Source organism: Tursiops truncatus, chromosome 5 (genome assembly GCF_011762595.2).
Source record: "Tursiops truncatus isolate mTurTru1 chromosome 5, mTurTru1.mat.Y, whole genome shotgun sequence".
Lineage (NCBI taxonomy): Eukaryota > Metazoa > Chordata > Mammalia > Artiodactyla > Delphinidae > Tursiops > Tursiops truncatus.
In genome coordinates, this window is record NC_047038.1 from 83976402 (window position 1) to 84048490 (window position 72089).

Consider the following 72089-nt stretch of genomic DNA (forward strand, 5'->3'; position numbering starts at 1 on the left):
GTCTCTCTGTCTCTGTTTTAAAGAATGAGTGTAAAGCTGCCTATCTCTGCAGGCTTGTCCAGCACACTGAAGTATTGTAAGGATTTAATGATGGCTGTAAGAAACCACCACAGTTCTCATTAGAGAAGGACCAAGAGACTTAGAAATTGTGAGTAAAAATATTTTCATGCTCCTGCACATTTAAGTTGAGGTGACCCAATCTATGTCTAAAACATCTCATGTTTATGTTATGTCCTAATGTATTAGTTTCCTATTGTTGCTGTAGCAACAATAAATTTACCACAAATTTATTGGCTTCAAACAACACATATTTGTTATCTTATAGATCTATAGGTTAGAAGTATAAAATGAGTTTCACTGGGCTAAAATCAAAGTGCAGGCAGAGCTCTATTCCATCTGGTGGCTGTAGGGCAAAATCCATCCCCCTTTTGTTTCTAGCATCTATTCTACCTACATTCTTTGGACATGGTCCCTTCTTCCATCTTCAAAGCCAGCAACGTAGCTTCTTCCAATCTCTCTCTCTAAGGACATTAGAGAGAAATTCTTCTATAAATTTTTTTGTAAGTGTTTCTGACAAGGGCTCTGTGATTAATTTGGGCTCACCCTAATAAGCCAGTATAATCTCCCCTTCTCAAGGTCCTTAATCACATCTGCAAAGTCAAACTTTTGCCATGATTAGGGTAACATATTCACAGGTGCCAGAGACTGGGATGTGGATGCTTTGGGGAGTCTGTTTCTCTGTTTACCTTGCCTAAGTGTCTTATATAGCTTATTGGGGAGACTTCTGCTCTTGTTATTACCCACAATCCTTGACAATAAGAACATAGAAGTAAAAAACACCCTATTCAGTCGTAAATTATAAATGTAGTTTTTAGCTTAGAGCAAAAGGCAAAAAACCACATGATCATATAAATAGATGCAGAAAAATACCCATCCATGATAAAAAAACAAACTATAAACAGAATTGACAGTCCATAAATAAATCATTACACCTATATTTAATTGATTTTTAATGAGGATGTCAAGGTAATTCAATAGGGAAAAATAGTCTTTATAATAAATAGTATTTGGTTACCTAAATATCTACATGCAAAAATATGAAGTACCGCACACCATTTACAGAAATTAACTGAAAGTGAATCATAGAACTAAATGTATAAGCTGATACTATTAAACTGTTAGAAGAAAACAAAGAAGAAAATGTTTATATCCTTGTGTTAGGCTATCATTAAATTTTAACATTCTGTCCTTCAAATGACAATCATAAAGAAAGTGAAAAGAAAACCTACAGAAGGAAAGAAAGATTTTCAGTGATATATCTGGTATTTGATATACATAAAGAACTCTTAAAATTCAATAATAAGAGTACAAACATCCCTTGAAGTTCTTTAGATGAGGAACTAAGAATGGGACAAGATTGAAAATATTTTGCATAATTTTACAAAATTATGATGGATTAATTTAGCCTGTCTTGAAATAAAATTTTATAAAGGGAATCATAAATTTCCCCTCTTCATCTCATTGCATAACTTAAAGAACAAGAGTGGTTATTGATATCCTCTTTAAGACAAATAACTATGAAGTGAAAATGTCAAGGAATTTAGATTCAGACAAATCCTGCTTAATTACCTAGGTGATTGTTGACAAGTCATCCTACTCTCATAGTACTTTTTTTTTTTTGCCATTAAGTTAAAGTTAATCATATTAATTGTTTAACAAATTCTATAAATAATTATCAAGCACTTGCTACAAGCTTGTCACTGTTTTAAGCCAAGGGGAAACAGTGTTAAATATGTAATATTTAATATATTTCATATACAATCAGGGTTACAGAAATGAGTTTACAAAATGATTTAAACTAATCTTCTTACAGTATCATATACATAATGGGCCTAAATAAAAAGTACATATCATTAATTTTTCTTTACATGTTAGTACTTACTTCACATTTGTAATATGGTCTGATGCCTTTGTCAGCTCAGCTGCATTTTTATCCACGAGGCATTAGTTAGGTAGTACTTGGCTACTGTATACCTTGAACAGGTCATTTATGAAATTCATAAATATGCTTGCTTCTGTAGTTTGTTAACAGTATTTAGAATTTGAATCTAGCTTTGGCAATTACTGAAAAATATATTGATCTCATTCACAACTGCATTATCTAATTTATTTATAAAAAAAATGTACCCATCTCTGCCCACCAAGCTAAATTCTTTTTAGTTAACCAATCTTTCAATAGTTCTGACACCAATTTTATAAAATGACTTGTGATTTTCCAGGTTTTTTTTTTTTTGGAGATACAATAAAATAATTGCAAGAGTAGAAAACAATCTTTAAAATATCTGTTGTTTTTTTTTTTTTCTCCTGGAAAAGCACCAGAAAATTTTAGGCTACTGTGAGATGTATTATGAACTGGCTATTACAGAATGTCGAACAACTCAGTTTTTATTGTTGTTTCACATGATATTTATTGAATTTTAGAGTGTTTTTGTCTAGAGGTCTTCCAAACCAGAAAAAAAGGGGAAAAAATATATTGAGAACAAGCAGTTCTTGCAGTTAGCAAGTCAGTGGGAAGCATAAAGTTCTGTCTCAATTTTGTTTCTTCAGATTGCTGAGCTGTTTCCTACAACTTTTGTTGACATTCAAAACAGAGCACTGCTAGTAAGGCAATAGAGTTCAAAGTTAGAAACAATTTTATAACATTTCTATAAAGTAGGCTGGGGAAATGCATTCTCAACTCTGCTGAAGTTAAAAAAAATGTTTTTTAAGTACAAGATTGCTCAAGTAATAGTTGATGGTTTAAGAATAGAATAAGGTAGAAATGTTCTAATTTCCATAAAGTTAACACTACTTATTATATAATTTCAAGTGGAACATAATGACATAAACTCTCTTGGCATTTATGTTCTTTTATAAAATTTTATGTTTTAATTTTTTAAACTGAAGTAGGGATTATTTTACTGAAAATCAGCACAAATTATATGTGTACAGCTGCAGAGAGTTGAACATGGTAAATCTACCATTGCAACTGGCACTACCACCTCCTTGGAAACCTCTTGCCCCCAAATCTGCTGTAAGTCACTATCTACCCCTAATCCTGCCCCTGAATAACCACTAACCTTAGAATTATGTCCTTAAAATTAGAAGGATTTCTAATACCTTCAATTACTCAGAGCTGCTTTGAAATTTTTGTGTAAAGAATGATACAATATGTATTCTTTGTCTGACATCGTTCACAGAATGCTTTGTTTGTGAGATCCATCCATGTTTTGCATATATCACTCATTTGTTGATTTCCTTGCTGTACAGCATTTTACTGTATGTATATATTGATACAATGAAGTATCAATTCTACTGAGAATGGACATTTCTGCAGTTTGTTGTTGGGGGTAGTTAAAAATACTACTTCCCTGAACATTCTTAAACATAATTACATGTACCTCATACACATCACTAAACCAAAATGAAGAAGTAAATTGGAGGACTTATGCAACCAGGTTTTAAGAATTATTATAATAGGCAATGTAGAACTAGCATAAGTTAGACAAATAGATCAAAGAGAAAGAATAGATCAATGAGAAAGAACAAACACACAAATATGCTCACTTGACTTGTGACCTAGGCACCACTGTAATTCAGTGTGTGTGGAATGAATGAATGATGTTGGAGCAATTTGATATACAGAAAAAAAAACACAAAAATTCTTGCTCACCAGGTGATATGACTGAGAAAATATTTTAAAAAGTCAGACTTGGAGAAGATGTTCACATCTGTATGTAGCAAAACACTCATATTATGTATATACACACATATATATATACATATACACACAAATGTATTCATATACACATAATCATTATTATATACATACTGTATACATATTATATATATATATATATATATATAAAATGAGTGCAAATGAGTGAAAAAATGAACAATCCAGTTTTTTTTTAATGGGGAAAAATTTGAACAGAGACTTTACAAGCGAACATTGAAATAGCTGAAAAAAATTTTTAAACTACTGGACATTGTTAATCATCTGAGAAATACAAATTAAGACTATGATTTGCTGTACATGCATTAGAGTGACAAAAATTAAAAACATGTCAAATACCAATTATAGATGAGAATGAGGAGCAACTGGAACTCTCATACATTTTTCATAGGTAGGTAAAATGGTACAAACACTTTGGAAATCTAGTTGTTTCTACATTCAGCACATGATCGGCAATTCTACTCCAAATTATATTACCAAGAGCAATAAGGGCATAAGTCTGCAAAAATACATGCACAAGCATTCAGAGGAGATCTACTTATAATAACTAAAACACTGGAACAAAGTGTACAACAAAAGAGAATGGATAGATAGATAAATAAGTAATGGTATACTTAAAAATGACAATAACTCCACAAAACATTATGGAGGGATAAGCAAATCTTACGTGTAACAAGGTGGATGAAACTCATGAACATATAGTAATGGATAATAGAAGACAGACACAAAAACATACATAGATTTTTATTATTGTCACTTTTTTTTGAGGACTCTAGGCTTAGTGCTTTATTCTAATATTCCAATAATTATCATGATCACCATATTATTCTATTATTTTTATTGAATATAGTTGATTTACAATATTATATTAGTTTCAGGTATATAGCATAGTGATTCAGTATTTCTGCAATTTATACTCCATTACAAGATGACTGTAATTCACTTTGCTATATAATATATCACTGTTACTTATCTATTTTATACTTAGTAGTTTGTATTCTTTAATCCCATACCCTTAATGTACCCCTCCCCCTGCCCTCTCCCCTCTGGTAACCACTAGTTTGTTTTCTATATCTGTGAGTCTATTTCTGTTTTGCTACATATCTTCATTTGTATTATTTTTAGATTCTATATATAAGTGGTATCATACAGCATTTGCCTTTCTCCATCTGACTTATTTAATTAAGCATATTATTTTCTAGGTCTAACCACATTGCTACAAATGGCATTATTTCATTTCTTTTTTTAATTTATTTTTTTAATTTCATTTCTTTGTATGGCTAATATTCCATTTTATATATATGTATATATATATATATAAACACACATGCACATACATAGATCTTCTTCATCCATTAGTCTGTTTACGGATACTTGGTTGTTTCCATATCTTGGCTACTGTAAATAGTGCTGGGATAACCATTGGGGTGTATGTATCTTTTCTAATTAACATTTTCTTTGTTTCCAGATATATATCCAGGAGTGTAATTGATGGATCATATGATAGTTTAATCTTTAGTTTTTTGAGGAACCTCCATATTGTTTTCCATAGTGGCTGCACCAATTTACATTCCCACAAACAGCGTACAAGTACTCCCTTTTCTCCACATTGTCACCAACATTTGTTATTTGTGGTAATTTTGATGACAGCCATTCTGATAGGTGTGCAATGATATCTCATTTTTGTTTTGACTTGCATTTCTCTAATAATTAGTGATGTTCAACATCTTTTCATCTGCCTGTTGGCATTCTGAATTTCTTCTTTGGAAAAATGTCTATTCTTGTCTTCTGTCCATTTGCTGATTAGGTTGTTTTTTCTGACATTGAGTTATATGAGCTGTTTATATATTTTGGATATTAACCCATTGTCAGTTGTAACATTTGAAAATATTTTCTGCCATTCTATAGGTTGTCTTTTCATTTTGTTGATGGTTTTCTTTGCTGTGCAAAAGATTTTAAGTTTAATTAAGTCCTATTTCTTAATTTTTGCATTTATTTCTTCTGCCTTATGAGACTGATACAAAAAATTATTGATAAGATTTATGTAAAAGAGTGTTCTGCTTATGTTCTCTTCTAGGAGTTTTATTTCAGATAAAACTCCTGAAATAAAGGTTTCAGATTTTATATTTAGGTTTTGAATCCAGTTTTAGTTTAATTTTCTATATAGTGTGAGGATATGTTCTAATATCACTCTTTTACATGTAGCTGTCCAGTTTTTCCAGCACCACTTATTGAAGAGACTGTCTTTTCTCCATTATATATTTTTGCCTCCTTTGTCATAGGTTAATTGACCATGATTGTGTGGGTTTATTTGTGGGCTCTCTATTCCATTCCATTGATCTATATGTCTGTTTTTGTGCTGGTAACATGCTGTTTTCATTACTGTAGCTTTGTAGTATAGTCTAAAGTCTGGGAGGGTGATACATCCAGCTTTGTTCTCTTTTCTCAAGATTGCTTTGGCAATTTGGGGTCTTTTGTGGTTCTATATGAATTTTAGTAGTATTTGTACTCCTTCTGTGAAAAAGATCATGGGTATTTTGATAGGGATTACATTAAATCTGTAAATTGCTTTGGGTACTATGACCATTTTAACAGTAATAATTCCTCCAGTCTAAGAACATAAGAAATCTTTTATTTTCTTTGTATCATCTTCAATTTCCTTCATCATTGTTTTATTGTTTTCAGAGTATAGGTCTTTATAAGTCTTTCCCTTCCTTGGTTAAGTTTATTTCTAGGTATTTTATTTTCTATGGTCTGATTTTAAATGAGTTTTTCTTTTTAATTTTTCTCTTTCTGATTGTTCATTATTAGTGTATAGAAAAGCAGCAGATTTCTGTATATTAATATTTAATCTTTCAATTTTGCTGAATTTATTAGTTCTAACAGTTTTGGAGTAGAGATTTTAGGGTTTTCCTTATAAAGTATCATATCATCTGCAAATAGTGACAGTTTTACTTCTTCCCTTCCAACTTGGATGCCTTTTATTTCTTTTTCTTGTCTGATTGCTGTGACTGGGATTTCCAATCTTATGTTAAATAGAAGTGGTGTGTGTGGGCATCCTTGTCATGTTCCTAAATTTAGACAAAAGGCTTTTAAATTTTCACCATTGAGTATGATGTTAGCTGTGGGTTTGTCATAAATGGCCTTTATTATGTGGAGATATGTTCCTTCTATACTTACTTTGATGAGTGTTTTATCATGAATGAGAGTTGAATTTTATCAAATTATTTTTCTACATCTGTTGAAATGATCATGTGGTTTTTATCATTTTTGTTAATGTGGTTTATCAGATTGATTGATTTGTGAATATTGAATCATCTTTATGTCCCTCGAATAAATTGAACTTGATCATGGTTTATGATCCTTTTTTATTGTTGAATTTGGTTTGCTAATATTTTGTTAAGGATTTTTGCATCTGTATTCAAAGATTTTGGCCTGTAATTTTCTTTTTGGGTAGTGTATTCTTTTGTATCTTCATGGTATGGGTTATGTCTCCTCTTTCTTTCTTTCTTTTTTTTTGGAGAACGGGGAGGTTCTTTTCTTCTTGGTGAGCCTGGGTAAAATTATATCAGTTTTTTTTTTTTTATCTTTTCAAATAATCAGCTCTTGGTTTCATTGACCTTTACTCTTGTTTTTTTGATATCTATTTTATTTATTTCCTTATTATCTTTAATATTTCCTCCTTATACTAATTTTGAGCTTTGTTTTTCTTCTAATTTATTTAGGCAGTAAAGTTATGTTATTTATTTGATGTTTTTCTTGTTTCTTGAGGTAGGCCTGTATTGCTATAAACTTGCCTCTTGCTTTTGCTGCATCCCATAGTTTTTGTAGTGTTGTTTCTATTTTCATTTATTTCAAGACATCTTCTGATTTTTTTTCTTTGGTTTCTTCATTGACCCATTGGTTATTTTAGAAGCATGTTGTTTAGTCTCCATGTGTTTGTTCTTTTCCCATTTTTTCCATTTGAAATTGATTCCAAGTTTCACAAAATTGTTAGAAAAAAATAACTTGATGTTAATTTCTGTCCTCTTAACTTTGTTGAGGGAGTTGTTTTGTGGCCTAATATATGATCTAACCTGGAGAACATTTCATGTGCGCATGAAAAGAATGTGTATTCTGCTGTTTTGTGTTGTAACACCCTCTTGACATCTGTTAAATCCAACTAGTCTATTGTGTCATTTAAGACCACTGTTGCCTTATATTTTGTCTGGATGAATCCATTGATGTTAAATTCCCTGATTATTATTGTATAATTATCAATTTCTTCTTTTATGTCTGTTAATATTTGCTTTATATTTTTAGGTGCTCCTGTATTGGGTGCATATAAGTAAATGAATGTAATATCTTCTTCCTGTATTGACCCTTTTATCATTATATAATGCCCTCCTTTGTCTTTTATTATAGCCTTTGTTTTAAACTCCATTTTGTCTGATAGGAGTCTTGCTACCCCTACTTTCTTGTCATTTCTGTTTTCATGAAATATTTTTTTCCATCTCTCACTTTCACTCTGTGTGTCTTTAGCTCTGAAGTGAGCCTCTTGTACATAGCATATAGAAGGGTCAGAGGTTTTTGATTCAATCAACCACCCTATGTCTTTTGATTGGAGTATTTAGTTCATTGACATTTGAAGTAATTATTGATAGGTATGTACTTATTGCCATTTTATTGCTTGTTTTTTGGTTGTTTTTGTAGTTCTTCTTTGTCCATTTCTTCTTTTTTTTGTCTCTTCCCTTGTGGTTTGATGATTTCCATTAGTAGTATGCCCTTTTTCCTTTCTCTTTAGTTTTTTTGTATCTATTGTAGATTTTTAATTTGTTCATATATGTTAACCTATATCTACTTGTTTTAAACTTCATTTAAGTGCAAACATATTTTAAAAGATCTTTTTTATTCCTCTCCCCCACATTTTGTGTTTTTGATGTCAGAGTTACATCTTCATGTTTATCCCTTAACTATTTGTTGTAGTTATAGCTGCTTTTACATTTTTTGCTTTTTGTCATTGTACTGGCATATTTAAGTGCTTGATCCTCTGTCCTTACTACACATTTGGCTTTCCTAGTGGGATTTTCCCTTTTTAATAAATTCTTACTTCTTGTTACAGCCTTTTCTTTTCCACTTAAAGAAGACCCTTTATCATTTCTTTTAGGGTAGATTTAGTATTGATAAGCTCTTTTACTTTTTGTTTATCTGAGAAGTTCTTTGTCTCTCCTTCTATTCTAAATGTTAATCTTGCTGTGTAGAGTATCCTGGGTTGCAGGTTTTCCACTCACAGCACTTTGAATACATCATGCCAGTCCCTTCTGGCCTACAAAGTTTCTGCAGAGAAATCAGCTCACAGCCTTTTGGGTGTTCCCTTTTATCTGACTTTTTGATTTTCTCTTGTTGCCTTTAGAATTTTCTTTAACTTTTTCCATTTTATTTATGATATGTCTTGGTGTAGGTCTGTTTGGGTTCATCTTATTTGGGACACTCTGTGATTCCTGTATCTGGATATTGGTTTCCTTAATCAGGTCTTGGAAAATTTCAGTTGTAATTTCCTCAAATACATTTTTGATTCCCTTCTCTCTCTCTCTTCTTCTAGAACCCCTATAATGTGAAGGTTGGTATGCTGACTGTTATCCTTGAGATCTCTTAAATTGTTTTCATTTTTTAAAAATTTGTTCTTTTTGTTGTTATGATTGGGTGATTTCCATTATTCTGTCTTCCAGATCACCTATGCAGCCTTGAGTGCAAGTCATCTTTGTTCCTCACAGTCAATCACTGCCCCCATCCTCTGCCACCTCTGCTCTGGTGTGGACTCACCTTGCAGGACAGGTAAGGTCCATGTGGCTTCTCAATATATATGGGGGGTGGTAAGGTGTGGTAGAGTGGCCGCCATCAAAGATCTGGGCTGCTTCTGAGGCAGTACTTGATTAAACGCTAACAGTGGCCACTGCGACCCCACCCAGACTCAGCGCTGGGATTGGGCCTCCTCTGCATCCAAAGGTCAAGGCTTTTCCCCAGTCTTGGCTGCCGAAGATCCAGTGTTGCACTGTGACTTAGACTGAGTAGTAGAGCTGGAGTCCTCACTCAGCTCTGGATGGGGTGCAAGCCAAGGCAGGGGCAGGAAACTAGCAGCCACAACAGCAGACCTCTCTCTGCCCTGCCTTGGAAGAAATCTTGTAAGAGTGCGCTCCTCACAAGTGAAGTACAGGCTTCCCAGAGCTCTTCTATTAGTCTTAGAGTTTCCCAACCTGCCCAGGGTGATTGTCTCTCCCATGTAAGACCCCAGAACTGGGACGTCCAACATTTGGCTCAAACCACTCACTCCCCAGGGTTGGTGTCCTACTGTGTAATCACCCTTTTCCTCTGAGTCCCATCCCAGGGGCACAGATCCTGACTCAATTGCTTTTCTTCCCTTTCTACTCAATTACATGTGTATCTTTTTTACAACCTTGGTTGTACAGGAGTCCTGCCAATTTCCCGTTAGTTTTCAGTAAAAATTGTTCTATGTGTAGATGTATTTTTGGTGTGTTTGGGGGCTGGGGAGAGGTGATCTCCACGTCCTTTTACTCTGCCACCTTGATTCAAGTCTTAGCATACATAGTTTTATTCATATGAAGTTCAAGCACAGTTTGAGGTCAGAATAAATTTACCTATGGTGAGTGCTACAGACTGGAATGTATAGGAGGAATGTATAGGAGGAAAACATCCAGAGATTCAGAAAACATTCTGAATCTTGATCTAAGTGCCAATTAAATAGGTGTTACATACATATAATATGTAAGTTATATATGTGAGATTAGTGCAATTAATGATTTTATGAACATTATTTATCATTTTAAAATAAATAACCAGTTTCTATTCAAGAAAGGAGAAAAAAATCATATTTTCATTGATTATATCTTCCAGTCCAGGTACATAGTCTAACGATTCATTCATTTAGGTGCTCTTTACTTTCTGTCAAATTTTTTAATTGTTCTCTGATAAAAATATTGCACAACTTACTAGAATTTCCCAAGATATAATTTGGTTTGTATTGCTATTATAAATAATACTTTAAAAATTCTGCAACTAATGACAGTTTTAGATTTTTCATTTTCAGTTTGTATGAATTTATTTATTCACCTAGTAACTTTATCAGCTAGTAACTTCAAGATGCATCATGCAGAAACGGTTATATTGGGTATTCTTTTATTTTTTAATTTTATTTTTTAAATTTTTTATTGACATAGCTGAATACAATATCATGTAAGTTTCAGGTATACAGGACGTTGATTCATTTATATTCTTTTTCAGATTCTTTTCCATTATAGATTATTACATAATATTCAGTATAGTTTCCTGTGCTATACAGTAGGTCCTTATTAGTTACCTACTTTATATATAGTACTGTGTATATGTCAATAACAATTTCCCAATTTATCCTTCTCCCATTTTTCTCCCCTGATAACCATAAGTTTGTTTTCTACATCTGTGACTCTATTTGTTTTGTAAATAAGTTCATTTGTAGTTTTTTAGATTCTACATATAAGTGATATCATATGATATTTGTCTTTCTCTGTCTGACTTAATTCACTTGGTATGATAATATCCAGGCCCATCCATGTTGCTACAAATGGCATTATTTCATTCTTTTTTATGGCTGAGTAATATTTCATTGTATATAAGTACCACATCTTCTTTATCCACTCATCTGTCCATGGACATTTACGTTGCTTCCATGTTTTGGCTATTGTAAATAGTGCTGCTATGTACATTGGGGTGCGTTTATCATTTTGAATCAGAGTTTTCTCCAGATATATGCCCAGAAGTGGGATTGCTGGATCATATGGTAACTCTATTTTTAGTTTATTAAGGAACCTCCATACTTTCTCCATAGTGACTGTACCAATTTACATTCCCACCAACTGTGTAAAAGGGTTTGCTTTTCTCCACACCCTCTCCAGCATTTATTGTCTGTAGACTTTTTGATGATGGCCATTCTGACTGGTGTGAAGTGATATCTCATTGTAGTTTTGATTTCCATTTCTCTAATAATTAGTGATGCTGAGCATTTTTTCATATGCCTCTTGGACATCTTTATGTCTTCTTTGAAGAAATATCTATTTACCTCTTCTGCCGATTTCTTGATTGGGCTATTTGGTTTTTTTGATGTTGAACTGTATGAGCTGTTTGTATGTTTTGGAATTAATCCCTTGTCAGGTGCATTGTTTTCAAATGTTTTCTCCCATTCTGTAGGTTGTCTTTTAGTTTAGTTTATGATTTCTTTTGCTATGCAAAAGCTTTTAAGTTTAATTATGCCTCATTTATTTTTGTTTTTATTTCTACTATTCTAAGAGACATACCCCAAAAGATACAGTGAGTCCCCTACATACAAACAAGTTTTTTTCCAAGAGCACATTTGTAAGTCCAAGCTGTCTGTAAGTCCAACAAAGTTAGCCTAGGTACCCAAATAACACAATTGGCTGTATAGTACTGTATTGTAATAGGTTCATAATACTTTTCACACAAAGAATACATATAAAAACAAACACAAAAAATGAAGAAAACATTTTTAATCTTACAGTACAGTACAGTACCTTGAAAAGTACAGTAGTACAGTACAACAGCTGGCATACAGGGGCTGACATTGAGTGAACAGGCAAGAAGAGTTACTGACTGGAGGAGGGAGTGGAGGGAGGAGGTGGTAGAGCTGAAGGATCATCAACAATAGGAGACAGAGGGCAAGCTGCAATTTCACTCATGCCTGATGATGGCACAGGTTCTTGTTCCTTGCTGAATTCAATTCTATCTACCCTCTTCAAAAAATGATCCAGTGATTTCTGGGTAGTAGCTCTTTTTTTCTCATCATAGATGACACAGTAGCACTGGATTGCATTCTGAACAGCTGCTGCAACCTTCATGTACCATTCTACCTTCAGGTCCTGTGACTCAAAAACTAACAGTGCCTCCTCAAATAAAGAAAATCCCCTTGCCGTTCCCTGTGTCATTAATCTCTTCAGTTCTTCAATTACTTCTTCTTCCTCTTGTCTCTCTTCATCCTTTCTTGGGACCTCCAATTCCATCAGGTCTTCATTAGTAAGCTCCCCATGTTGCATAGCAAGGAATTCAATGAAGTTGTCATCTTGCAGATCTATTTCCAGCTTCTCTCTGAGAGTCACTTAGTTGATGAAGACCTCTTTGGACTCCTCATCCACCTTCTCAAATCCACGAAAATTGTGAACAAACTGAGGGCAAAGTTTCTTCCAAACCCCATTCATTGTGAAGACCATAACCTTATGTCAAGAAAAGTCAATGCTTTTGGTGGCCTTGTAGATGTTATAGTCCTTCCAAAATTGTTGCAAGGTGATCCTGATTTGTCACTCACCTTTACTGCCTGATGAAAAGTGTGACATAAATAATATTTCTTGAAAGTTGCTATAACTCCCTGGTCCATAGGTTGGATGAGTGATGTGGTATTTGGTGGCAGATGCCCTACTTTAACATTGGCATGAAAATCATCCATGAATAGGGGTTGGCAGCATTGTTGAGCAGCTAAAAAATGTTGAATGAGGTGTCCTTCTCCAAGCAGTATTTCTCTAACTCTGGGATAAAGTGGTGAAAAAAACAGTCCTGGAAAATGGCCTGTGTAACCCAGGCTTTTGGTTACTCTTCCACACAACAGGAAGAGAGCCCTTGGCTATGTTTTTAAGGACTCTTGGTTTCTCTGAATGATAAACTAACAGAGACTTCAGCTTCGTATCAGTGGAAGCATTGCCACCAAACAACAGAGTTAGCCTGTCCTTTGCTGCTTTATAGCCTGTCATCAACTTTTCCGCCTTACTGATGTAACTTCGATCTGACATGCTCTTCCAGTACAGTTCTGTCTCATCCACATTAAAAACCTGCTCAAGTAAATATGCACCTTCATCAATAATTTCTCAAGCATTTCAGAAAATTCCCAGGCAGCTACCATACCTGCACTCACTGCCTCACTACTTACTTTTACATTGTGAAGGTTGGCTCTAGCGTTGAACCGATTAAACCAGCCATGGCTGGCATTAAAAGATATGTCCTCAGATTGTTCATTGTGTTTCTTCTTCAAGTCTTCATAAATGCTTTTAGCTTTCTCTTAAATCAGCACTAAGCTGAATGGGACTGGATGTTGATTCTGATTCTGCATCCACACACTGAGAAGTTTCTCCATCTCCTCCATCACTTTTCCACACTTCTTCTATGATATTATCATTGATATCATCAGCACAACAGACTTAACACGTTCCATGATCTTGTCCTTTTTCTTTAGAATCATGCTGATGGTTGAACTATTCATGTTATAAGAATGAGTGACATCTACCATATTTTTGCCTTGCTTCTCTCTCTGTTATTTTCACTTTTGTTTCCATCATTATTGCTTAGTGCTTCTTAGCAGTACCAGCTATATCACCACTGCTTTTTCATTTGCTTCCAGACATCCTAGGCTTGAAATAAAGATACTGCACTACTGTACTCTATACAATACTGTACAGTATACAAAGTACACAAAAACACAACCACATGATGCACACATGTGACAAGTTACATGACTGGACATGCAAATGCACGTTCGCGTCTTTTAAATTTTGCAACTTGAAGTTTCCTTATGTAGAGGAATTTCTGTATTTCTGCAATTTATGTCAGAGTGTCCTGCCTATGTTTTCTTCTAGGAGTTTTATAGTTTCTGGTCTTATATTTTGAGTTTATTTTTATGTATGATGCTAGAGAATGTTCTAATTTCATTCTTTCACACGTACCAGTCCAGTTTTCCCAGCACCATTTATTGAAGAGACTGTCTCTTTTCTCCACAGTATTCTTGCCTTTGTCATATATTAATTTATTATACCATAGGTGCATGAGGTTATTTCTATCCTGTTCCATTGATCTACATTTCTGTTTTTGTGCCAGTACCATACTGTTTTGATGACTGTTGCTTTGTAGTATAGTCTGAAGTCAAAGGACTTGATTCCTCTAGCTCCATTTTTCTTTCTCAATACTGCTTTTTCTTTTCGGGGTCTTTTGTGTTTCTATACAATATTTAAATTTTTTTTGTTCTAGTTTTGTGAGAAATGCCACTGGTGATTTGATAGGAAATGTATTGAATTGTACAGATTGAATTGAATCTGTAGATTGCTTGGGTAATATGGTCACTTTGACAGTGTTGATTCTTCCAATTCAAGATCATGGTATATCTTTCCATCTGATTGTGTCATTTTCAATTTCTTTCATCAGCATCTTAGAGTTTCCAGGGTATGACTCTTTTGCATCCTTAGGTAGGTTTATTCTTAGGTATTTTATTCTTTTTGATGCAATGACAAATAGGATTGTTTCCTTAATTTCCCTTTCTAATATTTTGTTGTTAGTGTAGAGATTTCTGCATATTAATTTTTGTATCCTGTGACTTTACTAAATTCATTGATTAGCTCTAATAGTTTTCTGGTAGCATCTTTAGAATTTTCTATGTATAGCATCATGTCATTTGCAAGCAGTGAGAGTTTTACTTCTTCTTTTCCAATTTGGATTCCTTTTATTTATTTTTCTTCTCTAATTTCTCTGGCTAGGACTTCCAATACTGTGTTGAATAAAAGGGGTGAGAGTGGACATCTTTGTACTGTTCCTGATCGTAGAGGAAATGCTTTCAGTTTTTCACCAATGAGTATGATCTTAACTGTGGGTTTGTATATGTGACCTTTATTATGTTGAGGTAGGTTCCCTCTCTGCCCACTTTCTGGAGAGTTATTATGAAAATGGGTGTTGACTTTTGTCAAAAGCTTTTTCTGCATCTATTGAGATGATCATACTGTTTTTATTCTGCAATTTGTTATTATGCTGTATCACAATGTTTGATCTGTGGATATTGAGAAATCCTTGCATCCTTGGGATAAATCCCACTTGATCATGTTGTATGATCCTTTTAATGTATTGTTGGATTCAGTTTGCTAGTATTTTGTTGAGAATTTTTGTATCTATGTTCAGCAGCGATATTGGCCTATAATTTTCTTTTTTTGTGGTATCTTTGTCTGGTTTTGGTATCAGGGTATTTGTGTCCTTATAGAATGATTTTGGAATTGTTCCTTCCTCTGCAATTTTTTGTAATAGTTTCAGAAGTATATGTGTTAACTCTCATTTAAATATTTGTTAGAATAAGCCATCTGGTCCTGGACTTTTGTTTGCTGAGAGTTTTTTAAATTACAGATTTAATTTCAGTATGTGTAATTGGTCTGCTCATATTTTCTATTTCTTCCTGGTTCAGTCTTGGGAGATTGTACCTTTCTAAGAATTTGTCCATTTCCTCTAGGTTGTCACTTTTATTGGCATATAGTTGCTCATAGTAGTCTCTTATGATCCTTTGTATTTCTGTGGTGTCATTTGTAATTTCTCCTTTTTCATTTCTGATTATATTCATTTGGACCCCCTCCTTTTCTTTCTTTATGAGTCTGGCTAAAGTTTTCTCATTTTTGTTTATCTTTCCAAAGAACCAGGTTTTAGTTTCATTTATCTTTTCTAATGTTTTCTTAGTCTTTATTTCATTTACTTCTGCTCTGTTTTTTTATTATTCCTTTCCTTCTACTAACTTTGGGTTTTGTTTGTTCTTCTTTCTCTACTTCTTTTAGGTGGAAGTTTAGGTTGTTTATTTGAAATATTTCTTGTTTCCCGAGGTAAGCTTGTACTGCTATAAACTTCCCTCTTAGAACTGGTTTTGCCATGTCCCATAGGTTTTGGATTGTTGTGTTTTCATTTTCATTTCTGTCTAGGTATTTTTTGATTTCCTCTTTGGCTTCTTCAGTAATCCATTGGTTGTCTAGTACCATATTGTTTAGCTTCCATGTGTTTGGGGGTTTTGCAGGTTTTTTTCCTGTAGTTGATTTCATAGCATTGTATTCAGAAAAGATGCTTGATGTGATTTCAGTTTTCATAAACATACCAAGTCTTCCTTTTTGACCCAGGACGTTATCTATTTTGGAGAATATTCCATGTGCATTTGAGAAGAATGTGTATTCTGCTGCTTTCAGATGGAATGCTCAATAAATATCAGTTATGTCCATCTGTTCTAATGTGTCATGTGTTTCCTTACAGATTTTCTGTCTGGATGATCTGTCCATTGACATAAGTGGAGTGTTAAAGTCCCCCAGTATTATAGTGTTACTGTCGATTTATCCCTTTATGGCTGTTAGTATTTGCCTTCTATATTGAGGTGCTTCTTTTTGGGTGCATATATATTTATGATTGTTATATCATCTTCGTTGATTGATCCCTTGATCATTATGTATTGTTTTTCTTTGTCTCTTGTAATAGTCTTTATTTTAAAGTCTGTTTTGTCTGATATGAGTATTGCTACTCCTGTTTTCTTTTGATTTCCATTTGTATTGAATATCTTTCTCCATTCCCTCACTTTCAGTCTGTATGTCTTTCTAGATCTGAAGTGGGTCTCTTGCAGACAACATATATTCAGGTCTTATTTTTGTATCCATTAGACCAATCCTTGTCTTTAGGTTGGAGTATATAATCTGTTTACACATAAGGTAATTATTGATATGTATGTTCTTATTGCCATTTTGTTAATTGTTGTGGAATTGTTTTAATAGGTCTTTTTTCTTCCTTTTTTGTTCTTTACTCTTGTGATTTGATGACTATCTTTAGTGTTGTGTTTAGATTCTTTTTTCTTTATTGTGTGTATATCTATTATAGATTCTTTTATTTGCAGTTACCATGACGTTTCCATGTAGCAGTCTATATGTATACATGTTTTAGTTGCTGATCTCTTAATTTCAAATGCATTTCAAATATCCTGACTTTGTACTCTCCTCATCTCATGATTACTGGTTTTGATATCATATTTGTAGGTGGATGATTTCCTACCTTTATTACATGTTTGCCCTTACTGGTGAGCTTTCCCATTTTGTAATTTTCTTGTTTCTAGTTGTGGCCTTTTCTTTTCCACTTAAAGAACTTCCTTTAACATTTGTTGTAATGCTGCTTTGGTGGTGCTGAATTTTTTAGCTTTTGTTTGCCTGTAAAGCTGTTGATTTTTCCATCAAATCTGAATGAGAGACTTACTGGGTAGAGTATTCTTGGTTGTAGGTTTTTCCCTTTCATCAGTTTAAATATATCATGCCACTCTCTTCTGGTCTGTTGGGTTTCTGCTGAAAAAGCAGCTGCTAGTTTTATGGGGATGCCCTTGTATGTTATTTGTTGCTTTTCCTTTGTTACTGTTAATATTTTCTTTTTGTCTTCAATTTTTGTCAATTTGATTACTGTGTGTCTTGGCATGTTCCTCCTTGGGTTAATTCTACATGGGACTCTGCATTTCCTGGACTTGGGTGACTGTTGCCTTTCCCACCTTAGGGAAGTTTTCAGCTACTATCCCTTCAAATATCTTCTCAGGCTTTTTCTCTCCCTCTTCTCTTTCTGGGACCCCTATAATGCAAATGTTGGTGTGTTTGTTGTTGTCCCAGACATATTTTAAACTGTCCTTATTTCTTTTCATTCTTTTTTCTTTATTCTGTTCTGTTGAAGTGATTTCGACCCCTTTGTCTTCCAGCTCACTGGTTTGTTCTTCTGATTCATTTATTCTGTTATTGATTACTTCTAATGTATTTTTCATTTCAGCTATTGTATTCTTCAACTCTGTTTGGTGTTGTTATTTATATTTTCTGTCTCTTTGCTGAGAACTTCTTGTAATTTCTTGATCTGTGCAACCATTGTTTCCCCAAGTTCTTGGATCATCTTTATGATCATTACTTGGAATTCTTTCTCAGGTAGATTGCCTATCTCCACTTCACTTCGTTGTTCCTCTGGGGTTTTATCTTGTTCCTTTGTCTGGAACATATTTCTTTGTCATCTCATTTTGGTTAAATTTCTATTTGTATTTTTACTTATGTAGTAGCTTATTTTTGTTTCTCAGCCTTGGAGAAGTGGCCTTTATAGGGGATTTCCTATTTGTCCTAGTAGTACACTACCCTCTCATCATCCAAGAGCCAGGAACCAGCCAGTTCCAGGGTAAGTTCTGACCTGCGTTTGTGGACACAGTTCCACAGGCTGCAGGGTTATAGTTTTCTTCCTTCTGGTGTCTGCTCCATGGTGGCTGTGGTTGGTCTAGAGACTTATGCAGGTTTTTTTGTGGGAGGGGCTGGTGCCTGCCCACTGGTGGGTAGATCTGTATCTTGACCCTCTTGTGGGCAGGATGGTGTCAAGTGGTGTGTCTAGAGGTGGCTGTGGGCTCAGGAAGTCTTTAGAGAGCTTGTCTGCTGATGAGTGGGGCTGCATTCCTGCCTTGTTTGTTATTTGGCCTGAATTCCAGCACTGGAGCTTACAGGCTGTTGGGTGGGGCCAGGTCTCTGTGCCAAGGGATTCAAAATGTCTGTCTCCAGCCAGAGGTCATGTAGGTCCCTCCTATGTCTTCCACCAGCTTTTGTGACCCCAGAGAGAGCCACAGCTAACCCCACTTCCCCAGGAGATCCTCCAAGACCAGCAGGTAGGTCTGGGCCAGGCCCCTATGAAGTCACTTCTTTTGCTATGAGTTTCAGTACACAGTAGACCTTGTGTGCACCCTCCAAGTGTGGAGTCTCTGTTTGCCCCAGTCCTGGGATCTTCTGCATTCAAGCCCTGCTGGCCTCCAAAACAAACTGTTCTCAGGGCTCCTCCTCCTGTTGCCAGACCCCTAGGTTGGGGAGCCTGGCATGAGGCTCAGAGCTGTCAGTGCTGTTGGATAACTTCTGTGATACAATTATTCTCTGGTTTGTGGGTCACCCACCCAGGTGGGGTGGGATTTGATTATATTGTGTGTGTGCCCCTTGTGCTGTCTTGTGCTTTCTTCCTTATGTCTTTGGATGTAGCATATCTTTTCTTGGTAGATCTAAGTTCATTTTATTGATGGTTGTTCAGCAATTAGCTGTGATTTGGGTGTGATTATGAGAGGAGGTGAGCTCAGGTTCCTTTTAAGCCAACATCTTGTTGAAAGTCTCCCTTGCTGTTTAAATTGCCCAAAGGTCTCTGGTACTCTAAAGGAAGGGCAAAAAATGGAGAGCACCTCTTCTAATTTCACACTGAAATGTTGCCTCGAGTGGAAACTAGAGGCTTCTGTAGTACTTACATACTTTGATCTCAACCATCAGCCCTCAGCATCCTCTATTCTTCCACATATTCTCTGAAAGGCAACATTCATGTTACCAGAGGAAAGCCTGAGAATCCCTGTTGGGAGAAATCCTCATTTCCTGCTCCTCTATTGAGTATTCTTTTTTGATTCCTAGTCTCCAGTGAAAACCTTTCAGTATTTGACCATTAATTATAATTGATACTGTTCTTTGTAGATATTTAAGTGTGAAGGATGTCCTCTTTCAACTTAAATTTGCTAAGATTCATATTTTTATCATGAATGTATGTTGAATTTTATCAAATATTCTTACTCTACTATGAGGAGAATATGATTTTTACCCCTTATTATTTTAATATAGTGACTTACCTATCAGTTTTAATATGATAGATTTAGCTGTGGTTTTCTTTGTATTTATCTTACCTTACATATTTAGGGCTTCTTTATCTTTATTTTACCTATGAACAGATTTGGAAAATTCTCATATATTATCTATTATGATATTGTTTCTTCCCCATTCTCGCTTTCTGTTCTCTGTGGGAATCTAATTACATGTATGTTACTAATTTAACTCTATAATATATGTCTTCTCTACACTACTCTATATTTAGTATATTTTTTCATCTTCATCTTTTGTTTCATTCATTTTTTTTTCTTGTGATATGTCCAGGAGGACAAGAGGGACTGAGTTCACTAGAAGCTGTTTACAATTTTGTAGGAAGTACATACACTCCTAGTGGCATAGCCCACCTCTGTTTCTAACTGAGATCTGGGATTAATTCTAGCCCCCACCATTTTTTTGGAAGATCTTTTGGAAATATCTAGCAATATTTTTTTCACCTCTGCACTACAAAACTGTGAAAAACTCAGGTCTATCAATCAGTGGCTCTTGACCTTACTTCTTATTCTACTGCCCTGTGCACCTGAAGGCTTCAATATGCTTCAAGTGAAAACTGTCAGAGTATCAGTAACACTTTGCTAGGTTTTCCTTATTAAAAGGTAAATGCCCATCCCAGGAAATTTTCTGGCTACTTTGGCAGCCAACACTCACCTTTATGTCACTTCACCCAAGAAATTGTCAAAATTCTGCTTAATAACAAAAAGCCCTCCACCTGCACTCACTCTCTAGCTTCTTGGCCTTTCCAAAACAGCAAATAATAACAGAGGTACTGAGGGGGAATGTGGATACAGAATATTGCATCATCTCTTGCCAGTTCCCTTCTTTCTGATATTTTGGCCCCTTACTTGTTGTTTGGCTCCAGAGTTCTTTAGTTCCACCAAAAAGACATTTTTAAAAAATGATATATAGCTTTCCTAATTGTTTGTAGAAATATTTCAATTCTTTAGCAAAGTATTCCATGATGGGAGAATTTAACTTACATGATTTTTTAAAATTTTCAATTATTCAATGACTATTCTTAAGCTAAATATCAGATCCATAACTGTATATACAACTTAGAAAAATGATATGAATAAACTAAAATTCTTTACCATTCTTCTTGGTACTGAGTGTAAGTGTTTAAGGGAATGGAAAAACATGGTAACCTCTTTGTCAATATCATGATGGAAATAATCAGTCTAATCCATATCTGACACTACTACCCTGTTTGCTTCTCCACATTTCTATAGAATAAGTCTAAATAAGAGTTCTATCTACAAAACTCAGCAGTGCTGGCCCAAATGTTGTAGCAGAAAAGGCAATATAGACTGGACTTTTTGTTGCTAATTTTACAGTTCTAAGATTAGCACTATATTTTCTAGTTTTTAAGGTCAAATGAAAATATGAAATGACAGATATGTTATATTTTTTCATGTAATCTAACTACATTTTTTACATAAATCATTGTTTTCATTTGAATGACAGATATATCAAAGTTTTACTAGGATCATGAAATAATTTGAAAAATAGGTCTTCTTTTTTATTCTCTGGCATAGTTGTATAAGGATGGCAATATTTCCTTTTGGTTTGGGAGAATTCAGCAGTGAATCTAATTTGACCTCTGGGAAGATAGTTAATTCAGATTCAGTAGACATAAGACTGTTCAGATGTACTATATATCTTTTTATAGTTTTAGTAATTTTTATGTTTAAAGAAATTTGTGTATTTCATCTATTTCTTTGGATTCTCCTGGTTCTTTCTATGTGATATTTTTTGAAGTCTTTATAGGAAAGCACTATATATTAAATTTCATTATTACATTGCCCCCTAAAACATGAAATTAGGTAAGTTCCAGTCCTCTTGCAACATTTTTAATATAGGGACACTTATTGGTCATGCTAGGAGGAAAAACTTAAAGCAGTAAATCCTTCTAACAAATATCTTAGTGGTTGGCCCCATAACCCTTGAAACAGTAACACTCAATCACCATCACATAATCATAACAGCATAAAACTCTTACATTTTTCTCTGAAAAATCTAATAAAAATAAGCAATTTCTAGTATAGAACATACAAATAAAGAGTTGTGAGAACAGAGAAACAAATGCCCTGATTAAGATAAGAAACATTTACATCATTGTTCTGTATGTTCAGAAGAATTCTATTTCCTGAAACAGAACTACAAACATTTAAAATTTTTAATGTTATCCTGTAGCATTTCTTCAGCCAGGGAGATTTTCCTGTGTATTTATAAGATAGGAGTCAGTGTTCTTAAAACAGTACACAAAGATGATGTCAAAATAAGCATAAAAAATAAAATAATGTCCACTCATTAATTATGCAAGAAATCTCTCTTAGAAACTGCTTGGATAAAGTCAACAAAAAGAAGTAGGAAATAAAAACAAGATGCAATGCTATAGAAGAGTTTCAGTCCTAAGGAAAAGCCAAGGGAAAATTTTAGGTAGCATTACAGTCAGTAGGAAAAGAGAAATTTGAATATATTTCCCAAGAGGAAGAAAGAGCAGGCAAAGAAGTACAGGTGAAATGGAAAGCAAGAAATTGTGTTCAAAAATGGAGGAAATAGGGCTTCCCTGGCAGCGCAGTGGTTGAGAGTCCACCTGCCGATGCAGGGGACGCGGGTTCGTGCCCCGGTCCGGGAGGATCCCACATGCCAAGGAGCGGCTGGGCCCGTGAGCCATGGCCGCTGGGCCTGCGCGTCCGGAGCCTGTGCTCCGCAATGGGAGAGGCCACAATAGTGACAGGCCTGCGTACCGCAAAAAAAAAAAAAAAAAAAAAAATAGATTCCATGGCAAGACAGCTTCTCTTAATCAAACCCCAAATTGTGTTTCTTCTTTGAAATTTACCAACTTGGTCTGAAGTTTTAGCTCTTCAAAACATTTTCTTTGTGTGTGGAATTTAATGTAATTATCAAGTCAGAAGAAATAGAGTTCGAAATATTATAAAGTAGTAGTACGTTTCCAGGAGGAGAAAAGTTTTCGATTTTTTAGTGTTGTCATTTCACTTCTAACATGTTCTTACCTGCTTTATGACTTACTGATTAAAAATTGGGAAAAATGGAAACGAGGAAAGAATAGACTTTTTAGTGACTTTGGTCCCTGCTTTGTCTTGACCTCTAACTTTAATCAGGGCAATGAGTAACAGAGCAAAGAGAATCGCGAATCCTCAAGCACATGAAATATCTTCCTTTAATACTGCTATTAGAGTTACTGACTTCCAGATAAAAAGTTGTTTTATTTGCAAGCCTTGCTAGAAGAAATAAGACATGGTTCTAGGAATCTTGTAAGAAAGCATGTACTTAGGAAATTTTCAGCTCAATTTTATAGCTGTGGCATATCACATCTGTATAAGGTTGAAGAGTTTATCTGAAATGAGCTTCTGAACCTTTCAAGGTTTCTAACATAGTTTTGGTAAAAAACACATTTTCCTCTGCACAATCTGGAATGTGGAAATACCCTCTCAGTGAACCAATATCAAATGTGACAGTCAGTCTGGTATTAGCTAAACATTTTTTTTTTTCCTAAAAATCCATCAAAGAAATGAAAGTTAGGCGAATTTATGGACTGTACCTAGATGGCAGTGTGCTAATGGATTTTGTCAATAATGAATGCTCACAATCATGAGTCACTGTATGGACTATATACGTGTTCTCTTTTTGAAGCAAAATTACTTTACTGTTTATCCATGTTTTTTTAATTCCACATTGTTTCTCCTATCAGTTCAGAATACCACTGCCCTTAGAGTGAAATAAAGGCTATTATTTCATTGAAAGTCAGTTTCATGCTCAAATTAAATGTGTTTGAAGATGTGGATGAATACATCAAGTTATAGAAAAATGGCCGTTAGAAAAATAGTTCTTATGTGTTGAATTATTTAGTTCACATAATAGTTCTTATGTAGCTGAATAATAAGCATTTTATTGTCAAATAAGTTTAACTTCACAGAAGAATGGCAAAGATAATTATTCAGTTCTTATATGCCCTCCAGCTTCTTCTAATGTTATTCTACATAATCAGAGTATATTTATCAAAACTAAGAAACTAATATTATTACAACATTAAACTACACATTTTATTTGAAATCCAACTGTTTTCCCATGAATATCCTTTTTCTGCTCCTGGATCCAATCCAGGATAAGACTTTGCAATTTGTTATTATGTCTCCTTTGTCTCTCTAACCTGAGACAGTTTCCTAAATTTTTCTTCTTTTTTATGATCTTGACACTTTTAAAGAGTACTGGTGAGATATTTTGTGGAAAATCCTAAAATATGTTTTTTCTGATGTTTTCTCATGATTAGACTAGGGTTATGGGTTTGAGGATGAAGACCACAGAAGTGAAGTACCATTCTCATCATATCATATCAGGGAATTCATGATATCAACATGACATTACTGGTGACATTAAACACGACTGCTTGCTTAACGTAGTGTTTGCCTATACTCTCCACTGTGAAGAAGTTACGATTTTTTTCCCATACTCTATTCTTTGGATGTGAGTCACTAAGTTTATCTGTCCCATACTGGTGGAGGGAGGTGTGAGAGGGAAAGTATTAAATAAATGACACCTCCTGGAGGGGAGAGTATCAGAATATATTATTTTAAATTCTTCTGTAAGGATAAGTTGTCCCATTTACTTTTATTCAATATTTTTATAACAGTATGGGGTCACATCTATTTATTGTATTCTTTGAGTTATAGAATAATTTTGTTATTTATATTTTTGTTCAAATTTTCCCAGGTTTGACCAGTAAGAGGTCTTTCATGTTGGCCCCTGTGTCCATTTGACAGATCCCATACCATTTACTCATTTGTTTATTTTATTTTATTGAAATATACTTGACATAACGTTGTATAAGTTTAAGGTGTACAACATGTTGATTTTATATATTTATATATTTCTGTACAATTGTCATTGTAGTGTTAGCTAGCCCCTTATCACATTATATAATTATCATTTCTTTCTTTTCTAGAGAGAATAATTAAAATATAGTCTCCTAGCAAGTTTGATATTTATGGTACAATATTATCTATAATCACTATACTGTGCATTATAACTCCAGGAGTTATTTATCTACTAGTTACAAGTTTGTATCTTTAAATAACATCTCTCCCATTCCCTCATCCCCAAGCCCCTGGTAACTACCATTTTACTTTCTGTTTTTTATGAGTTTGGCTTTTTTAAAATTCCACATATTCATGGAAATTCAGTACTTGTCTGCCTGACTTATCTCAGTATAATGTCCTGAGGATCCATCAGTGTTGTCACAAGTGGCAGGATTTCCTCCTTTCTCATGGTTGAGTAATATTCTACTGTAGTGTGTTGTGTGTGTGTACACATTATTTTATCCATTCAGTTATTCATAGGCACTTAGCTTGTTTCTATATCATAAACATGGGCATGCATGTATCTCTTCAATATCCTGTTTTTATTTCCTTTGGATATAAATCCAGAAGTGGAATTTCTGGAACATATGGTAGTTCTATTTTTAGGTTTTTTAGGAACTGCCATCTTGTTTACCATAGTGGCTGAACCAATTTATATTCCTACCAACAGTGTATAAGAGTTCCCCCTTTTTTTCCCCACATTGTCACCAATACTTATTACCTCTTGTTTTCTTGGTGATAGCCATCCTAATAGGTGTGAGGTGGTATCTCATTGCGGTGTTGATTTGCATTTTCCTACTGATTAGTGATTTTGAGCTTCTTTTTATGTACCTGTTGGACAGTTAGATGTCTTCTTTGAAAAATGTCTATTGAATTCCTCTGCCCATTTTTTCAATCAGGTTTTTGTTTTTTCTTATTGACTTGTATGAATTTTAAAATATTTTTTGGATATTAACCATGTAGCTAATAGTTTGCAAATGTTATTTTTCCTATTGTGTAGGTTACTTTTTCATTTTGTTGATTGTTTCTTATGCTGTGCAGAAGCTTTTCAGTTTAATGTAGTCTTATGTGTTTGATTTTTGCTTTTATTAGTGCTTTTGGTGTCATGTCCAAAAAATGAACGCCAAGACCAATGTCAAAGAGTTTCTTCTTTATGTTTCAGGTTCATCTCGTATTTTCCTTGCCCAAGTTCTAGTTCATTTTAATGGAGAATGGTATTTGCAGATTAAGATCTGGGTATGGGTATGCTCATAGTTACTGGGTTGTCACTGCTTCTAGACCCTCTCAGCTGGCAGAGCAAGCAAATATAACTGTATATACTAATGTACACACACACACACAGAGACATCTATTTTTATGTGTATCTATATATGTTTTTCTCCATCTGTCATCTATCACTCTATTGATCTATCTATACTAATATAAACATGAGTTCATACAGATGCTTTACTCTAATGCAGCAACATGGGGTTCATTCTAGCCTCCCCTCCTCCCCTTGCTTATTTGTGACTTCCTTCTCTGACAGTGAAATATGGGCTCTGCTTATCTATAATTTTATAAACTATATACTTATTTTTTCAACCTCAGATATATACAATGTAATTTCAGAGTTGGTAACTCACACCCTTATATGGAAAAAAATCATATAGTAGGATAGGGGTTGGTAAACTTTGTCTGTAAATAACTAGAGTTACATTTTACATTTTAAACTGTAAAATCACTCTTAGCTTTCTTGCCGTATAAAAAAAAGATGATGGCTAGATTTTGTTCACAAGTTAGTGTGCTCAACCCTAAAATAGAGTTACAGTATTTATGTATAAATCTTTTTTATCCATTAATAACACCATTTTCCAAAGTCACTTAGGCTAGTTTATTTTATAGCTTTTTAATAAATTTATTATCAAGTTAATTCACATTGCACTCATAATAAAGTAAAATTTCTGAGAGATTTTTTTTTTCTTATTAGTCATCAATTTAATACACATCAGCCAATACATGTCACTCCCAATCACCCAATTCATCTCACCACCACCCCTGCTCCACCACTGCTTTCCCCCCTTGGTGCCCATATGTTTGTTCTCTACATCTGTGTCTTAATTTCTGCCCTGCAAACTGGTTCATCTGTACCATTTTTCTAGGTTCCACATATATGCGTTAATATATGATATTTGTTTTTCTCTTTCTGACATACTTCAATCTGTATGACAGTCTCTAGATCCATCCACGTCTCAACAAATGAGCCAATTTCATTCCCTTTTACGGCTGAGTAATATTCTATTCTATATGTGTACCACAATTCTTTATTCATTCGTCTGTCAGGCATTTAGGTTGCTTCTATGACCTGGCTATTGTAAATAGTGCTGCAGTGAACATTGGGGTGCATGTGTCTTTTTGAATTATGGTTTTCTCTGGGTATATGCCCAGTAGTGGGATTGCTGGCTCATATGGTAATAATATTTTTAGTTCTTTAAGGTACCTCCATACTGTTCTCCGTAGTGGCTGTATCAATTTATATTGCCACCAACAGTGCAAGAGGGTTCCCTTTTCTTCACATCCTTTCCAGCATTTGTTGTTTGAAGATTTTGTGATGATGCCCATTCTAACTGGTGTGAGGTGTTACCTCACTGTAGTTTTGATTTGCAATTCTCTAATAATTAGTGATGTTGAGCAGCTTTTCATGTGCTTCTTGGCCATCTGTATGTCTTGTTTGGAGAAATGTCTATTTAGGTCTTCTGTCCATTTTTGGATTGGGTTGTTTGTTTTTCTAATATTGAGCTGCATGAGACATTTTTATATTTTGGGGATTAATCATTTGTTTGTTGATTCATTTGAAAATTTTTTCTCCCATTCTAAGTGTTATCTTTTCATCTTGTTTATGGTTTCCTTTGCTGTGAAAAAACTTTGAAGTTTCATTAGGTCCCATTTGTTTATTTTTGTTTTTATTTCCATTACTTTAGGAGGTGGATGAAAAAAGATCTTACTCTGATTTAAGTCAAAGAGTGTTCTTCCTATGTTTTCATCTAAGAGTTTTATAGTGTCCTATCTTACATTTAGATCTCTAATCCATTTTGAGTATTTTTGTGTATGGTGTAAGAAGGTGTTCTAATTTCATTCTTTTACATGTAGCTGTCCAGTTTTCCCAGCACCACTAATTGAAGAGACTGTCTTTTCTCCATTGTGTATCCTTGCCTCCTTTGTCATAGATTAGTTGACCATAGGTGCATGGGTTTATCTCTGGGCTTTCTATCTTGTTCCATTGATATATGTTTCTGTTTTTGTGCCAGTACCATATTGTCTTGATTACTGTAGCTTTGTAGTATAGTCTGAAGTGAGGGAGTCTGATTCCTCCATCTCTGTTTTTTCCCTCAAGACTGCTTTGGCTATTCAGGTCCTTTGTGTCTCCACACAAATTTTAAGATTTTTTGTTCTAGTTCTGTAAAAAATGTCATTGGTAATTTGATAGGGATTGCATTTAATCTGTAGATTGCTTTGGGTAGTATAGTCATTTTCACAATATTGATTCTTCCAATCCAAGAATATGTATATCTCTCCATCTGTTGGTATCATCTTTAATTTCTTTCATCAGTGTCTTATAGTTTTCTGCATACAGGTCTTTTTTCTCCCTAGGTAGGTTTATTCCTAGGTATTTTATTCTTTTTGTTGAAATGGTAAGTGGAAGTGTTTCCTTAATTTCTCTTTCAGATTTTTCATCATTAGTGTATAGGAATGCAAGAGATTTCTGTGCATTAATTTTGTATCCTGCAACATTACCAAATTCACTGATTAGCTCTAGTAGTTTTCTGGTGGCATCTTTAGGTTTCTCTATGTATAGTGTCATGTCATCTGCAAACTCTGACAGTTTTAAGTCTTGTTTTTGAATTTGTATTTCTTTTATTTCTTTTTCTTCTCTGATTGCTGTTGCTAGTACTTCCAAAACTATGTTGAATAATAGTGGTGAGAGTGGACAACCTTGTCTTCTTTCTGATCTTAGAGAAAATGCTTTCAGTTTTTCACCCTTGAGAATGATGTTTGCTGTGGGTTTGTCGTATATGGCCTTTATTATGTTGAGGTTGGTTCCTTCGATGCCCACTTTCTGGAGAGTTTTTATCATAAACGGGTGTTGAATTTTGTCAAAAGCTGTTTCTGCATCTATTGAGATGATCATATGGGTTTTATTCTTCAATTTGTTAATATGGTGTATCACATTGATTGATTTGCGTATGTTGAAGAATCCTTGCATCACTGGGATAAAACCACTTGGTCATGGTTTATGATCCATTTAATGTGTTGTTAGATTCTGTTTACTAGTATTTTGTTGAGGATTTTTGTATCTATATTCATCAGTGATATTGGTCTGTAATTTTCTTTGTTTGTAGTATCCTTGTCTCATTTTGGTGTCAGGCTGATTATGGCCTCATAGAATGAATTTGGGGGTGCTCCTTCCTCTGCAATTTTTTGGAAGAGTTTGAGAAGGAGGGGTGTTCATTCTTCTCTAAATGTTTGATAGAATTCAGCTGTGAAGCCATCTGGTCCTGGACTTTTGTTTGTTGGAAGATTTTAAATCACAGTTTCAATTTCATTACTTCTGATTGGTCTCTTCATACTTTCTATTTCTTTCTGGTTCAGTCTTGGAAGGTTATACCTTTCTAAGAATTTGTCCATTTCTTCCAGGTTGTCCATTTTATTGCCATACAGTTGCTTGTAGTAGTCTCTTAAGTTGCTTTGTATTTCTGTGGTGTCTGTTTTAACTTCTCTTTTTTTATTTCTAATTTTATTAATTTGAGTCCTCTTCATTTTTTTCTTGATGGGTCTGGCTAATGGTTTGTCAATTTTGTTTATCTTCTCAAAAAACCAGCTTTTAGTTTTATTGATCTTGGGTATTGTTATCTTTGTTTCTATTTCATTTATTTCTGCTCTAATCTTGATGATTTCTTTCCTTCTGGTAACTTTGGGTTTTGTTTTTTCTTCTTTCTCTAGTTGCTTTAGGTGTAAGTTTAGATTGTTTATTTGAGTTTTTTCTTGTTTCTTGAGGTAGGCTTGTATAGCTGTAAACTTCCCTCTTAGAACTGCTCCTGCTGCATCCCATAGGTTTTGGATTATTGTGCTTTCATTGTCATTTGTCTTTAGGTATTTTTTGATATTCTCTTTGATTTCTTCAGTGATCTCTTGGTTATTTAGTAACATATTGTTTAGCCTCCATGTGTTTGTGTTTTTTAGCTTTTTCCCCTCTAATTCATTTCTAATCTCATAGCGTTGTGGTCAGACAAGATGCTTGATATGATTTCAATTTTCTTAAATTTACTGAGGCTTAATTTGAGACTCAAGTTATGATCTGTCCTGGAGAATGTTCCTTGCGCACTGAGAAGAAAATGTAATCTGCCTTTTTTGTGTGGAATGTCCTATAAATATCAATTAAATCAATCTGGTCTGTTGTGTCATTTAAAGCTTCTGTTTCCTTATTTATTTTCATTTTGTATGAAGTGTCCTTTCGTGTATGTGAGGTGTCAAATTCCCCCACTATTATTGTGTTGCTCTCAATTTCCTCTTTTAGAGCTGTTAGCAGTTACCTTATGTATTGAGGTGCTCCTATGTTGGGTGTATATATATATTTATAATTGTTATATCTTCTTCTTGGATTGATCCCCTGATCATTATGTAGTCTCCTTCCTTGTCTCCTGTAACATTCTTTATTTTAAAGTCTATTTTATCTGATATGAGTATTGCCACTCTGGCTTTCTTTTGATTGCTATTTGCATGGAATATCTTTTTCCTTCTCTTCACTTTCAGTCTGTATGTGTCCCTAGGTCTGAAGTGGGTCTCTTGTAGACAGCATATATATGGGTCTTGTTTTTGTATCCATTCAGCAAGCCTGTGTCTTTTGGTTGGAACATTTAATCCATTCACGTTTAAGGTAATTATTGATATGTATGTTCCTATGACCATTTTCTTAATTGTTTTGGGGGTGTTTTGTATGTTCTTGTATTGTCTTGTGTTTCCCACTTAGAGACGTCCCTTTAAGATTTGTTGTAGAGCTGGTTTTGTGGTGCTGAATTCTCTTAGCTTTTGCTTGTCTGTAAAGTTTTGATTTCTCCATCGAATCTGAATTAGATCCTTGCCAGGTAGAGTAATCTTGGTTGTAGGTTCTTCCCTTTCATCACTTTAAGTATATCATGCCACTCCCTTCTGGCTTGTAGAGTTTCTGCTGAGAAATCAGCTGTTAACCTTATGGGAATTCCCTTATATGTTATCTGTCATTTTTCCCTTGCTGCTTTCAATAATTTTTCTTTGTCTTTAATTTTTGCCATTTTGATTACTATGTGTCTTGGCATGTTTCTCCTTGGCTTTATCCTGTATGGGACTCTCTGCACTTCCTGGAATTGGGTGGCTATTTCCTTTCCAATGTTAGCGAAGTTTTCAACTATAATCTCTTCAAAGATTTTCTTGGGTCCTTTCTCTCTGTCTTCTCCTTCTGGGACTCCTATAATGCAAATGTTGTTGTGTTTAATGTGGTCTCAGAGGTCTCTTAGGCTGTCTTCATTTCTTTTCATTCTTTTTTCTTTATTCTGTTTTGCACCAGTGAATTCTCCCATTCTGTCTTTCAGGTTACTTATCCGTTCTTCTACCTCAATTATTCTGTTATTGATTCCTTCTAGTGTAGTTTTCATTTCAGTTATTGTATTGTTCATCTCTGTTTGTTTGTTCTTTAATTCTTCCATGTCTTTTTTAAACAGTTCTTGCATCTTCTCGATCTTTGCCTCCATTCTTTTTCCCAGGTCCTGGATCATCTTCACTATCATTATTCTGAATTCTTTTTCTGGAAGGTTGCCTATCTCCACTTCATTTAGTTGTTTTTGTGGGGTTTTATCTTGTTCCTTCTTCTGGTACATAGCCCTCTGCCTTTTCATCTTGTCTATCTTTCTGTGAATGTGGTTTATATTCCACAGGCTGCATGATTGTAGTACTTCTTTCTTCTGCTGTCTGCCCTCTGTGGATGAGGTTATCTTAGGCTAGTTTTTTAGCCCATACTTTCAGTGAATTTGTATTATATATTTCTGTTAATTTACTTTTGAGACCCATTTAAAGTCTCTAGTTTCTTTCTACTTCAGGCATACTCAACATCATAAAAATTGATCTCTTTTATGTTTCATGTTATTTCATAACTCCTTCAACCATGTAAGATGTGTAATTTACTAAACCAAAAAATACGTAAAAAAAAAAAAAAGAAATATCCCTATATGATGCAAGGTGGGTTATTTAGACAAATTAAAATGGTTTTCTCAGTCAGAGATTTGCTGAAGGAATTGGTAAAAAAAAGCTAGTAGCCACTCTGTTGTTGAGTAATCTGTTTTTCCTTCAACCAAGCCCTAAGGGAAACAAGATTAAAGCTGTGATTTGAGAGCTCTGAAGTGTGGAATCTTCACCTTAAATCTTGACTCTAAAGTTAACTAGGTATTTGTTCAGATAAGAAACTATTTGGTAATAAATCCATTTTACAGTAAAGTAAACATTTAAGAGATAATTTGTTAGTTAAAATATTTGTTTCTCACTACTAAGATGGCAACAAAAGTGTTGTCTCTCAGTAGGAATGCCATTACAGTGGTATATATGATCATTTCAGGGAAAAAAAAATACATGCCTTATTTAGTCTTCATGTCTGCATCAGAAATAGCAGCAAGAGTCTTTATTTTAAAAAATTGAGATAATTGACAGATAACGTTGTACAAGTTTAAGATGTACAGTATGTTAGTTAGCAGGGGATGGAAGTTAGGGGAATTGGGAAGAAGTTTAGGAACACAAACATAAATAGTAGAGAAATTAGCATTTTTCATTGTGGTAGGTAGAATTTTAAGGTGTCCCTGAAGATTTTTTTATCCCTGGTGTACACTCCATGTGTAATCTCCATGTAAGTGAATACATATAATAGATTTCACTACCATGATTAAGTTGTGTTATATGGCACAGTTGGCCTTTAGATAGATTATATGGGGAGTCCTGACCTAATCTCAGGAAGTCAGAAACAGAAATCTTCCTCTAGCTATCTGCAGAAAAAGTCAGATATTTGAAACACCCGAAAGATCTGATTTACCATTGGTGGCTAGATGGTGAAGTGCCATGTAGCAAGGACATAGGGACGTCAATTCTATAATCATAAGGTCCTGAATTCTGCCAATAACTAAAGTGAGTTTGGAAGTGGATTTTTTCCCCATAGCCTCCACAGAAGATCATAGCTCAGCTTACATGTTGATTTCAGCCTTGTGATATTCAGAGCAGAGAATCCCACCATACTATGCTGGAATTCTGACCCACAGAATTCTGAGCTAATAAAGAGGTGTTATTTTTAATTCCTATGTTTGTGTAATTTGTTTTGCAGAAATGTAAATCTAATACATACATGATAGGAAAATATTATGGATATCTGAGGTAATTTTAACATCTAAGATAATTTTCTAACCATGCTGAAAGTCTTAGAATATCATACAAATTACAAATCTATTGTTTTCTCTTTTAGAAAATTGATAAGCCTGAAAATCTCACTGTAGACGTTTTTATCCAAGAATATACAATTAATCATATTAGGTCAAAGAAGATAATGTGATTGGACTACTCAAAGTGTTTTCTAACCAATGTAATATATCATAATACATATCATACTGATGAGGATATATTTATCATTATATATTCATTTTCCCACTTTTATAATATGATCACACTGCTAAAATTTGGAGAACATGAATTCAAAGAATTCATAGTTTCTCCAAAATTAGTTTTGTAACTAATATATTGACAGGTTTCATTTAAGTTCTTTTTCTATAAAGTCACTGACTTCCAATAATTAAAATCATTTATGCTGTAGCTGGAAGCCAATGTACTATATAGTGCTTTGAAATAAAAATAAATATTTGAGCATCTGCTTTACAATGAAAATAATCTAGAATGATCATTTTTGTCACATTTGACTTGGAGTCACAAGAAGTTACAGCTTAAATTCATTTAAAATTTTTTACATTTTATGTCACAACTCGATTCATTGTTTTTCTTATATAGAAGTAACTCTCCAACATAAAGGAAGTGGAATTTTAGGACTGAGTATAATGGTGAAATAAATGTTATGCCATAAAATTGTAGCATGATAATACCATTTTTATTTTGTTGAGTATTTTTTAATCTAATTACCAAGTAATTTCATTGTACTTAAATAATTTTAAATGCTTAATACAATGCTATAAGCTATCATGGTGGTTCATGTTTTCAAAGATGGTCACTACAATATTTTCTATTCCATATATTCTGTTACAGCATAAATTTACTACTCCTCTATCCAGAGGTATGATTTGTTTTTCCTTCCCTTGAATTGGGGCTGACCCTGTGACTGGTTTGACCAGTAAAATGTGGTATAAGTAACGTTCTAGGTGCCTGACAGCTTCTGCTTCTGTGCTCTGGGTGAATTCAGCCACTATATCACAATTTCAACTCTGCATAAGACCACCATGCTTTAAGGAATGCCAATCAGCAATGCACAGGAACTGTGTGGAAATTAGAGAGTTGCATGACCAGCTTCCAGTTACATTAGCCATCTCACTAGAGACATTGAACAAAAGAAAAATAAAGCCATTTTGGACAGGCCAGCACTCCCAGACACTGTACAGAGCAGCCATTATCATGGAGATGAGTTTTTCTCTCCAATCCTTTCCCCAGTTGCAGAATTATAAGCAAGTGACTTGTGGTTTGGAGTTACCAAATGTAGGTACATAGAAGCATCAGTGGTTACAAATTCTATCTTACTCTTTCTACTCTGGATGAACTCATTATGCTCTTACTTAAGCAAACTTTCCACTTGTGACTATGAGCCATCTCCACTTACCAAATAAAGGATTTGTCTCCACTTTTTTCCTCCCCCTTTACTCCACCATCATAACATTTCCCTCTCTACTGGATAATTCTCAATAGCATATAAATATACTACTTATACTTCTCGCATTATCTTAAAATAGTAAAAACAAAACCAAAAAATTCTCTTGACTCCATATTTCCCTCCAGCTTCTGCTCCTTTGTTTTGGTCCCTATTATAGAGCAACTGTTTAAAAGAATTATCTGTACATGAGATACTATCCATATCCTACCATACTCTTCAATCTCATCCAGTCAGGCTTTCATCTCTGTTTGCCTCTAAAAATCCTGTTGGGGAGATCACCAATGATCTTCAGTCTGCTAAATCCAATGAACAATTTTTAGTCTTCACCGTATTTAACTTACCAGTAGTATTACTGGTATTAGTAATACCAGTAGTAGTAGTAGTAGTAGTACTAGTAGTAGTAGTAGTAATACTAGTAGTAGTAGTAATACTACTAATACTAATACTACTAGTAGTAGTATTACTAGTAGTAATACTAGTAGTAGTATTAGTAGTAGTATTACTAGTATTACTTGATTACTTACTCTTCCTTAGTTTTCAGGGAGGGTACTACACCATTCTAGTTTTCCTCTCCACAGCATTCTTACCTTCTTCCTCCTCTTGTCCCTAAATTTTAAAGTTGACATTTTCAGGGCTGAGCTTTGGGCTTACTATTCTATAATATATCTACACCTATATGCTTAGAGATATGAAGACTCCCACGTTTATATCACTAGACCTGACTTCTTCTTTGAATACTAAACCTGATTATTCATCTTCCTACTTGCCCTATATTCTTCAATATGCAACAGACATCTAAAATTTGACATGTCAAAACATAAACACCTTCCTTTTCAAAACTGCTACTCTCACAATTTTTCCAGTCTGAATTAATGGCAATCCCATTCTTCATTTTTAACCAAAATTAAAAACAAAAATTTAGTCCATCAGGAAAGCCTAATAGCTCTACTTCTCACCACCCTTAAACTGGTCCAAGCCACCCTTCTCTAGACTGAATTATTTGTTGTCTCCTAACTAGTCTTTTGGTTTCTCTACATGGATCCCTAATGTCTATTCTATACACACCACTTAGAATAAACCTTAAAAAAGTCACTCCATATTCCTTTTTGTTCAACACTCTCCAATATTTTCCCCTCTTCACTCAAAAATGAAACCAAAGAGTTTATAATGGCTTCCACGGCCTTGCAGGTTTTGTCCTCCCATTACCTCTCTGACAAATCCTACAACTTCCTCCATGGCTTACACTGCTATATCCATGGCAGTGGAAGCCATGGAGGTCCTAAACAAACCATATACTTCCATTTAGAACCCTTCTTCTTATTGTTTCTTTGGTCTAGAATGATTTTCCTCTTTTTTTTTTTCTTTTCATGGTGAACAAAATGTAAGGTTCGTGTGAGTCACCCGAGGTGAGAAGGAAGAAAAACACTCTTCCCTAGCTCCCAGGCTGGAGGTGCAGAAGCCTACTTGTCCTTCGCTGGGCACATGGCTGATCTCCCATGGACAGGCTACCTCTCTGTCCACATCTCCTACAACTCTGTTCCTTTTAGAGTGGCAAACCCAGGAACTTCATCGACACTGGGTTTCTTTTTTTCTTTTTTTCTTTCTTTTTCATTGGAATATAGTTGCTTTACAATGTTGTGTTAGTTTCTGCTGTACAGCAAAGTGAGTCAGTTGTACATATATGTATATCCATTCTATTTTAGATTTCCTTCCCATTTAGGTCACCACAGATCATTGAGTAGAGTTCCCTGTGCTATAAACTGGGTTTTCATTAGTTACCTATTTTATACATAGTAGCAATGGGTTTCTTTTGCTTCCTAGAACTCACAAAACATATTCCAGGTCTAGCGTTATACTAGCTGAAACCTACAGCCAGAAACCCTCTTCAACTTTTATCATTCTGTAATTCATTCCCTCTTGGCCTTGAGTTATTGATGTAAATGTCATGTTCTCCAAAAGACTTCTTGCTGCCTGATTTTTTTTTTCATTTATTTATTAGTCTATCTGTGGCTGCCACCACCAGAATATAAGAGCCAAGAGAGCAGTGGACTTCATCTTGTTCACACTATTTTATCTGCAAAGGCTATAAGAGTACTTGACACATTGTAGGCACTCAGTAAATAATTCCTGAATATCTCAATAAATGAGGGAGTACCCAAAATGGTATAGGAAACCCTGGACACCTCTTTATAAGAAGAGACACTTCTAGAATTTCAAGTTAGAAAAATTTGCCCAAGTATCCTTGTGGACACCTTATGGGCTGAAAAAAAGTTCCCCTGACAAAAACAATACAGTATGTGGGTGGTCACATTATGTGGGGAAGAAAATGGTTGGCTTGCTGAGCCCAGGTGCAACACAAGACCTTAAATGTGCATGAGGTAATGTTTCTTAGTAAAGCTTGTGTTAAGACTGCAAACCTCTCTCTAGTTGGTGCTCCAGCAGTCTTCCTTTGAAAAAAATTCTGGGTGTGAGATTGTGAAGGAAAAATAGCTGTAATCTTTAGGCTGAAGGGTGGAGTAATCTGCTGACTAACCATGGACCTCAACCAGTCAGGGAATACTTGCTACACTGAACAAACATGTACTGCACTGATATATGCACTCAATCCCCTTTTGCAACTCCTTGTGGCAGTGACCAAGCAGCATTGAGATTGACTTTGTAGTTATCACTCTGCCTGATACATTGAAAACATCACTGAATATTTTGGATTGAATAAGCTATGTTGTGGTTCTTCAATGATTCCAGCTAAGGGAATTCTCAAGGGAAAAATAATGGATTTCCTGCTAATATGGTCAGAAGGAGGTCAATGTGATTAAGTGGAATAATAAAGGCTCTATTTGTATCCTTAACTACTAAGTTAGGTTTTTCCAGTTACAAATAAGGTGGAATAATATGCAGCTATTACAAATTTTATAAAACGTATTTTGTAAAATTGGAAAATATTTAAATATAATGTTAAACAAAGATGTCAGATTTCAAAGTCATAAAACTACTCTAATTATACATGTACTATTCACAATCATTATTATTATTTTTTTGATTGATGGTATGATGTGAGATTGCAGTTTTGTTTTTAATATTTTCTATATTTTCCCAGTGCAGGCTATATATATATTACTCGTAATCAGATGAATAGTTTCAAAATAGAAAAATATGTTATTTTGTGAAACTTTAATATTTTTATACTTTATAATAGTCCAGCCTTCCAACTATACACTCAGTTTTCCTGAGAATTCAAAGAAATAAAACAAATCACATTTATTAAAAATTACATGTTTTTAGTGATTTCTCAAATTTTACTTGCATGATAACAATTTTTAGTTAAATTCATCTGAGTAGTTTTTTTGAAATTCACCTAGTAGTACATTTTTATTTTATTCCATAATCATGAAATTTGGAGATAAAACATTCTTCAGGTATGTTTGCTATCCAGTGAGTCTCACGAGCATAGCCTTCCATAGGCCAGAAGGCATAATATGCAAGAAAACTTCTGAATTATTGACATGACAGACTCATGCAACAGTAGGTTATACAGTGTGTGTGTGTGTTTTTATCTTTTTTACTCTGATGTATCAGATTCTCTCTTAATACACATAATTTTGAGGGTGTTTTAAAATTTAATAAATGTTTATTTCTCTCCAACTTTTCTCAACGCTATCCTCCTATGTTTTTGAAATTAAAGAGAGTTGTATTTACTCCCTCATTTAAACCCATTTAGTTTTGGTTTAAACCCAACATTAAATCTTGGTTTAAGATTCATTGAATCATTACCTATAAATAACTTGGATATTATAACATTAACCATTATAGGCATTAATAATGACCAGTAAATATGTTTTATTTATGTGTTCTCATGCTTGATAGTAAATACAATTAACAGTATTCTTCTTATATAGAACACAATAAAAGTTACAGTTGAACTTATGAGAAAGCAAAATACAGTTTTTAACTAATATCTCAAAAGTTTGTTTGCTTAGATGTTTTTAATAATGGAAAAAGTATAGAAACATTTTATTTTACTTTACTTTATGGAAACACTTTATTTTACCTTATGGAAAAGCAAAATGTAAGTTTATTGCAACATTGAGTTGTAACATTCTGTTCTTATAAATATTTTATATACAAAAACAAATGATTTTTAACTCAGTGTTAATTATGATACTATACCAGTGGTTTGTTCACCATAAAGTACCATTGCCAAACTTAGTGAATTAAAACAATAACCATTTATTATTATCCTCATGCCTGACAGTCCTGGTTCATCTAGTCTAGTTAATTCAGTTGACTTTGATGTAGCTAGTATAGTGTATACACCTGAGGGTCAGATATAGGTTCAATTCTCAGCTGGGCTTTTGTGAAAAACTGTTTGGGCAGCTCTATTCTGTGTCTCTCATTCTACCTGATACCTATGGGCTAGCTCAGGTATTACCTTAACTTGCCCAATTGTGCAAGCACTTGTTAAGGAAGCTTATGTTAAATATGCTAATGTCCCATGGGCCAAAACAAACCACATGATGAAGCCAAGAGGCAAAGAATTATGCCTTGCCCTCATAGAAAGTTTCTACAATGTTATATAACAAAGTGAATGGATATAGGCTGGGAGAAAACCTTGGACCATTAATGAAATCTACTACAGGGCAGAAAAAATAAAAATATACTTTGTACTCTTTGAGCTGAAAAGAAAAATTACCAATTAAAATATTTTACAATTTAAAAGGAAATTGTGAGTTGTAACTATACATATAATTCAAAGAAAAACATTAAAGTGAGCCTATGAAATAACAACAGAGATACATTGTGCTTAACTGGATACAGATGAATATTGTCTAGCTTGAAACACAGATAAATATTGTAAAATAGGAGAAGGGCATAGAGAAGAGATAGTATCACTTCTTATGAAAGCAAGTGGATTAGAATTGAGGGGTAATAGTAAGGTTAAGGATGTTGCAGATACAAAATTATAGAAACTAGGCAGAAAATTTAAAGCAATCATAAGTAAACACCCTGCGTATTTGTTTATCAAGTTCGAAGGAACAAGTTTTGGAAAACTACCTGGAAACTGATGCAGTGGAATCAGGCATTGTGCGGCATTGAAGATAGAGAGGAGGAAAAGTTAATAAGCCATGAAAAAAATCAAAATTCAACAGGATCAAAATACAGTAATTCTTCAAAGATAATTTAAATACCTCAAAAGTACAAAATGCTACCTGTAAAATGTACATAGTCCACAGTATCTGCCATTGGGAGTGGGACATTCCATACTAGATTTGGAACAGAAGGCATAAAAAGTTACTCTGTCCCTGTTAAAGGTGATATTTTTTAGGATAATAATATATTATATTCCTGTTGGATCTGCTGAAAAAAATCTTTCTTTTACTGTGAGGTGATACAATTTCTTTCCATATTATAATTTTAAAAATCCATTTGGGTGAAGTCAGTGAATATCTTAGTCAACATTCAGCAAGTATTGAATACCTATTGAGAGACTGTGCTGGTTTAATTCATATATTCCTGAAGACTATCTGGCAGGGAAGAGTGGCATTAAACAGATAATATCAGGTTAATAATTAAGTAATACTCAGCAGTCTGAGCACTGTGAAAAGAATTATGGGATATTACTTCGAACACCAGGAATAGAATCTTGTTGTCTTGTTTTGAATCTCAGTGCAACTTAAAGACAGAACATGAGACAGTGTCTCAAACTTCTTTTTTAACAAAAATATTCCAAAATGGTAGAAAAGTAGGAAATAGTATCACAAAAACTTCCTGATAATGTAGGATTCCAGTTTTGTTTTAAATGTTTATTCCAAATTTTGGTGTGCTAATATTCATAAAAATATTAAAATTTTCATTTTAATATAGAAAAGAAAGAAAATTTTAATACTGTCTGATTATTGAGCATACGTCAGGCTCATCATCATAAGGGAAAAGAATGGGAAAGTTAAAAAGAACTGAGTTATTTCCAGTTTTACTATTTCATAAATTCGCTTTCTGACAATAGTAATTCAGAATGATAAACACACATAAGTATATATGAATACCAATCAGGGCAAAGTTCTTTAATTTATGAATTATGAGAGGCAAATAAATTTTATCTAGAATGATGGTAAAGCTAAAGTTTGATTCAACATTTTAAAACAAATGAACATTTTGATAAGCATATTTTCTTGTTGAGAATTTGTCAATCATATCACATTGCTTATCTGAACCATTTATCTGTCTCTAAATCATCTTTGGAACCAATCAAAATACATTTTTTAGGAAGAATTATTGCTAGATATGTACTTTATTTTACTATAAACATTATGAGTCAAATATCATCATGGTAAATTTTATACAACTACTGTATCTATTGCAGCCAAAATGTTGTGGAAAGGAAACAGAATCAAATCAACCAAACAGAAACCAAAATCTTTAACAAGTTTGTCTTTCCTTTTGATGATGAAAAAAAATATTTATATAATCAGTAAATGCCAAGTATGTTTTAGGTACTTTGCTAAGCATTGGCAACTTACCAGGAACAAAACAGGCATTTCCTCTGCTTCTCTGAAGCTACATTCTAATAGGGGAACAAGATATTAAATAAATATTCATACAAATTATGTATAATTAAAATTCTGCTGATAGTTCCATAATAAACATAGAGAACTATGAAACCATATTGCAGGAGCCCTGACCCTGAATGGGGCAAGAGTTAGGAAAACATTCCTGGGAAAGTGACATGTCACTGAGGATGAAAGAACAAGTAGGATTAAATCAGGAGAGTTATTTTTGAGGAAAGAGGAGGGAACAGGCAGGAAGCACATGGATAACATTTAAGGCATGATGTCTTTCCTAAGGGAGTATACTTTCGGAGCCACTCTTCAACATTAAAATTAGGGAAGAATCAATTTGCCTTAGTGAAATTTTCTACCATTGATTGTGTCATGTGTGTTATTTCCGTGAACAAAAGTCACAATGAACACTGTTATGAAAAATGTCTAGCAGCATTTCCAGATGAATAAGTATTTATCCATGAAGGAAAGCAAATTTCAAGGTCATTTAAACTTCATTTACAAATTTCTACCAAATACAAGTATTTGATTCTGTGTTGGTACAAGATTGATAATCTCTATGCAATATACCAGGAAAATAAGGGGTTGAAACATTTGATGTAAGATGTTCTCAGTGTACAAGCCAATGGTTGCTGAAGCAATTAGGATTCACAGTGACCCTAACGTGACATGATTATCATGCTACTGACTTATTTAAGACACTCAGGGCAGGGAATTTTACATTGGATAATGACCAAGAATTTTAAAATAGTCTATAAGGCTCATTCCAGTCTGATAATTCCATTCTACACCTTGCTTACTAACATTCAACCACATTTACCTTTTAATCCCTGAAACATGTCAAGCTTCCTTCATTTGCACTACTGTACCTGGAAGAGAATCTGGCACACAGTAGACACAGTAAATACTTATGAATGAATGAAGAGTACATGAATGGATGTATATTTTTGGTTTCCTAAACACTCAGGTTTCCTTAAGTTCACTTTCATGGCTCAAATTCTATCTATACATCCCTATCTCTTACTTCAGTACTGATAGAGACCACTTTGAATTTTCAGTTCATCTATTTAAACCAGGTCACGCATCATAGGTATATGGATTGCTTTTCTTTGAAGCAATTATCCAGTTCTGGTCCCATAGCTGTGGCCTTCATGAAGGAACCACATAATTAGGAATTTGGATCTTCTATTTATAAAGCTCTGAGTAGAAAGAGAACCTAAATGACCCACCTAGTTTTTCTTCTATTATATTTTTTAAACTCCTTTGATTCAGTTTTTTTTTTTTGGGTTTTTCACTCTCATCTCCCTGACTTCTAATCTTGAGTCAGTCCTGTATATCTTCTCACTTAAATCTGCATTCAGTTCCTTGGTGCTGTAATCAAATTTCATGATTTAAAAAAACACTTATAGACTCACAAGTCCTCAATATTTATTGTCAGTTTGGTGTTCCACTGGACTCCAGAGGGATATATCCAACTATTTCCTGGTATCTTCCTGCCTACTCACCCCCTTGTGTAATAGACATCTCAAACATATCATGTTCAAGGTTCAGCTCCAAATATGTTCTTCCTTGCTGTACTCCCCATGTCAGCAAATGACAACTCTACCATTCCTATTACTTGAGTCAAAAATCTGGGGATCCTCTTTTTCTTTTTCCTTTCTCTAATACCCAATATCCAATATACTAGCAAACACTGTTAACTGTACCTTCAGAATATATTTGCACTTACCACCACCATCTAGCATTACTATCCAAGCCACTATATAGTTCACCTAATTGGTCTTCCAGTGGTTAGCCTTGCCTCCTTGGTCTACCCTAAATATAGCAACTAGAACTTCTCGTTTTAAAAATTGACATATAACTGACACATAATATTATATCAGTTTTAGGTGTATAACACAATGAAACAATATTTGTATTTATTATAAAAAGGTTACCACAATAAATCTATAGTTAGACTTATCACCACATATAGTTACATTTTTTTCTTGTGATAAATTTAAGATCAACTCTTTTAGCAACTTTCAAATATACAAGAGAGTATTATTAACTATAATACAAGAGAGTATTATTAACTATAGTCACCAGGCTATACATTACATTCCCAGGACTTATTCCATAACTGGAATTTTGTACCTTTAAACCACTTTCACCCATTTTGTTCACCCCTCACCACCTGCCTCTGGCAACTACCAATCTGTTCTCGGTATCTATTAAATCTGTTTTTTTTTTCTTTTTTCTTTTTTTTAGAATTCACATGTAAATGAGATCATATGGTATTTGTGTTTCTCTGCCTGCTTTATTTCACTTAGAATAATGCCCTCAAGGCCCACCAGTGTTGTCACAAATTGCAAGATTTCCTTATTTTTTATGACTGAATAATATTCCATTATATACATACATCACATTATCTTTGTCCATCCCTCATTGGCCACTTAGTTTGTTTCCATATCACGGTTATTGTAATTAATGCTGCAATGATCATGGGGTTGCAGATATCTTTTTGAGGTAGTGTTTTTGTTTCTTCAGATAAATTCTGAGAAGTGGAGTTACTGGATCATGTGGTAATTCTATTTTAAAATTTTCAGAAACCTCCATTCTTGTTTTCCATAGTGGCTGCACCAATTTATATCCCCACCAACAGTACACAAAGGTTTGCTTTTCTCCACAACCTTGCCAGTACATGTTATTTCCTGTCTTTTTGATGATAGCCATTCTAATAGGTATGACATGATATCTCATTGTGGTTTTGATTTGTAGTTCCCAGATATTAGTGATGGTGAATGCTTTTTCATATTCCTGTTGACCATCTGTATGTCTTCCTTAGAAAAATGTCTATACAGATCCTCTGCCCATTATTTAATTAGCTTTTTTTTCACTATTGAGTTGTATTAGCATTTATATATTTTGGAAATTAGCCCCTTATCAGATATGTTATTTGCTAATACTGTCTCCCATTTAGGAGACTGCCATTTTATTTTGTTATTCCCTTTGCTGTGTAGAAACTTTTTACTTTGATGTAGTCTCAGTTATTTTTACTTATGTTGCTTTTGCTTTTGGAGTCAGATCCAAAAAATCATTGCTAAAACCAATGTCAAGGAGCTTACCACCTATATTTTCTTCTGGGAGCTTTACAGTTTCAGGTCTTTGTTTAAATCTTTAATTCATTTTGTGTTGAATTTTGTGTATAGTGTGGTCCACTTTTGTTCTCTTACATCTGGCTGTCCAGTTTTCCCAACATCTTGTCGAAGAAACTGCCTTTTCTCATTGTATACTTTTGGTCACTTTATCATAAATTGACTGCATATGTGTGGATTTATTTCTGGGCCCTCTATTCTGTCCCATTGACCTATGTGTCTGTTTTTAATGCCAATACCATACTGTTTTGATTACTATATCTTTGTACTGTAGTTTAAAATCACAAAGTGTGATGCCTCCAGCTTTGTTCTTTCTCAAGATTGCTTTGGCCACTCAAGATATTTTGTGGTTCCATAAAAATTTTAGGGTTGTTTGTTCTATTTCTGTGAAAAATGCTATGGGAATTTTGATAAAGATTGTGTTGAATATGTAGATTGCTTTGAGCAGTATGGATATTTTAATGCTATTATTTTTTTAAATACACGAGCACAGAACATCTTTGCATTTACTTGCTCCTTTTTCCATTTTTTCATCAGTTTCTTACAATTATCAGGTCTTTTACCTCTTTGGTTAAATTTATTCCTAAGTATTTTATTCCTTTTTGATGCAATTGTAAATGGGATTTTTTTCTTTAGTTGCTCTCTCTGATAGCTCATTATTAGTGTATAGAAATGAACAGACTTTTGCATATTGTTTTTCTGTCCTGCAAGTTTACTGAATTCATTGATTAATTCAAAATTTTTTTTGGTGGAGTCTTTAGGATTTTCTATATATAACATCTGGCCATCTGCAAATACTGAGAGTGGACAGTTCTACTTCTCCCTTTGCAGTTCGGATGCCTTTTCTTTGTTTTTCTTGCCTAATTGCTCAGACTAGGATAACCAATACTATGTTGAATAAAAGTGGTGAGAATGCATATCCTTGTCTTTTTTCTGATCTTAGAGGAAAAGCTTTCAGTTTTTCACCCTTAAGTAGATGTTAGCTGTAGGCTTGTCATATATGGCCTTTATTATGTTGAAATACATTTCCTCTATGCTACTTCATTGAGAGATTTTATCATGAATGTGTGTTGAACTTTGTCAAATGCTTTCTCTGCATCTATTGAGATGACCTTATGATTTTTATCCTTAATTTTGTTAATGTAGTGTTATCACATTTATAGACTTGCAGATTTTGAACCATCCTTGCATCTCTGAAATAAATTCTCTTGACCGTAGTATATGAGAGGTGTGATGTACTGTTGAATTCAGCTTGCTAATCTGTTGAGGTTTCCTGCAACTATGTTCATTGAAGATATGGGTCTGTAATTTTCTTTTCTTGTAGTGTCCTTGTCTAGTTTTGGTATCAGGGTAATGCTGGCCTCACAAAATGAGTTTGAAAGTGTTCCCTCCTCTTCTACTTTTAGAAAGAGTTTGGGAAATATTGGTATCAATTCTCTTTTGAATGTTTGGTAGAATTCAGCCATCTGGTTATGGACTTTTGTTTGTGGGGATTTTTTTGATTACTGATTCACCCTACTTGTAATCTGTTCAGATTTTCTGTTGCTTCATGATTCAGTGTTGAAAGGTTGTATGTTTCTAGGAATTTATCCAATTCTTGTAGGTTGTCCAATTTCTTGGTGTACAGTTTTTCATAGTAGTCTCTTATGATTCTTTTAATTCTGTGGTAACAATTGTAGCATCTCCCCTTTCATTTCTGATTTTATTTATTTGAGTCCTCTTTCCTTTTATTGGTGAGTCTAGTTAAGATTTGCCTATTTTGTTTATCTTTTTGAAAAACCAGCTTTTAGTTTCATTGATATTTACTATTGTCTTTTTAATCTCTATATTATTTATTTCTATTGTGACCTTTCTTATTGCCTTCCTTCTACCAGCTATGGGCTTACATAATTTTTTATTTTTATCCAGTTCCCTGAGGGGTAAAGTTAAGTTGTTTATTTTAGATCTCTCTTGTTTCTTTATGTAGGCATTTACTGCTATTAACTTCCCTCTTAGAACTGCTTTTGATGGATCCCATAAGTTTTGGTATGTTGTATTTCCATTTTAATTTTTCTCAAGGTATTTTTTATTTCTATTTTAATTTCTTCTTCACTCATTTGTTGTTCAGTAGAATGTTCTTTAATTGCCACATATTTGTCAATTTTCCAGTTTTCTTCTTGTGTTGATTTCTAGTTTCATACTATTGTGGTTACAATAGATACTTGATATAATTTCAATCTCCTTAAATTTATTAAGACTCATATTTTGGACTAACGTATGATTTACCCAGAGAATGTTCCTTGTGCACGTGAGAAAAGTGTTATTCTGCTTATTTTAGATGAAATATTCTATATACATCTATTAAGTCCATCTGATCTAATGTGTTATTTAAGGTCAATGTCTTCTTATTGATTATTTTTTGTTTGAATGATCTATCTATTGATGAAAGTGGGGTATTAAAAGTCTCCTACTATTATTGTATTGCTGTCTATTTCACCCTTTAGGCCTATTAATATTTGCTTTATATATTTAGGTGTTCCTATGTTGGGTCTATAAATATTTGTAAATGTTATATCCCCCACTGAATTGAACACTTTACCATTATATAATGACCTTCATTGTCTCCTATTGCAGTCTTTGTCTTAAAGTCTATTTTTCAGATGTAAGTATAGCTATGCCAATTTTCCTTTGAAACCATTTGCATGGAATATTTTTTCCCATTTCTTTACTTTCAGCTTGTGTGTCCTTACATCTGAAGTGAGTCTCCTATAGGCAGGATATAGAAGCGTCTTTGTTTTTGTTTTTATTCAGTCATCCAGTGTATGTCTTTTGATTTGAGAAATTAGTCCATTCCATTTAAAGTAATTATTGGGGTGCATATACCTTTTCAAACTATGGTTTTCTCTGGATATGCCCAGGAGTGGGATTGCTGGAAAATATGGTAGCTCTATTTTTAGTTTTCTAAGAAACGTCCGTACTATTCTCCATAGTGGTTGTACCAATTCACATTCCCGCCAGGAGTGTGGAGGGTTCCTTTTTCTCCACACCTTCTCCAGAATTTTTTATTTCTAGACTTTCTGTGATGGCCATTCTGACAGGTGTGAAGTGATATCTCACTGTAGTTTTGCTTTGTATTTCTCTGATAATTAGTGATGTTGAGCATCTTTTCATGTACTTTTTGGCCATCTGTATGTCTTCTTTGAAGAAATGTCTATTTAGGTCTTGCACCTTTTTTGATTGGGTTGTTTGTTTGTTTCTTTTGATATTGAGCTGAATGAGCTGTTTGTATATTTTGGAGATTAATCCCTTGTAAGTCACTTCATTTGCAAATATTTTCTTTAGTTCTGTGGGTTGTCCTTTCATTTTATTTATGATTTCCTTTGCTGTGCAAAATCTTTTAAGTTTAATTAGGTCACATTTGTTTATTTTTCTTTTTATTTCCGTTACTCTAGGAGGTGGATCCAAAAAGATACTGCTGCAATTTATATCAAAGAGTGTTCTGCCTATGTTTTCCTCTAAGAGTTTTATAGTATCCAGTGTGACATTTAGGTTGTTAATCCGTTTAGAATTTATTTTTGTGTATGGTGTTAGAGAATGTCCTAATTTCATTCTTTTACATGTAGCTGTCCTGTTTTCCCAACACCACTTATTGAAGAGACTGTCTTCTCCATTGTGCATTCTTGCCTCCTTTGTCATAGCTTAATTGACCATAGGTGCATGGGTTTATTTTTGGGCTCTTTATTCTGTTCCATTGATCTATATTTCTGTTTTTGTGCCAGTACCATACTGTTTTGATTATTGTAGTTTTGTAGTATAGTTTGAAGTCAGGAGCCTGCTTCTGCCAGTTCTGTTTTTCTTTCTCAAGATTATTTGGCTATTTGGGGTCTCTTGTGTCTCCATATAAATGTTAAGACTTCTTGTTCTAGTTCTGTGAAAATTGTCATTGGTAATTTCATAGAGATTGCTTTGAATCGGTAGATTGCCTTGGGTAGTATAGTCATTTTGATAGTATTGAACATGGTATATCTTTTCATCTGTTTGTGTCATCTTCAATTTTTTCATCAGTGTCTTACAGTTTTCAGAGTACAGGTCTCTTGCTTCCTTAGGTAGGTTTATTCCTAGGTATTTTATTCATTTTAATATGATGGTGAATGGGATTGTTTCTTTAATTTCTCCTGATCTTTTGTTGTTACTGTATAGAAATGCAAGAGATTTCTGTGTGTTAATTTTGTATCCTGCAACTTTACCAAATTCATTGATTAGCTCTAGTAGTTTTCTGGTAGCATCTTTAGGATTTTCTATGTATGGTATCATGTCATCTTTAAATAGTGACAGTTTTACTTCTTTTCCAATTTGGATTCCTTTTATTTCTTTTTCTTTTCTGATTGCTGTGGCTAGAAAACCATAATTTGAAAAGATATATGCACCCCAATGTTCTCTGCAGCACTATTTACAATAGCCAAGACATGGAAGCAACATAAATGTCCATTGACAGAGGAATGGATAAAGAAGATGTGGTACATATATACAGTGGAATATTACTCAGCCATAAAAAAGAATGAAATAATGCCATTTGCAGCAACATGGATGGACCTAGAGATTATCATACTAAGTGAAGTAAATCAGACAGAGAAAGACAAATACCATATGTTATCACTTATATGTGGAATCTACAAAGATGATACAAATGAACTTAATTACAAAACAGAAACAGACCCACAAGCTTCTTAAACAAACTTATGGACCAAAGAGGAAATGTGGAGGGGGATATAGATAAATTAGGAGTTTTGGATTAACATATACACACTACTATATATAAAATAATCACAAGGACCTACTGTATAGCACAGGGAACTATACTCAACATTCTGTAATAACCTGTATGGGAAAGAATCTGAAAAAGAATGGATATATGTATAACTGTACAACTTTGTTATACACCTGAAACCAATGCAACATTGTAAATCAACTATATCCTAATATAAAATTAAAAAATAAATAGAATATGCAGATAATCTGAAAAAAATATTATTGATAGTTACATATGTACTGCCATTTTCTTAATTGTTTTCTGGCTGTTTTGTCATTTCTTTATTCCTTTCTTTTCTTGCTCTTCTTTTATTAATTGATGATTTTCTGTATTGGTATGATTTGATTCCTTTTCTGTATCTTTTGTATATTCACTATAGGTTTTTGCTTTCTGGTTACCATGAGGCTTACATAAAAAAACAAACAAAAAAAAAAACCAAACAAACATGAAAACATATTTCTAACAGTCTATTTTATGCTGATAACAACTCAAGTTTGAACACATTTTAGAGCTCTAAATTTTTATTCTCCTTCACATTTTAATTTTGTTGATGTCACAATTTACATTTTTAATCTTGTGCATCCATTAATAAATTATTGTACTGATAGTTATTTGTACTATTTTTGTCTTTTAACCTTCACACTAGCTTTGAAAGTGATTAATTCACCACGTTTGCAGCATTGGCTTATTCTGCATTTTACTATATATTTACCTTTATCAGTGAGATTTATAATTTAATATGTTTTCCTGTTACTAATTAGCACATTTTTTCACCTTAAAGAATTCTTTTTAACATTTCTTGTAATTCTGGTCTAGTGGTGATAAACTCTTTTAGCTATTGCTTGTCTGGAAAACTTTTAATCTCTTCTTCAATTCTGAATGACAAGTATTTTGAGTAGTGTGTTCCTGGTTGGCAGGATGTTTTTTTCTCTCTGCATTCAGAGTATATTGTGCTCAATTCTAGCTTGCCAAGGTTCTGCTGAAAAATTGTAGGTACTCTTATGGGGGTTTCCTTGTACGTAACAAGTTGCTTTTGTTTCATTTTTATTTTTGTTTTTTTTGTCTTGTAGCTTTTTAAATTCTCTCCTTTTACTTTAGACTCTTTAATTATAATGTATCTTGGTGTGGGTCTCTTTGGGTTTATTTTATTTAGTGTTTTCTGAGCTTCCTGGATCTGAATGTCTGTTTCCTTCCCAAGGCTAGAGAAGATTTTAGGTGTTATTTTTTCAAATAGTTTTTCTGTATTTTTCTCTTCTTTTTGTGGGACTTCTAAAACTAGAATGTTGGTCTACTTGATGTTGTTCTACAAGTCCCTTAAACTATCTTCACTTTTCAAATTCCTTTTGTTTTTTTGCTGCTCCAATTGGGTGAATTCTGCTGCCCAGACTTTGAGTTCACTGATCATTTCTTCTGCTTCACGTAGTCTGCTGTTGAACCTCTCTGGTATATATTTCAGTTCATTTATTATGTTCTTCAGCTCTATGATTTCTTCTCTCTTTTTAAAAATTTATTTATTTGTTTGTTTGTTTATTTATTTATGGCTGTGTTGGGTCTTTGTTGCTGCACACAGGCTTTCTCTAGTTGCGGCAAGCGGAGGCTACTCTTCATTGCAATGTATGGGCTTCTCATTGCGGTGGCTTCTCTTGTTGCAGAGCACAGGCTCTAGGCACATGGGCTTCAGTAGTTGTGGCACACAGGCTCAGTAGTTGTGGCACACAGGCTCAGTTGCTCCACAGCATGTGGGATCTTCCTGGACCTGAGATCGAACCCGTGTCCCTTGCATTGGGGCAGCTCTGTGATTTCTGTTTGGTACTTTTTAATATTTTCTATGTTGGGGTGTTCATTATGTTTTACATCCTTCTCCCAAGTTCAGTAAGCATCTTTATGACCATTACTGTTAACTCTTTATCAGGTATATCACCTATTGCTATGCAAGCCCTTTAAGAAGTGTTTCTGTTTACTATAGACTTGTCTCAAGGATGCAAGACCTGTTAGATGCATAACTATAGATCTTGTGGTCTCAACTCTCACATTCAGGTTAAAAGTTGTATGGCAGATGTGGGGTTCAAACCCTTCAGTCCTCAAGGAAAAGATTGTGATTGTGAGCTCCCTCCTGATTATGTGTCACTGCACCAGGGGTGAGGTTTATGGTGAAATTGTGTCTTAGTCTCTCCATCCTGCTTCAATGTGGGTTTTTTCTTGTTCATCTGATGTATAGGAGTCACTCAGATTATTATTTTTTTAATTTTAAGAGGAAATTGTTTAATACATAGCTGTAAATTTGGTGTGTCTGTGGGAGGAGCTGAGTTTGGGATCCTGCTACATCATCATCTTGAACTGGAACCTAGGATGACACTTTAAAACTTAAGTCTATTCATCTCAGTCCATCTCTTAAAATCCTCCAATATTTCCCCATCTCACTAAGAGTAAAAACCAAAGTCCTTACAATAATCTACAATGTTCTAAAATGTTCTCTGTTATTTCTGTGACCTTATTAGGTTCTGTTATCTTACATGTTTAGTCTGCTCCAAATATACTGTTTTCCTCACCACTTTGTAAGCACACAAGACATGTTCCTGCTTCAGTTGTCTCCACCCAGGATGTTTTCTTTCAGATATTTCCCATAATCCCAGGTCTTTAATCAAATGACACATTTTCTCTGAGACTTTTCTTGACCACCTTTTCTAAAATTGCAAATTACTGATATTTTCTACAGTCTGTATAATTTTACCTTTTACAGAATATCATAAAAATCAAATTATAAATTATGTAGCCTCTTCAGGCTGACTTTTTTTTTTTTTTTTTTTTTGGCGGTACGCGGGCCTCTCACTGTTGTGACCTCTCCTGTTGTGGAGCACAGGCTCCAGACACACAGGTCCAGCGGCCATGGCACACGGGCCCAGCCACTCCACGGCATGTGGGATCCTCCCGGACCGGGGCGTGAACCCGTGTCCCCTGCATCGGCAGGCGGACTCTCAACCACTGCACCACAAGGGAAGCCCAGGCTGACTTCTTTTACTTTGAAATATGCACCTAAGTTTGACCTGTGTCTTCTTTGGCTTGTTAGCTCATTTCTTTATATTGATAAATAATATCCCATTGTATGAACGTATCACATTTTTTTCAACCATTCACCTATTGGAGGACTTATTTGCTGCTTCTAGTGTGTGGTGATTATGAATAAGACTGTTATAACATTCTCATACAGGTTTATGTGTAGACACAAATTTTTCAGTTAGTTTGGCAAATATATGTCTATAGTTTCTTTCCTTATAATGTCATTAACTAGTTTTGGTACTGGAGTAATACTTGCTTCATAAAATGATTTGAAAAGTTTTCTCTTTTCTATTTCCTGAAAGAGATTGTACAGAATTGGTATGATATCTTACTTAAATGTTTGGTAGAATTCACCAGTGAAACTATGTCTTCTGATGTTTCCTCTTTTGCGAGGTTTATATCTACTAATTCATTTTATTTAATAGATATAGGGCTATTCAGTTTATCTATCTCTCCTTGAGTGAGTTTTGATAGATACCAAGTTGTTAATAATACCCCCTAAGTATGCTTTAATGTTCATGAGATGAGTAGTTTTATCCCGTTTCATTGCTGATATTGGTAATTTGTATATTGTTTCTCTCTCTTTTTTTTCTTAACATGCCTAGCTAGAAGTTTATCAGCTCTATTTAGCTAATTTATATGTTTCCTTTCATCTGCTGGTATAGGTTTAATTTACACTTTTTATATAGTTTTTAATGTGGAAGTTTAGGTTATTGATTTAATCTTTCTTCTTTTCTAATAAATACATTTAAACATAAATATGTTTAAGCACAGCTTTCACTGGATCCCAAACATTTTAATATGTTGTTTCCATTTTAATTCAAAATATTTTAAATTATCTTTAATTTTATTTAATTTCTCTCTTCTTTGATCTATGATTTATTTTGTACTATGTCATGTAATTCCAAATATTTGGCAATTTCCAAACTATTCTTTGTTACTGATCTCTACTTGAATTCTGCTCTGGTCTAAGAACATATTTTATATTATTTCTCTATGTTTAGGTTTGTTAAGATGTGTTTGATGGCACTGAGTATAGTCTATTTTGACAAGAATTCATGTGAGCTTTAAAAAAATGTGGATTCTTCTGTTGTTAGATGGAATATTCTATAATGTCAGTTAGACCAAGTTAATTGATAATACTGTTTTGGTTATCTCTATTTTATCCTACCCCACATTATCTATCAGTTACTCTAAGAGGATGTTGATGACTAACTATAATAGTGGACTTTTCTATTCCTCCTCTCAGTTCTCTCAGTTTTGCCTCATGTATTTTGCACTCTGTTTTTAGGTACATAAACATTTAGTAGTGTTTTCACTTTTTTAATAATCGACCTTTTTAAAAAAATATGTAGTGTCCCTCTTTATCCCTGATAACTTTTCTTATTCTGGATGCAGTCTCCTTAGTCTGAAATTGATATAACTAGTCCTGCATTCTTTAACCATCCCTCTGTTTTACTCTATGTGAGTATTTACATTTAATGTGGAATTCTTGTAAATATTTTATAGTGGAGTGTTGTGTTTTTTTTTTTCCAGTCTAATCTGGCTACCTCTGTCTCTTACCTGCTGTGTTTAGACCCTTAACATTTTAAGTGTTTATTGATGTATTTAGATATTAATTCTACCATTTTTGTCCCTTTTTAGTTGTGTTTTTTTCTCCTGTTTTCTGCATTCACTAGTTTTAATGGAGCATTTTATATGATCCAATTATTTCTCCTCTCTTGGAATATCATTAATAATTCTTTTTTAAAAAACATTTTTAGAGATTTCATTATAGTTTATAGTATACATTTTTAAATACTCTAAATTCATCTTGAAATAACACTGGTACTTAATGCATAGTGCAGTTATAATCGAGTATTTTCTATTCCTCCCTCTTGTTTCTTACGACATTGTTGTCATTCATTTACTTCTCCATATGCTAAAATCACCCATACATTGTTAGTCATATTGCCTACCATTATCATTTAGATTGATTATGAATAATAAATAATTTTACCTTTATTCCTTCTTTGATATTAATTTCTTTACGTATATTTTGTTTATGACCTATATAATTTTTCTTCTTCCTGAGGACTGTTTTTTCTTCTTTTCATTTTTTGCAGAGAGGTTCTACCGGTGATGAATTTTCTCAGGTTTTGTTTTTCTGAGGAAGTCTTTGTTTATCTTTCACTTTTGATGCATAATTTCACTGGATATAAATTCTGGGTTGGTAAGGTTCTTTTTATTTTTTACATTTTTTCTTTCAAAATTTAAAGACTTCACTCAGCTCCCTTATTGCATGTAATATTTTTGACTAGACCCATGTTATTATTCATATTCTTGTTCTTGTATTGGTAACATAACCACTCCACTGGCTTCTTCAAGATTTTTACTTTGTCTTTGGTTTATTGCAGTTTGTATACAATTTACGTGTGTGTGTGTGTGTGTGTGTGTGTGTGTGTGTGTTATATCTGTCCTGAATACTTAGTAGTTTCTGACCTTCCTGGATTGGTGGTTTGGTGTCATTGATTTTAGACAGAATATTGTTGACCTTGGCCTTTTTTAATGCAATTTGACAATCTGTGCTTTAACTAGCTCTTTAAACTTCACCTTTGATATGATATATATTGATATATTTAGATTAAATTCTACCATCTTTGTAACTGTTTCATATATTTTGCTCTTTTAAATTCATTTTTTCTGCTTTTCTGCCATTATTACTTTTTTCCTTTGAATTTCAGTTTTAAAAATTAACTAATTTTCAATTCACTAATTCTTTAATGGCTATATTGAGTCTACCAAATCTGTTAAATACTTTATTGATTTCTGTTACCAGGAGTTTTCATTTCTAGTTTTTCCTTTTGATTCTTATAATTTCTATTTCTTTGCAATCATTATTCACTTAATATTACATGTATTCTACTTTTTCCTTTAAAATTCTTAGCATATTACTCATAATTAGTTTAAATCCCTTTTGTGATAATCCCAACATCTGTGTCACTTCTGAATCTGGTTCTAATGCTTGATTTAGCTCTTTGGATTTTGTTTTTCTTAACGTTTCGCATATCTCGCAATATTTTCCTGAACATTTGAAGAGGTGTATTGAGAAATAGGTAGTGAGGTAAATAGGCCCCCAATGAGCTAATTTTTATTAATCTGGATATGAGTTGGACTGTGATTAATGTTTGTTGTAGTTATAGGTATTGAAGTTTCAGATTCCCCTAGTGTCTTTGTTTTGGTCTTCTCTCTTGAATTTCTTGCTTCCCTTTGTACTACTGCTCACAGAAATTCTGTGTCTTGCAGCTCTTACAGCTGTAATCCATGGTTATAATTCTAGAGGATTGTTGGTGTAGTGGTAGAGTATGGGTGACAGAGAGCTTTCCACAGTCTTCTGATTAAAACTTCATCTTTTAGTGGGCCTGTGACTCAGATTATGGTCTTTACAAGTATTTCTCTCTCTCCTTCAGAATAGTCCCCCCCACCTTTCTACCTCTTAGTCCTTTTCTGGCTGTGATATGTTTAATCTCTTTTCTTGAATCCTTGTTCCGTGTTGACTATTTGTTTTCTTTAAGTAATACAGTAAGACTGAAGGAGCCTAAAGTAGGACAGAATTCCTTTCACCAGCTAGGAAAAAGGTTTCATAGTTGTTGTCTCACAAATTCCTTGCCTCTAGAGATTAAGTCCTTGTTAGAGAGGTGTCTTGGAGGATTTCACTATGGTAAGGCCAGGGTCAAGAGAGAATCTTTCTCAGATCCTCATCAGGAACCCCTGGTAGGATTCAAAGGAAGAGTGTGGAGATCCCCAATGACCATAGCCTCTCTGGGAATTTCTCATTCTCATACTATTCTGCACTCAGCTTCCAGTAATTCAACATAAGTATCTAAGTGTTCCCACTAGTTTATGTCTGCCAGTACCTTCTGCACCTGGTAAGCAATTATTGGGTAGTTACATATATCTCTAGATTCCCTAGTCTCTCCAAAATTTGGAGTGACAGTTTTCTCTGCTGTGTCATTTCTCTGAGGTGTCCATGAAGAGTTGTGGATTTTCAGTTTGTACAGAATTTTCTTGATATGGGATAGGAATGAAAAGTTTTATGCTTTCTACATGTTGGAGCTAAAATTGAAATTCCTCATGCATTCAATCTGGGGAAAATATGTATGTGAATATGAGCTGACAAGACCTGTGTCACAGAAGAATTGTATCCATTCATTACTCTGGACCTTTATGAATTACTGTAGAAAGGTACCATAATGGGGGGAATCAGAAAATAGAACAGTGACAGCCATGATCCAGGCACTGAGCCTAGTCATCAGGATATAGCAATGCTATGGGAGGCTTAAAAATCAGAAGGCAGAGCTGTCTGGGATCAGCAATTTAGAAGGTAGTACTGAGAAACTCAGTAAGAGGAAGTAGAAACAAAAAAGTCAGGTTAATACTCAAAAAATTTTTAGAGTTAAAAAACACAGGTGTAGGACTTTCCATCTCTGAAGCTTTTTCTTTAAATAGATATAGATCACAGAAAATATACTATTTGGAGATAGGTCAGAGTGGATGGTTTTTCTCATTTCGTAACATAGTGCAGAATGCTACAGATAACAGTAATTTCTTTTTTTTTAAAGTTTTTTTTGATGTGGACCATTTTTATACTCTTTATTGAATTTGTTACAATAGTGCTTCTGTTTTACTTTTTCTTTTTTCTTTTTGGCTGTGAGGCAAGTGGGATCCTAGCTCCCCAACCAGGGATCAAACCTGCACTCCCTGCATTGGAAGGCAAAGTCTTAACTACTGGACCACCAGGGAAGTTCCAGTAATTTATTTCTCGAAAGTATTAATTTTACAGTGTATATATCAAATACAGACTTCTAGAATTTTCTAAGCTTCTCTTTATAGGAGATATTAATTTAAATATCAAAATGACATAATTCAGGAATACTGTTTTTCTCATACTTAAATACAGGTTAGTATCTTTAACACTTCAAATTATCCAGTATGGGAGATTCATCATAATTGTATACATTATCCAATTAATTTGATTAAAAATACAAGATACATGGGACCATAGTACATTAACATTCTGTTTATCTAATTATTTCCCCAAACTTCTGGTTTAAATGTTCTCAGCAAAATGGTCACTAACATTGAATTTAAAACAATATTATTATTATTATTTTACTCACATCACTGTGTCATTGGTCAAAGCAGTCATACAATCAACTGGGTCATTCCATCACTGGATGACTTGAATAATATATATATATATATATATTATATATATATATATATATATTATACAGCAGGTTCTTATTAGTCATCAATTTTATACACATCAGTGTATACATGTCAATCCCAATCGCCTAATTCATCACACAACCACCCCCACTTCATACTACTTTCCCTGCTTGGGGTCCATACGTTTGTTCTCTATATCTGTATCTCAATTTCTGCCCTGCAAACTGGTTCATCTGTACAATTTTTTTAGGTTCCACATATATGCGTTAATATACGATATTTGTTTTTCCCTTTCTGACTTCCTTCACTATGTATGACAGTCTCTAGATCCATCTACATCTCAATAAATGACCCAATTTCTTTCCTTTTTATGGCTAATACTCCATTGTATATATGTACCACATCTTCTTTATCCAATCATCTGTTGACAGGCATTTAGGTTGCTTCCATGACCTGGCTATTATAAATAGTGCTGCAATGAACATTGGGGTGCATGTGTCTTTTTGATTTATGGTTTTCTCTGGGTATATGCCCAGTAGTGGGATTGCTGGATAATATGGTAATTCTATTTTTAGATTTTTAAGGAACCTCCATACTGTTCTCCATAGTGGCTGTATCAATTTACATTCCCACCAACAGTGCAAGAGGGTTCCCTTTTCTCTACACCCTTTCCAGCATTTCTTGTTAGTAGATTTTCTGATGATGCCCATTCTAGCTGGTGTGAAGTGATACCTCATTGTAATTTGATTTGCATTTCTCTAATAATTAGTGATGTTGAGCAGCTTTACATGTGCTTCTTGGCCATCTGTATGTCTTCTTTGGAGAAATGTCTATTTAGGTCTTCTGCCCATTTTTGGATTGGGTTGTTTGTTTTTTTAATATTGAGCTGAATGAGCTGTTTATATATTTTGGAGATTAATCCTTTGTCCATTGATTCATTGGCAAATATTTTCTCCAATTCTGAGGGTTATCTTTGCGTCTTATTTATGGTTTCCTTTGCTGTGCAAAAGCTTTGAAGTTTCATTAGGCCCCATTTGTTTATTTTTGTTTTTATTTCCATAACTCTAGGGGGTGGATCAAAAGAGATCTTGCTGTGATTTATGTCAAAGAGTGTTCTTCCTATGTTTTCCTCTAAGAGTTTTATAGTGTCCAGTCTTATATTTAGGTCTCTAATCCATTTAGAGTTTACTTTTGTGTTTGGTGTTAGGGTGTTCTTATTTCAGTCTTTCACATGTAGCTGTCCAGTTTTCCCAGAACCACTTATTGAAGAGACTGTCTTTTCTCCATTGTGTATCCTTGCCTCTTTGTCATAGATTAGTTGACCAAAGGTGCATGGGTTTATCTCTGGGCTTTCTATCCTGTTCCATTGATCTATATTTCTGTTTTTGTGCCAGTACCATATTGTCTTGATTATTGTAGCTTTATAGTATAATCTGAAGCCAGGGAGTCTGATTCCTTCAGCTCCATTTATTTCCTTCACTACTGTTTTGGCTATTCGGGGTCTTTTGTGTCTCCATACAAATTTTAAGAATTTTTGTTCTAGTTCCATAAAAAATGTATTGGTAATTTAATAGGGATTGCATTGAATCTGTAGATTGCTTTGGATAGTATAGTCATTTTCACAATATTGATTCTTTCAATCCAAGAACATGGTATATCTCTCCATCTGTTGGTATCATCTTTAATTTCTTTCATTAGTTTCTTATAGTTTTCTGTATACAGGCCTTGTGTCTCCCTACGTAGGTTTATTTCTAGGTATTTTATTCTTTTTGTTACAATGGTAAATGGGAGTGTTGCCTTAATTCAGACTTTTCACCATTAGTGTGTAGGAATGCAAGAGAACTCTGTGCATTAATTTTGTATCCTGCAACATTACCAAATTCATTGATTAGCTCTAGTAGTTTTCTGGTGGCATCTTTAGGATTCTATATATATAGTATCATGTCATCTGCAAACAATGACAGTTTTACTTCTGCTTTTCCAATTTTTATTCTTTTTATTTCTTTTTCTTCTCATTGCCATGGCTAGGACTTCCAAAGCTATGTTGAATAATAGTGACAAGAGTGGACATCCTTGTCTTCTTCCTGATCTTAGAAGAAATGTTTTCATTTTTTCACCATTGAGAATGATGTTTGCTGTGGGTTTTTCATATATGGCCTTTATTATGTTGCGCTGGTTGCCTCTATGCCCACTTTCTGGAGAGTTTTTATGATAAATCGGTGTTCAATTTTGTCAAAATCTTTTCCTGCATCTATTGAGATGATCATATGGTTTTTATTCTTCAATTTGTCAATATGGTGAATCACATTGATTGATTTGCATATATTGAAGAATCCTTGCATCCCTGGTATAAATCCCACTTGATCATGGTGTATGATCCTTTTTATGTGTTGTTGGATTCTGCTTGCTAGTATTTTATTGAGGATTCTTGCATCTATATCCATCGGTGCTATTGGTCTGTAATTTTCTGTTTTTGTATCATCTTTGTCTGGTTTTGGCATCAGGGTGATTCTGGCCTCATAGAATTAGTTTGGGAGTGTTCCTTCCTCTGCAATTTTTTGGAAGAGTTTCAGAAGAATGGGTGTTCTCTAAATGTTTGATAGAATTCACATGTGAAGCCATCTGGTCCTGGACTTTTGTTTGTTGGAAGATTTTTAATCACAGTTTCAGTTTCATTGCTTGTGATTGGTCTGTTCATATTTTCTATTTCTTTTTCATTCTTGGAAGGTTATACTTTTCTAAGAATATGTCCATTTCTTCCAGGTTGTCCATTTTATTGGCATACAGTTGCTTGTTGTAGTCTCTTAGGATGCTTTATATTTCTGTGGTGTCTGTTGTAACTTCTCCTTTTTCATTTCTAATTTTATTGATTTGAGTCTTCTCCCTCTTTTTCTTGATGAGTCTGGCTAATGGTTTATCAATTTTGTTTATCTTCTCAAAGAACCAGCTTTTAGTTTTATTGATCTTTGCCATTTTTTCTTTGTTTCTATTTCATTTATTTCTGCTCTGAGCTTGATGATTTCTTTCCTTCTGCTAACTTTGGGTTTTGTTTGTTCTTCTTTCTCTAGTTGCTTTAGGTGTAAGTTTTGATTGTTTATTTGAGATTATTCTTCTTTCTCGAGGTAGGCTTGTATAGCTATAAAATTCCCTCTTAGACCTGCTTTTTCTGTATCCCATAGGTTTTGGTTCATCGTGTTTTCATTGTCGTTTTTGTCTAGGTATTTTTTGATTTCCTCTTTGATTTCTTCAGTGATCTCTTGGTTATTTAGTAACATATTGTTTAGCCTCCATGTATTTCTGTTTTTTACTTTTTTTCACTCTAATTCATTTCTAATCTCATAGCGTTGTGGTCAGAAAAGATGCTTGATATGATTTCAGTTTCCTTAAATTTACTGAGGCTTGATTTGTGACCCAAGATGTGATCTATCTTGGAGAATGTTCCATGCGCATGTGAGAAGAAAATGTAATGTGCTGTTTTTGGATGGGATGCCCTATAAATACCAATTAGATCTATCTGGTGTATTATGTCATTTATAGCTTTTATTTCCTTATTTATTTTCATTTTGGATGATATGTCCATTGGTGTATGTGAGGTGTTAAAATCCCCCACTATTATTGTGTTGCTCTCAATTTCCTCTTTTATAACTGTTAGCAGTTGCCTTATGTATTGAGGTGCTCCTATGTTAGGTGCATATATATTTATAACTATTATATCTTCTTCTTGGATTGATCCCCTGATCATTATGTAGTGTCCTTTCTTGTCACTTGTAACATTCTTTATATCAAAGTCTATTTTATCTGATATGTGTATTGCTACTACAGCTTTCTTTTGATTTGCATTTGTGTGGAATATCATTTTCCATCACCTCAGTTTCAGTCTGAATGTGTCCTTAGGTCTGAAGTGGGTCTCTTGTAGACAGCATATATATAGGTTTTGTTTTTGTATCCATTCAGCAAGCCTGTGTATTTTGATTGGAGCATTTAATCCATTCATGTTTAGGGTAATTATTGATATGTATGTTCCTGTGACAATTTTTTTAATTGTTTTGGGTTTGTTTTTGTAGGTCATTTTCTTCTCTTGTGTTTCCCACTTAGAGAAGTCCCTTTAAGATTTGTTGTAGAGCTGGTTTTGTGGTGCTGAATTCTCTTAGCTTTTGTTTGTCTGTAAAGCTTTTGATTTCTCCATTGAATCTGAATGAGATCCTTGCTGGGTAGTGTAATCTTGGTTGTATGTTCTTCCCTTTCATCACTTTAAGTATATCATGCCACTCCCTTCTGGCTTGTAGAGTTTCTGCTGAGAAATCAGCTGTTAACCTTATGGGAGTTCCCTCGTATGTTTGTCATTTTTCCCTTGCTGCTTTTAATTATTTTTCTTTGTCTTTAATTTTTGCCAGTTTGATTACTATGTGTCTTGGTGTGTTTCTCCTTGGCTTTATCCTGTATGGGACTCTCTGTGCTTCCTGGACTTGGGTGGCTATTTCCTTTCCCATGTTAGGGAATTTTTCGACTATAATCTCTTCAAATATTTTCTCTCATCCTTTCTCTCTCTTCTCCTTCTAGGACCCCTATAATACGAATGTTGTTGCATTCATTGTTGTCCCAGAGGTTTCTTAGGGTGTCTTCATTTCTTTTCAGTCTTCTTTCTTTATTCTGTTCTGCAGCAGTGAATTCCACCATTCTGTCTTCCAGGTCACTTATTTCTTCTTCTGCCACAGTTATTCTGCTATTGATTCCTCCTTATGTAGTTTTCATTTCAGTTATTGTATTGTTCATGTTTGTTTGTTTGTTCTTTAATTCTTCTATGTCTTTTTAAACATTTCTTGCATCTTCTCGATCTTTGCCTCCATTCTTTTTCTGAAGTCCTGCATCATCTTCACTACTATTATTCTGAATTTCTTTTCTGGAAGGTTGCTTATCTCCACTTCATTTAGTTGTTTTTCTGGGGTTTTATCTTGTTCCTTCATGTGGTCCATAGCCTTCTGCCTTTTCATCTTGTCTATCATTTTGTGAATGTGATTTTTATTCCACAGGCTGCAGGATTGTAGTTCTTCTTCTGCTGCCTGCCCTCTGGGGGATGAGTCTATCTAAGAGGCTTATGTAAGTTCCCTGATGGGAGGGACTGGTGGTCGGTAGCTCTGACTCTTGCTCTGGTGGTGGAGCTCAATAAAACTTTAATCTGCTTGCCTGCTGATGGGTGGGGCTGGATTCCCTCCCTTTTGGTTGTTGGGCTTGAGGCAACCCAACACTGGAGCCTACCTGGGCTCTTTTGTGAGCCTAATGTCGGACTCTTGGAGAGCTCATGCCAAGGCATACTTCCCAGAACTTCTGTTGCCAGTGTCCTTGTCCCCACAGTGAGCCACAGCCACCCCCTGGCTCCACAGGAGACCCTCCAACACTAGCAGGTTGGTCTAGTTCAGTCTCCCCTGGGGTCACTCCTCCTTCCCCTGGGTTGTGATGCACAAACCACTTTGTGTGTGCCCTCCAAGAGTGGAGTCTCTGTTTCCCCCAGTTTTGTCTAAGTCCTGCAATCAAATCCCTGTAGCCTTCAAAGTCTGATTCTCTAGGAATTCCTCCTCCCGTTGCCAGACCCCCAGGTTGGGAAGCTTGATGTGGGGCTCAGAACCTTCACTCCAGTGGGTGAACCTCTGTGGTATAAGTGTTCTCCAGTCTGTGAGTCACCCATCCAGCAGTTATGGGACTTGTTTTTACTGTGATTGTACACCTCCTGCCGTCTCACTTAGTCTTCTCCTTGGACTTGGGGTATATTTTTTGGTGAGTTCCAGTGTCCTCCTGTCAATGATTGTCCAGCAACTAGTTGTGATCCTGGTGCTGTCTCGGAACAGTTTTATTGAAGCAAGCCATTTTTAATGAAACTTCTGGAAGAATGTACTTTGATAATCCTTTTGAAAATGTATTTGTTTGATTTTCAAACAAAGGAAACAATTGTCAATGACTGGGAAATGATAAAAATATCTCCAAATTTAGTAAGAAGGTATGACTAGGAAGATAAGTAGATATGTATTATGTATCATATTTCAACAGAACATAAAAGAGCAAAAATGGCCAATCAAGATAAACCTGATATGAAAAATATCAGATTTCAGACTATTTTAAGACTTTCTTCTGAATTCCATTTCTACCCGATAAACTAACTTCACAGAATCACAGAAAATTTTGTAAAGAAAATATAATTTAATGGTGGCATATACTTTGTATCTGTCCTCAACCAATTTTTTGTTATGGAAAAATTGATTTGCATTACTCCTTAATCAATATCTATCACAGCAGTCTTAACTGGAATACCTCCTATCTTCTCTTATTCAGTTGTAAATCTCAACATTCCTTTAAGACCAACATAATTGTATCTTTTTAATGAAGTTTCTAATGGTCTTACACCAGCTGTAGCTATTGCTCCCTCATCCCAACCATATAACCCTCAGAATATGCTACCTTTAATGATTCCTTCTTCTTTGCATCATCATTCTATGCCCCTCAAGTAGGAGTCCTTCAAAAATTAAGATTTAGTGTATTTATAATGTCTGTTATATGCCGTTTCACATATACTCAAAAAGATTTGTTCCTACTGGTAATTCAATTTTCATCAAAGATAAACAATTTTTTTTATTAAATTATATTCCTTTGGATTGTGGCAGTCATAATTTCAGAACTCATTTTTTTATAGGGATATAAAATATATGAGTTCCACCATGGAGCTTCTAGTATGGAAGAGATAGATGGGAACTTCTAGGTGGGGGAAACAACCACATGAAACATAATAATTTATCCACTTGTGAATGCAGATAAATTGTATTTGCCACTACTTTGATTTCCATACTCCATGCCTCTTCCAATGTTAATTGCACATTAGCATTATTGTGATAAGTTTTTATTCTTTCTTTTACACATATCCAGAAATAGTCTTATGAATTACAGTATCATTTAAGAATTAGTATAATAATGATAAAATAAAAGTAACAAATGACATTCTTCCATTTTTGTTCTGTTTTGAATTAAACCCTAGTCTCATTCTTCTTTGCCTTTCATCAGGATATAAATCATCCTCTTTTACTAGTTGTTACCATTTGAGAAATTTGGAAGATATTTTCAAATCTGATTTTTGAGAGAAAATTTTCTCAGGCTTTTGTACAGGATTTTGAATGAATGTGTGTGTGTATATATATATATATATATATATATATATATATATATATATATATATATATATATATATATATATAATTTCTTATCCATGGGGACAAATTATACAGAAGTGAGATCATTCCATTATTATCACCTTAAGGTTTTAGAATAAACCTGAAAGTTCTGAATTTATGAAAGAGCTTTTTATTCCTGAAACTCAAAAACTCTAAGTCTATATGTAAAGTGGAAAGTAAGCTGAATAAACAGAGAAAGGTGAACTCTCACCCTGCCTGTCCAGTTCTACTGTTTTAAATACAGCGTTTAGTTATGGACCTTGCTCACACAGTGGAATGTGTTTTCATTGGACACTGATTACTGTTATTGTGGGGCTAGTTTGGATCAAATTTCACTTCTTACAACCCATTTCCTATCAGAGCTAATGGGTTTGTAGCTCATTTATAATGTTCATACTGGCAGGGATTTAGCTGATGTTTTCAAATCCTCAACAGGAGAGGTATTTCCACTCTCCTGAGTGCCTCTCAGCTGCAGGTAAAGAATGTTACAGCTGGATGAGAGCGCTAATTAGAGCCAATTATAGCCTGAGTGACCAGCAGTGGCATTAAAATGTCTGGCAGAATCTACCTTGTCCTTGCAACACAGAGACTTTGATTGAATCTCTACAAATACCTGTCTTGGAACATTAAACATATTATAGAATTACAGGTAATAAGCACTTAATTTTAATAATCAAAAGAGGTATTGCCAAATGCATCCTGAAAGTAGGACTTGACTAGACATGTTTTTACACTGATTGCCAAAGGCATCTCAAAATTAATAGTAAATTTCAGATACTTAATGAGAAGTGTCAAAGTTCTATACCCAATTTGGAATTAATAAATCTGGTCACCTGAATTTAATTCAACATATATACCCAAATTTTCTCATATGAGGTCACTGCCTCAGCATTTTGGAGAAAGTATTTTCAGACTATCTTCATTTTATTTTTATTTTACTCACTTTGTCCAATGGAAGACACAGGTCTTTTAGTGAGTGAGATTTTTTCCAATATCTTCATTTCTATCCATTCTGTAGAATGTAGGAGCTCATCTGGACCTTTGAAAGACCAAATAGACAAGAAGACCTTGTATAGGCAGAAACAGAAGGGTAGCATCACTCTATTTTTGCTATTTTTTTATAGTTTTTATTTGACAAATGAAATGGTATGATTTAGGAATATACAGAAGCAGAATACTTATAACTAAATATTGAATTAAAGTTTGTAAGAGATGTGAAAGAAGCATATATCATTTTTAAAATGCAATTGTGAAAAATGTTTTTCCTATCTAATCTACCTATCTCACCAACATCTATTTATCTATCTATCTTCCATTCATGGACTATTTATCTTAGAAACTATAGTACCATGTTCTAAAATATTCATATGCTCCAAACAATGTTTAGAGGTAAATATAATGAATAATTTTTTGAAATATTTTTAAAAGAGCTAAGAATTGAAAATATAGGAAATATATAAACACATTTAATTCATATACTTTGTGCTTGAATGGTAGATTTTAGATGTAGAAAATTATATGAGAAGTTTCCACTGCTTAATTAGCTTTTAATTTAAAACACAGAGCCTACATTTATTACAACTGTGCATACTTATAATACACCATTTTCTGAAATTCACTACAGTATATAGCCATCATTTATAAGGGAGTAATCAATAATTTCTGATAGGTTGAACACAAAAACATCAATTAGCATCTATATAAAAACTAGGATTTTTTTTGGTGGGCATTTCTAAACAGTGTAAAACAGCTTAAAAACTACATGATGAAAATGTGCTTCATGGAATTGTTTGTCCTTACTCAAATTCGATTCCAGTTATGACCCTGAAAGATGATTAGTAAATTCGACTTTTTAATTAGCATTTTGCATAATTCATTGAAATTATAATGCACTCATGCATTTGATTGTCAAGGTGCAGATGTGCTAACATGAAGCTACAATTTTTTCATCTAAATAACTCTTTTAGTAAAACCTTTAATTTCTTACAATTCTATTGTTTAGGACCTATTATTGTTCATTTAAAAAAATTAGTTCAGAAGTAGATTTTGAAGTCAGCTTGTGTTGTTATGGTAAATTGTTTCGGATAGTAGGAATCAAAGGAAACTAACATTATTTAAAAGGTTGTTTATTTTAGTGAAAACTACTTGATCACATTTAAAGTACTTTTAATGTAAAGAGTAGCTCTCTATTTCAAATCAACACAAAATTATAGCCTAATAGAGCCAAATAGAAATTATAAAATTAAAAAATAAAGGGAATATTGGTTTCATTGCACAGGAGTAACATAGGCACGAAAACCATAGTGCTAACAAGATGTTTAAGTGACATCCTGGTTCTAAAACAGAAATATGGGTATGCATTTCTTATTTGGTTTCATAAGATGAGCCCGGGTATTTAAAAAAATATGTAAAAGAATCTATTGATATCTCTGTTAAACAGCTTTCCAAACTTTTTCCAAAGATATATCTGTTTATATTGAAGTTTAGTGTTTGTTTTTATGTAAACAGTAAAATCCTATTAACTGGGCAGCTCAGCTTCAACTCTGAAGAAAAGGAAGGAAAAAGGGAGCAAAATATGGAATGTGTTGTTCAAAGGAAGTGGCAGGGTGCACTAGGTTTATAGTTAAAAACTATGGGTTTTTTTCTGCATACCAGAGGGACTTTTAAAATGAAGTAAATGTTTCCAAATGAGGTGAGAGAACTTGCAAGCTAGGATTCTTGGCCATTTGTCCTATTCACCAGCGAGGTAAACTGCTGGGAATCAAGCACCCACACACATAGTTGCTACCTACTTCGCCAACATAAATTTTTGTGCTCTTGGTGCTGGAGAACATTGGCCAGCAAAACTGCTATTATTGCAAACATGTATGGCAATGCTGAATGAGACTTCTAGGGAGTAGTGTGGTAGAATGAATATTAGTATTTGGGACAAACACTTCCTTAGGACATAATATAAAAAGTACTCCTTCCATTTCCAAGCTCTGCTGTGCAGAATCCTTATTATAAGGATAATAGTATGAAAAGACCTCTGTGTTGCTCCTGGCATAGTCTACATGGGTCCCTAGTAGGTAATCCCTCATAGCAATTTTATAGCATCTGGCTCTAGGTGTTCATAAAACAAAGTGAAGCATTGCATTCATGGCAATGCTGATGAGCTGAGATTGGCTCCTGTTGAGTTCCAGTTTTGTACTTCTAGGTAGCATTATACTGTGTCTTATGATTCTTTCATGCTAAGATGGTTTTTGCCCTTTTCTTACAAGTGATTGTATAAAAAATTGAAAAAAATAGGTTGATTTGATAATATGTAAATTAACCTGAAATTTATGAAGTTAAAGGTTCTAAAGGTCTCAGAAATTGCCAAACATTTGGGAATCATCATATTAGAAATGGTAATATGGAATTTTGTTTGCAGAGGCAAGAATGATGATATCCAAATAAGAAAGCAATTGATAAAAAAGTACATTCCACTAAGGCCTTAAATGTAAATTTTACTATCCTAAATTCTATGTTAGATGGTCTTTCTATTGAATTATTTGCATGAACTTCATGCTCATATTGCTTTTACCTTCATTCAGTGTTTTGTTTTTTATTTTTAATAAATGACAATATGAAAGTCATAAACCTTGAACAGTAAAATTTCAAATGTTGAAGCCCTTTGAATTTCAAATATACTTAAAGGAAGGCTTTCTGAATACCATTCAAATGGCTACATAAAGCCAACCATTTATAAAGCCATTTAGAAATGAAGCCCAACTTTATAGGATATCATAGTACTCTTTTCCTAATTCTAATGCTCTTAGAAAGCTTTCATTTAGGAAGGAGGTGATTTAATTTTAAAGGCAAGCTGGCAAAGAGGAAACAGTGAGGAGAAATTAAAACACTTAGAATATTTTGTCATTGTGTGTAAGTCATATTCTTAGACATTTCCTTGTTCAGTAACACTGCCCATGTTCCCCAGATTTACTATTAACCTGAACTGTTTATATCATTTTGGCTGCTTTCCTGTAATGTTTCTAAGAAAGTTCAACTACTTTATAGTTAAAACCTCACTAATCTATATACAGATATTAGAGAAAGGCATCATATGTATTCATTAGATTCTGCTGTGGGTGTATGGCTAGCCTGGGACATGAAGAAGTGAATTACGTGGCAGAATCTCAGCTGTGATAATTTTGTGAGGTCATGTAGAGCAAAGTGGCAATCAGACTGACTAGTGTGCATCATTCCTAGATTATAAAGATAATGGTGTCTGTCCTGTTCTTAAATATGTTTTCAGATTTTTTAATAAAAAATGAGTCAATAGCCTAATGTTATTCACTTTTGTGCTTTATTTTGTTTTATCCATATTGAATTGAAATAGACCAGTTTTTAGCTCAATGAAGAGCAATTTAAAATGAAATATGAGGGAAGACAAGAATGCACAGGAGAAAAGATGTAAAATCTTTTACAAAAAGAAATTCTTATTTCATAGAAAGAACAATGCCCACAAGTTAATGAAGAATCTCATAGGAGAAAGTATTTAGGAAGCTATTCATGAATAGTTAGAATCTCAGAAGTCTCTATAGCATTGCTTACTAAACCAGGTAATAGATGTAGTCAACAGGTATTCTGTTAATTGTCATCAGCATTTCCATCATCATCAATCTACTTAAAAATAGCTGATTTAGATAGTTCTGCCAGAAAATCAGATATTAGGATGACACAGCATATGAAATACATATTTAATGTGTATAAAGAAATAAAATTTGAAGAGAGAATTAGTAAATTGGAACAAAGACCAGAAAATAATTCAGCAAAAGAGTAATGACAATGGAAAATTAGAAAATATTTAACAAGAAAAATAGCTAGTAGAATAATAATACAACATACAATTAGAGACTCAGAAGTCAAGAAAAGGATAGAGTAGAGGCAACCTTCTGAGAAATAATGACTAATAATTTTCTAGAGATGTTGAAATACATGAATTAACAATTATAGGAAGTATGCTGTATATCAAGCATGTTAAAGAAAAAATATAGAAAGAAAAGAAGAAAAAGAAAATTCATATTTGTGGAATTAACAGGTCATAAAGGCATTTTGAACAAATTTCTAAAAAATTGGTATCATACAAATCATGTTATCCAACCAAAGTGAAATGTCTTTGCCTCCCTGTGTTGTTTTGAAATGTATTTATTAAATTATTACCCTTTAGTACATTTATTTTTAAAAAAAATATTAAACTATATTTTTCCTAATAAATATATTTATTTTTTTAGATCATAACATTAGAATACTTATTGCACAACTGTCTGTCCAATAATTTTATCATTTTTTATGCATTTTCAAATACAATTGAAAACAATATTACTTTATATTCAACAATTAATCAAATTCATTGACAAAATGTATCAACTTCTACACTGAGCAGTGGTTCTATCCTACACATTCTATCATGGTTCCTCTTCTATTTGCTGAAATAAATTCTTTAATCGATTTTTATTTATTAATATAGAGGGCATTACACTCTGTAATTACTGTACACGTGAAGACATATTTCTTGTATGCTTATTTGTAAATGAAAGCATGGCTAGATATTAAATTACAGGTTGAGTTATTTATTTAACATTTTAACTGTAACACATTTTTATCTCCATCTTGCTATTTTTGTTGATGAAGGCTGACAGTAACTGTTATTTTGTAAAATTTGTTTTATCCTCTGGTAGTTTTAAGATAATTTCTTTGATATTTCACTGACATGTCTGTATGTGGATTTGTTTTTATTTAATAACCCCATACTTGGAGGGTACGTTGTATCTGAGGTCTCCTTTTTTTCCTAATTTTTAAAATTTCTCAGCAATGATCTCTGTAAATGTGACTCACAGTAATTCCCTCTGTTCTCTTCACCGAGAAAGGCTATTGGATTAGTATTGGGACTTGATTTATTCTTGATCTTTCAAATGTTGCTTCCTGATTTTACCTCATTGTCTTCTGTGTTCTGATGTAGGTGTGGTCTTTTATCTAACTTCCAACTTATTTTTATATCTTTGTTTTTCTATATATGTCTTTTTATTTCAGTATTTATTTTTTAAATTTATACATTTCAATTTTATAGACACTTAATTTTTATCCTTTTTGTTTCATAATATGTTCTTTTTAAAGATAGTTATGCTTATTATTTGTCTGATAAATATATCAAGGTTTTTTTTATTTTTTTTTTATTTTTGTGGTACGCGGGCCTCTCACTGTTGTGGCCTCTCCCGTTGCGGAGCACAGGCTCCGGACGTGCAGGCTCAGCGGCCATGGCTCACGGGCCCAGCTGCTCCACGGCATGTGGGATCTTCCCGGACTGGGGCACGAACCTGTGTCCCCTGCACAGCTGTGGTTGAGGTGGACTCTCAACCACTGCACCACCAGGGAAGCCCTCAAGTATTTTTAATATATCTTATTTTTAAATATTTGTCAGATTGGGCTAATCATTTGTTAGATGATTTTCAGATGGAGTGAATTTACATTCTGATTATGGATTATGTTGACTTTCTTGGTGTTAGATTTCTTCATGTGTTTTTTTTAATAGTTTGCAGGCTTAGATTCGCAAGAGTTTTTGTATGTGTTTTCTCTCATTCTTTTTCTCTCTCGTTTACAACTTCTGTGTTAACCTGTCACTGTCTAGTTATTTTGTGAGTAGCTACATCCAAACGCAAGGATCACATCTTATAATGTGTGTTGAACTATTGATTGTACAGCAGATCAAGTTAGCAAGTGGGTGACTTAAATCTGTTTTGATAGAAAAGATACACTCTTACCTGTTGTGTATATTAACATCCATTTGAAATTGTGTCAGTCTGACGAGTTAAAAACAAGACTGCAATATTGTTATCTCTTTTTTAATGGTATCTCCCTTATTTTTTAAATTTTCAATTAATTTTTTTTTACTGGAGTACAGTTGGTTTACAATGTTGTGTTAATTTCTGCTGTACAGCAAAGTGAGTCAGTTATATGTATACATATATCCACTCTTTTTTAGATTCTATTCCCATATAGGTCATTAGAGAGTATTGAATAGAGTTCCCTGTGCTATACAGTAGGTTCT